Here is a 72089-nt window from a genome sequence, read left to right on the forward strand (position 1 = left end):
AACAAAAATCTCAATTTGCAATCTTAAACTAGAACTAACAATACCTAAGTGGTTTCTAAAAGAACAAGTTGGAATGAAAGTGAGAACGAGATGAAGAACAAGAGAGTAATTTATTGATGAAATCAAGTGGGGCTCAAATTCTAGTTTGGAAGCCTAAAATATAATGACAATCTCACTCTAGAATCTTAAAAAAGAATGAGATTCACCTAGTGTGGTCTGTTTTGGCCACATAGCAAGGGTCGGAGAACGAGCGAGTTAATCAAGCTTGAGCAAGAGAAAGAAAAAAGAGATTCAGGAAAATGGTAAGATGAAGAGAAAAAAATGCATATGAAGTTTGATATTACTAGATTTGTATGGACTTTAGAGGAAAGAGCAATGCGTTTTTTCTCAAATAGATTAATGGAAGGTCCAGAATGTCACGAGCATACTTGTCCAAGGTGTTGTTTACCTATGGTCGTATGCCCGAATACCCTTAAATCGCTTTGTCTTTACGTCTTATAAGTGGTTTAGTTTATTTCTTTCATTTTTGTGTCATCGAGCCACAGTGTGACATTTCGGCTTTTTCATATGAAGTCTGTCAAGGCCAAAAATCTCAACATGTACTATAAGGGTACCTGAGTAGTCCAACCCCCACCCAAGTCTTGTCTCACTCTTTGCAATCTAAGTTATTTTCCTTGCAATTGACAATCTTCAATGCTTTCTTTTATGATGTTTTCAACAATTTACTTTCTCTCTCCCGTTTTATAAAAATATTTTCCCTAGAACGTGGAGGGATGCTACATCATACCGTGAGTTTGTCTGCAGATTTCGAATATTGAACGGCTAACTTGTTGACCAAGCAGAACAACTGCCGCACAATCGTGTTTGAAGGGTTACAATTGTGACAAGTAGTATCGGAGCCAAATCGACTAATTAACAGTAAGACCGAAGTATATCGTCAGCGAATCCATCGAGCAAGGCCCAGAAAGACCGACTAGTAGAGCTAGAAGAACAAATGTTCTACCTAGTCAAAGTTCCCGACTCCATCTGCTACTGAAGTCTCGTCTCTCAGAAAACTGATACAATGGATGCGGTAGCTGGCCGTGTCGAAGGATTACTGATACAAGAGTGGTTGGCAAGAGTCAACACTCTAGAAGCGAATGTTGGAAGAATTGGTAACTACGAATATGGGGACAGTTCGTCGGGCTTTGTAGCCCACATGGTGGAACGTGTCAACGAGCTAGATAGCTCTTAAAAGACACTCTTAGAGATGATAAACGACATGTCAGAGGATTTTCGAGCTACCCTTGATGTCGTTAGGAACGAAATCGCAGATGTGAACACAAGACTGAATCTCACAATGCGAGCAATGGCAAACCAAGTTTCAGTTGGAGGGGCCGTTACTAAGGTGAAGGTTCCGGAACCCAAGCCCTTCTGTGGGCTGAGGGATGCAAAAGCCTTAGAGAATTTCATATTTGACCTCAAACAGTACTTCAAGGCCACAGACACAATCACCGAAGAAGCCAAAGTGACATTGGCAACGATGCATCTGTGTGAGGATACCAAGTTGTGGTGGAGGTCTCGATACATGGACATACAGGAAGGTCATTGCATAATAGATACTTAGGACGTTTTGAAGAAAGAACTCTATTCGCAATTCTTCCCCGAGAATGTGGAAATCCTAGCTCGATAAAAATTGCGCGATCTGAAACACACTGGCAACATTCGAGAATATGTGAAACAGTTCGCGGGGTTAATATTAGACATTCGCGATATGTCAGAGAAAGACAAAGTTTTCTGTTTTGTCAAAGGGCTGAAACCATGGGCAAAGACCAAGTTGTATGAACAAAGGGTTCAAGACCTCACGTCAGCGTATGTAGCAGCCAAACGGTTGTTTGATCTGACTAGTGACTCTCAAGATGTGAGACGTCACCAAAGTTCCTCACCTGGAAGGAACAGGAATAGTCGCTCGAGTTCTCCCAAAGATGCCGGGGGAGGCAAACGTTCCAGTAGAGACCGCACGCCTTACCAACCGAACACAGAGAACACATGGTGAAGGCCGAATAATCGAAGCTCACCCAAGCGCCCTCTCAGTTGTTTCATATGTGGGGGACCATATTTGGCAAGAGAATGCCCGAATAAAGCTGACTTCCATGTGTTTCAGACCTCTTTAACCTTGGATTCAGATGCTAATTCGAATCAAGTCGAGGGTGGAGTGGACCAGATAGAAGCAGGCGAGAAGACCCGAATAGGGGCCATAAAATACCTGTCGTCTCTCCAGAAAAAGTCAGCGGAGAGAAACATGCCAACAGAAAGGGGCTTATTATATGTTGACACCTGAATCAACCAAAAACAAACTAAGAGCACTATGATTGATTTCGGTGCAACCCACAACTTAATAATAGAGGCAGAAGCCAGATGTCTAAGGCTCCGTTGGGAGAAGGATTCAAGAAGAATGAAGGCCGTGAATTTCGTTGCCCTACCTATCGTCGGACTAGTGAAACGAACGATGATAAAGTTGGGAGGATGGAAAGGCCTGTAGACTTTGAGGTTGTAAAGATGGACGACTTCGATGTAGTACTGGAAATGGAGTTCCTGCTTGAACATCAAGTCATACCAATGCCTTTAGCCAAATTTCTAGTGATTACTCGATCTTTCCCCACAGTAGTGCAAGCAGATATTCGTCAGCCTAACGGATTTAAAATGATATCAGTCATGCAACTAGATAAGAATCCCGTCCAAGAGGAACCACCATCTGTAGAAATCCCGCTTGGGGCGTTGGAAAAAATGGGGGAGACAGTCCCCAAAGACACTCTGTGTGTCCCTGAGAAATACCATGGTGTGATGCCTAAAAGTTGGCCCAAGTCCTTGTCGATGCGAATAACGACCGACCATGGGATAGAATTGCCACCAAAGGCAAAAGCGCCTGCGAAGAATGCTTATCGCACGACGCAATCGGAGTTAGTTGTACTTCAAAAACAGTCGAACAAATTGTTGGATACAGAATTTAGTAGATCTGTACAAGCTTCATGGGGAGCCCCAGTCCTTTCCTTAAAGAAAAAGGACAGAAGAAGCCTAGGATGGTGTATTGACTGCCGTATCCAGAATAAACTCACAGTTAGCCGCAAATATCAACTTCCGATACCTACCAACCTGTTTAACCGCCCATGTGGGGTGAAATATTTCTCAAAGTCGGACATCCGACCGAGGTACTTTCAGGTAGAGGAACTCGAGACAACTTGTGTCACAGGATTTAGAGCATATGAGTTCCCCATGGTGCCATTTAGTCTTATTGATGCCAAGGAAGGAAAGTGTCGTTCTATGCAGAGACAGATGAATGTGCTGCGTCATGTGGTGGAGTTTCACCAGATTGAGGTGGGAAAGAGGAAGATCGTCGCAACGTGTGGCGAGATAATACCAAAATTAGTTTTAGAGTTACGCTCATGTCTTGGGCTGGCCAATAGTAATGGGCAGTCCACAAAGGAATTCTTAAAAAGAGCAAGCTCGCTGACTGAGTTGTTAGAAGAAGAAGACATTCAGTGGGGTGGGAACCTCGAATGTCAAGCCGCCTTCGACGGTCTGAAGCAAGCCACAATTGAGGGGCCAAATCTTGGGGTCGCCGGTGTGACCAAGCCTCCCAAAGTTGAGGTCGAGAAATTCAACTGTGTGTTCGAAAAATATCTGCATCATTTTGATAATGGCAGATAAGGGAATTGGGCTCAGCTGCTGAATATAGCCCAGTTCGGTCACAGCACTCAGACGGATTCGTTGATCAGAAGAATTCAGTTTGAGATTAAGGGTAATAGGCATTCTGTATTGCCGACACTCGCTGATGGCCCTTATGTAGAAGACGACCCTCAAGTTCACAGAATTGAAGAGAAATGGGAACAGATGGCTGACATCGCTCGAGTGTGCCTAGAAGAAGCTTCAAGGCCGATGAAGGAGAGGGTTGATCAAAAGCGATGCCCTCTTGAGTTCGAGTGGATGACCAAGCTTTTGATCAAAGGTACAACAATGCCGTGCGATTATCTGTCAACCTGGAACATGAGGATTGGTAGAAGTCAAGGAAGTCCTTACTGACAGAGTAAGGACTGGTACAAGGCCCCCGAGGGAGAAAGATAAATTCCTGGTGAAGTGGAAGAAACCCTCATGGAGGTAACAAGCGAAGAACATGTCGAAGATCTTGAAGCGTTGAAGCAGAAGACCGAAGAGCTCTAACTTCGCCAGTTGACGGGGACATCTACCGTTTAAGTGGGGGAAAATGGCACGGGCATACTTGTCCAAGGTGTTGTTTACCTATGGCCGTATGCCCAAATACGCCTAAATTGCTGTCTTTACGTCTTATAAGTAGTTTAGTTTATTTCTTTCATTTTCGTATCGCTAAGCCACAGTGTGACATTTCGACTTTTTCATATTCAAGCCTACCAAGGCCAAAAATCTCAATATGTACTACAGGGGATATACCTGCTACCTCCGCCCAAGTCTTATCGCACTCTTTGCAATCTAAGCTATTTTCCTTGCAATTGACAGTTTTCAATGCTTTCTTTTATGATGTTTTCAACAATTTACTTTCTCTCCCGTTTTATAAAAACATTTTCCCAAGAACATGGCTACATCATACCGCGAGTTTGTCCGTGGATTTCAAATATTGAACGGTTGACTTGTTGGCCGTGCAGAACAAGTGTCGTACAATCGTATTTGAAAGGTTACAATTGTGACACAAAGCACATAAAAAATCCAGCTGCATCCCATCACATATACTTCATTCAATGTAATTAGATTGACACCTTAGGTAAGAGGCAATAATGCTTGCAAATTCTTTATAAACACCCACAAAAGTAATCAAGGTACGTTTCCATGAATTGAATTGAATTGCATTTACTAGGATTGCGGGATAGTAAATGCAGCCATAGTGTCCTAGTGGAAAAAAAGGTTTAACTATTGTGGATATCTTTCAACCCACTCCAAGCAGAGTTCAATTTCTTGTGAATAAAGACACTAATTTTCATCTTGTGAAACACTTGTTTAAACGTCCAGATAACCCCACATAACAAAATATAATGTTGGCCGATGATTGATATAAACGTTTTCTATATATATTGCTAATCTTTTAGATCAACATCTTAAAGAATTAGAAAGTTTAGCATATTGTGATGTGTGATTTGATCAAAATCTAAATTTTACATGTTCATAATAAGAAACTATCATCCCATCCAATCGAATTTGGAAGCCCCAGATCAAAGATGTAGCTTGCTTAGTAGAACAGCTCACAATTTTGGTTCTAGTCAATATACCCTCATCCCAAGATAAAAGGGGATTTGGATAAACACTGAACTATAAACCTAATTCAAGGATATATCATTCACAACCGAAAATCAAATCTCATCCTTCTTGTGCTTAAACCACATGATAAACAGCACAAAAGTTTAAACTGAACGCATATCAGTTGCACCATACATTTCATAACTGTAGTTTACATCTCATTTAAAACTTCAATAAAAAATAAGAATATAATTTTTTTTTTTTTGTGGAAAAAAAATTGCAACTTTAATAAGAATATAACAATAAAAGATATTGTTCTCAATGATCATTCGCAATACTTAATGGACCTCTCTCTCTTCTTTTTTTTTTTTTAATTTCATTCTAACTAGAAAACAATATTTTACTTGAATCAAAGTGAACTTCAGCGAAGTTACCTACCCAATTGAATGTGAGAGATATGAAGCCATCAGCTACAGTGTTTGTCCTTTATTGGAGACATTTATTCTGTTGAAACTTGTCAAAACGATCCTCGTAATGAACCAAAAATCAGTCATACCTCTACTAAAACTGTGGATTTTCTCTGATAGATTACTTATCAACAACATGGAAGGCAAGTTGGCCTTGTTTTGAAAGGAAGCGAATCAATAATCTCCTCTCCTACTGCTGACAAGATCACCGACTAATTTATCATTGTCGTCCTCACATTGATCCAAGTATACTTTGTAGGCAGGATTATAAGCTACAGCTGACTTTAAGTATTTGGTAGCTTCAGCCTTACGACCTTCATTGTATAGAGCACTGAAATGACACGAAATAAGATTTTAGTAAATTTGCTTGCTGAGGGAAGGGAATGCGAAAGCTTTCTAAAATCATTTTCCCCCTTAGGAAGGAGCGTGGGTTAATGAAAAAACAATCTAATCGTTGGTATGGTTGAGACCTTGCTAGCAGAACCAATCCATCATAATAATGGGCTTTGCTTTTTGGTTCTTCTGGCTCTTTCATATTAGCAACTCTTTCCAGGTGAGCAATGCCTTCAACCATTTTCCCCTGGCATAACAATGATGAAAGAAATGTAGTACTTAATAGAACATGAATTGATAGTCAGAACGTGAGCTTCAAAAAACAGTTAACATGGATATCATCCCAAATTAATCCGGAAAAAGAATGATCCAATGACAAATTGCTGGGCTAACACTAGAAGAAACCATGGATTTAACCTCAAATTAAAAAGTCCTGGAATGTCTGGGGTTCGATCAAATTATACGAAGACATGAGTAATTGAAAATGAAATAGAAAGAAAACAAGGTCAATATCATAGATACAGCTCTCGGGGCATTTTTATAACCTCCCCCTCTAGTTATTTCAATTCCGATCACTATATGTAATTATGTGCATCCTAGTCATGTTTAAATTCTCTAGCATGTTGTAATTGAAGAGTGGAGAATAAAGAGTCTAATAAACAGAATTTAAATTGTCTCTTTAGGCTTCTTTATTACACTCCATATATATCTCTCTTATACTTTGAGTTTATATTATTAATAAAGAAGTTTGCCTCCATTTCAAAAAAAAATAATAATAAGTACAAGGTAAATAAATAAAACATGGACAATTCTCACCTGCCTTATACTGGCAACACCTGCCCATTGGGATGCAAGAATTAGAAGATCTACACCCTCAACTTCCGTAGGATGACCAGAAAGAAATAACTATTGTTTTAGCAAAATAAGAGAGGCAAAAAATGAGCATCAGAAATATCTAAATACAAAGCCTCTTGTTCAGGGACGCAAGTAGATGATGCAACATGATAGTAACATAGATGAACATATGGACGAGGAAAATGTACCTATTCATAAAGCGCAATATTAAATACTTGTTGGAAGCTTTTCTAACCTCAATTGCTCTACATTCGATGTCTATTTCATATTTAATTATGTAAGTCTAATCTGATTGAAGAGAATATACCGATTGTTTTCAGGACCTTGGGGTTGCTAAAAATAGCTCCATCAGAAGGTTTGTACTCAACAAAACAACAAAACCCATATCTACTCCTGTTGTCATTAACTTGCTCGAAATTATCAACAAAGAGAACGAATAGGAATATACAAAATGAAGATTTAAAACAAATGAAAAGATTGAAAAATACATGGGCATACAAAAAATCAAGCCAACAAAAAGTGGAGATCATATGGAAAGAAACCTAAATTTATGTAAAATAGTGTCTAAAGAATAATTACAAAAGGTCTTTGAAATCAAAGTCCAGACCAAAGAAAAATATGAAAACAAACAAGGAACAAAACCTCATTAGTGCGTTCCTCTCCACCCTTTCAAACACCCTACCCATTTCAATCCCCCCATAGAACCCACGAAAGAACGCACAAACTCTGACAAACTATAGAAAGCAAACCTTCTCCAAAGAGATAGATGAATCATCAAGGGGAGGAGGTACTTTCCAATCATGTCACTAGCGTGTATACAAGAAAGAAGAAACCAAACGTATGGGGAGAAAAATCTCACGTAGATCTTGCAAACTCACAAGACCAGATATAGTTCAGGTATTCTTCCACCTTCCAGCAAAGAATACATAAAAATGGGCCCATTAACAAGACCAATGTAACATTCCATATTTGAGGCAATTTCATCTTAATTATCTTGAATTAAAAGAGTGCTATGCTGGTTTTATTAAGATTTATTTGATTGTGGGGGTTGATTATTTTAATTTGAATTTAAGAGAGAAATTAGGTTTTGCTGGATTTTGGATTTAAAGATATTAAATATATATTGGAATATATTGGAATATATTGGAAAAAAGTTGATTAAATACTGAAGAACGACAAGGAAATTAAATATAAATGGGTTTATATTTAATTGGAGGAAAAGGAATTAGGGATTTGAGTTTATGTGTAATTATATATGAGCTCCTCGTAGTTCATGCAGGTATTATACAAAAAGAAATTCACTCTCTTCTTCTTCCCCCCTTGATTTTGTTTTCTTTCCGAAGCCACACACCTGAAGCCACGAAGCACCGTTTCCTTGCCATCAACTGCCGCACCAAGCCCCGCCGCCACATGTCACAATCGTAACTTCTCAACACGATTGTGCGGCACTTGCTTAGCTCGATCAGCAAGTCAGCCGTTCGAAAATCGGAATCCGCGGACAAACTCGCGGTATGACGTAGCCTCCCTCTCCGTTCTTGGGAAAATATTTTTATAAAACGAGAGAGAGAAAGTAAATAGTTGAAAACGTCATAAAGAAAGCATTGAAGACTGTCAATTGCAAGAAAAAGAACTCAACATGCAAAGAGTGCAACAAGGCTTGGGCAGGGGTCGGACTGGTCATGTACCCTCTATAGTACATATTGAGAATTTTGGCCTTGGCAGACTTGCATATGAAAAAGCCGAAATGTCACACTGTGACTCGGCGACACCTAAACGAAAGAATTAACCTAAACTACTTTCAAGACATAAAGATAAAGTGATTTGGGGGTATTCAAGCATACGGCTAACGGTAAATAATACCTTGGACAATTATGCCCCTGACATTCACCCCACTTAAACGGTTGACGTCCTCGTCAACTGGCGAAGTTGGAGCTCTTCAGTCTTCTGCATCCACGCTTCAAAGTCTTCGACAGGTCTTCCGCTGGTTACCTCCACGAGGGCTTCTTCCGCTTCACCAGGAATTTATGTATCTCCCTCGTGGGCCTTCTGCCAGTCCTTACTCTGTCAGCAAGGGCTTCTTCGACTTCTCTGTCTTCCTCCAGGTCCAGGTTGACAGATAATCATACGGCGTTGTTGCACCGTCAATTGGAAGCTTGGTCATCCCCTCAAACTCGAGAGGGTATCGCTTTTGATCTCCCCTCTCCTCCATCGGCCTTGAAGCTTCTTCTTGGCACACTCGAGCGATGTTGGCCATCTGTTCACATTCTTCTCCCACTCGGTGGACTTGAGGGCGGTCCCCTACATAAGGGTCATCAGCGACGGGCGGCAATACAGAATGCCTCTTACCTTTAATCTCAAACGGACTTCTCTTGATCAGCGAGTCTGTCTGAGCACTATGACTGAATTGGGTTACCTTCAACAGTTGAACCCAATTCTTTTGTCTGCCATCAACACAATGATGCAGGTATTCTTCGAGCACACAGCTGAGTTGCTCGGCTTCGACTTCAGGAGTCTTGGTCGCATCAACGACCCCAAGACTTGGCCCCTCGATAATGGCTTGCTTTGAACCATTGAAGGCGACCTGACACTCGAGGTTCTCGCTCCACTGAGTGTCTTCTTCTCTCGACGACCCACCTTGGTGGCACTCCCCCACATGACTCAGCACGCTCATCTGGCTCTGCACAGAACAACACTTTCCTCCCTTGGCATCAGTAAGACTCAACGGCACCACAGGGAACTCGTATGCTTCATGCCTAGTGACGTAATTTTTCTCGAGTCCCTTTGCCTTCGTTGTTCTTACTCGACATTGCCTCGGTCGGTCGTCTGACTTTGGGAGATGCTTCACTCCACGTGGGCAGTCCACCCGCCTCGTGAGCATGGGGAGTGGACATTTACGCCGGACCGTGAGCTTACTCTGGGTACGACGGTCAACACACTGTTGTGGGCTTCTGTCCTTCTTCTTCAAGGAAAGGACGCGGGCTCCATACGGAGCTTGTACAGGTATACTACACCCTGTACTCGACAACATCTCTGATGGTTTCCGAAGTCTGGTTAACTCCGGCGGCGCCATGCAATAAGCATTCTTCGCACGCGCTTTTGCCTCTGATGGCGACTCTACCCCATGGTCGGTTCTCCTTCGCATCGACAAGGGTTTGGGCCAACTACTTGGCATCGCACCATGGCACTTCTCTAGGACACACAGAGTGTCCTTAACGACTGACTCCCCCGACTTTTCCAACGCCCCAAGCAGGATCTCCACAGAATGTGGTTCCTCTTGGGCGCGACTCTTGTCTAGTTGCATGGCCGATATCATTTTAAACCCGTTGGGCTGACGAATCTCTGCTTGCACTACCGTGGGGAAAGGTCCGGTAATCGCTAGACAATTGGATGAGGGCAATGGAATGACTTGATGTTCAAGGAGGAACTCCATCCCCAGTACTACATCAAAGTCGTCCATCTTTACAACCACAAGGTCTACGGGGCCTTTCCATCCTCCCAACTTTATCGTCGTTCGCTTCACCAATCCGACGATAGGTAGAGCAATGGAATTCACGGCCTTCATCTTTCCTGAATCCCTCTCCCAACGGAGCCTTAGACGTCTAGCTTCTGCCTCAGTTATGAAGTTGTGGGTTGCACTAGAATCAACCATAGTGCTCTTAGTCTGTTTTTGGTTGATCCAAGTGTCAACATACATTAGGCCCCCTTTTGTTGGTACGTGTCTCTCCCCTGACTTTTTCTGGAGAGACGACATGTACTTTATGGCCCCAATCCGAGTCTTTTCGCCTCCATCTACCAGGTCCGCTTCGTCCTCAGCACGATTTGACTTATCGTCTGAATCCACAATTAGTGAGGCCTGAAACGCATGGAAGTCGACTTTATTCGGGCATTCTCTTGCTATATGTGGCTTACCACATATGTAACAACTCAGGCGGCGCTTGGGTGGGCTTTGATTATTCGGCCTTTGCCATGTGTTCTCTGTGTTTGACTGGTGAGATCTTCGGTCTTTACCAGTGTATTCGTCTCTCCTGACAGTTTTGGGGGAACTCGGACGACTATTCCTGTTCCTTCCAGATGAGGAGCTTTTGTGACGTCTCACATCTTGAGTGTCACTTGTCAGATCGAACAACCGTTCGGCTGCTGCATACGCTGACGTGAGGTCTTGGACCCTTTGTTCATACAACTTGGCCCTTGCCCACCGTTTCAGCCCTTCGACAAAACAGAATACTTTGTCTTTCTCTGACATGTCGCGAATGTCTAACATCAACCCCGCGAACTGTTTCACGTACTCCCGAATCTCGCCGGTGTGTCTTAGATCGCGCAACTTTCGCCGAGCAAGGATTTCCACATTCTCGGGAAAGAATTGCGAGCGGAGTTCTCTCTTCAGGGCGTCCCAAGTATCTATTGTGCAACGCCCTTCCTGTATGTCCACGTATCGGGACCTCCACCACAACTTCACATCCTCAGACAGATGCATCGTTGCCAATGTCACTTTGGCTTCCTCGGTAACAGTGTTTGTAGCCTTGAAGTACTGTTCAAGGTCGAAAATATAGTTCTCTAGAGCCTTTGCATCCCTTGCCCCACAGAAGGGCTTTGGTTCCGGGATCTTTACTCTACTAACCGAAATTGCTCCTCCAGCTGGAGCTTGGTTTGCTATTGCTCGCATCGTGAGATTCAGCCTTGCGTTCACGTCTGCGACTTCATTCCTAACGACATCGAGGGTGACTCTAAAATCTTCTGACATGCCGTTTATCATCTCTAATAGTGTCTTCTGAGCGCTATCTAGCTCGCTGACACGTTCTTCCATGTGGGCAGCAAAACCTGATGAGCTGTCCCCACGCTCGTAGTTAACAGTTCTTCTAGCATTTGTGTTCTCCTCTAGGGTGTCAACTCTTGCCAACAACTCTTGTATCGGCAACCCTTCGACACGGCCAGCTACCGCATCTATCATATTAGTTTTCTCGGAAATTTCATCGAGACGAGACTCCAAGTAGCGGATGGAGTCGGGAACTTTGACTAGATAGAGCATCTGTTCTTCTAGCTCTACTAGTCGGTCTCTCTGGGCCTTGCCCGATGGATTCGACGACGACATGTTTCGGTCTTATCGTCAATTAGCCAATTTGGCTCTAATACCACTTGTCACAATCGTAACTTCTCAACACGATTGTGCGGCACTTGCTTAGCTCGATCAGCAAGTCAGTCGTTCGAAAATCGGAATCCGCGGACAAACTCGCGGTATGACGTAGCCTCCCTTACCGTTCTTGGGTAAATGTTTTTATAAAACGGGAGAGAGAAATTAAATAGTTGAAAACGTCATAAAGAAAGCATTGAAGACTGTCAATTGCAAGGAAAATAACTCAACATGCAAAGAGTGCGACAAGGCTTGGGCGGGGGTCTGATTGGTCATGTACCCCCTATAGTACATATTGAGAATTTTGGCCTTGACAGGCTTGCATATGAAAAAACCGAAATGTCACACTGTAACTCGGCGACACCTAAACGAAAGAATTAACCTAAACTACTTTCAAGACATAAAGATAAAGTGATTTGGGGGTATTCGGGCATACGGCCAACGGTAAATAATACCTTGGACAATTATGCCCCTAACACCACACACCTTCCACGCCGTTGTCAATCCATCACACAAACCTACTTCGCGATGCTTACCAATCCGTTGCCGCTTCGTCGTCATTCACTGGATTTGTTTAAGTGGGTGTGCTTTGGGTAAGGTTTTGGTATTTTTCTTTATGGGTTTTGGGCACACATTATGGATTAATTTGAGATTGATTTTCTTTGACATTGTAAGTTTCGTTGGGGTTTAATTTGGAGCTTTTTGGAGATGTTTAATTCACTTTCCAATGGGTTGACCTCGATCTTTTCGGTAACGTTCGAGTAGGTAATTGAAAGTTTAAGTTGTATTTTGAATTGGTAGTTTTTTGGTGGAAAAAATTGATAATTATTGGGATTATGTTTAGGTTTATTGTCGGATCCTCAACTGTTAGTAAGACTGTTTCTACTAAATATGTGTTGTTCGACTGATGCCTGTTGTACCATAATTGGTTTTTAGACGATGAAATATCATGAGAATTTATGGTATTTGATGATTTTGTGATGTATTATGAGAATGTGGATTTTTTCATGCTAAATATTGGACTCACTGTGTAACAGTGTCCTTATGGGATCACTACCTAATACAGTTTTGATTGAATTGATTGCTAAGTGTACCTTGAGTTCATATGTGTGCGCCTATGGAGCCAGTAGACTGCTATGACACAGAATGTACTCTATGCTTGATAGAAAAGTTAACAAGTTCACCTAGTAGAGCCAGTAGTAAGTCCCTTACTGGTTATTTATAATACTCACCCTTTCCGTGTTTCATTTTTCAAGCAAAGGTAAAAGCAAGCTAGCAAGTGACAAGAGAGACCCGTAATCGTGCCAATAGGGACTAGGCTAGATTGATGCTTCCGCTCAGTTTTATTTCTATAAGTTAGAACACTTTTGAACTTTTGCTTAGATGGTATTTTGTTTTATTAAACAATTGTTTTCTTTTACTATTTTTATTAGGGAACCCTGATTAAATTATCTTATTAATTTATTAATTTACTTGAACATTCTGTTTCCACTTGAGGTTGTGTTAGACCTCTGATTATATTCAAATACAGTAGAATAGAGAAAAACGTGAATGCTCGTGCAAGTGAAGGAGGAAACCAGGGGGAGGGGGACCACATTGGTGGGCCCACAGTTAGGGAAAATGATTGAAATAAGGAAGTTACGGGAAGAGGGGGCAGCGAAATTCCTTGAAAGAAAGGAGAGCAGAAGGGTAGGGTGTTTGTATTCGTTCTTGATTTGGCGAGTTCTTATTTCTGGTTATTTTCGTTGTTCAAGGATTGATTTCATCAATTCTTTTCCTGTAATCGTTAATACTATATCAATATATAAGAACACATATGTTGGTGTTCTATCAGGTTGTCTCTATATTTCTTTAATAAAATGATATGAAGTTTGCATAGTTTGGGTTTTGAAATTTGATTTTTACTTGAATAATGACCTCAACTAGGTTGAAAAGTTGGGTCGTTACAACCAACTTCCTCACAAGTTAATCCATCGTTTTAGCGCAACCATGTAACACTTTCCACACCCATTAAACAAACAGTGCTTTATTCTGAAACCTTAAATTCTCAATTCCTAACCACTTAGTGATCGGTGTCTCATTTATCTCCCACCTAACCAAATGTAACCCCTACACTTTTCCTTCCTCCAACCTTTCACAAAGTACATTGTGCATCATCTTCTCCAAGGTCTTACACACCTCACCCGGGGGTTATAATAATAAAAAGAAATAAGAAATAAAAATTGATATTGCTTTTTCTTAAAAGGAAACGTAATTTTCATTGAAATAAATGAAAAGAGAAGTCTCGAAGTTCCACGAATTACAAGGAGACAAAAACAAACTAAACCATTGGATAAAGAGGTGCATTCAAGCATCTCAACTAGGGATATTACTCAAAACATATTGAATAAAATTAAGTCTTACGGTTCTAGAGAATGAACCTATTTTTTAAGAAGCTAATATTCTTCTAATTTTATTCACCTAAGAATTGCAAAAGGCTAAGGGCTTGGAATTACATCTGAGAAGAAGACCAAGGTAGAAGGAAGGAAGTCCTCCAGCAAAGTGACAAAGTCCACCTTCTGAGCTTTCTCATCATCATGGCCCAAAACACTACGCTCTTGTTGATTTATGGACATGATTTTGTATAGTTGGACTACCTTCTTGTAGAGGGAGTCCATTTTTTTGTAGGGTTGTTCTTTTGTATGGCCATGTATGCTTTCATTTTTTTCTTCAATAAAAGTCGTTTTTATCATAAAAAAAATAAAAAAGAAAAAGAACGTATATCATACCAAATGTCTTAAAGAACTCCCAAACACTAGTCGCAAAATCACAATGCCAAAGAATATGACCCAAGTCTTCCTCCGCCTTCCAACAAAGAAACAACGGAAAGACCCAACACAAAAAGGCAACTTCCTCACAAGCTGGTCCAACGTGTTTGTGACCATCACCTACTTTGCCCCTCAAACCTCATTAGCAAGGAAGGAAAAACTCACGTTCCTCAAACACCCCCACATCCACATACACCATTTATAACCAAAACCCTTTGTTGCCAACACCTTGACCAAAATATTCCAGTCTACATTATCATAAGCTTTTTCAAAATCGATACCGAAACCCATGCCTTTATTTCTAACTCTATAATCCTCAATCGCTTCTTTAGCAATAAGGGTTGAAGATACGTCTGGGCTTAGAGCCATGTGTGGTGCTTCCTTTCTTTCCACTACACAATGAAGCTATTCTCACCACCGACATACGGATATATTAAAAAAAAGAAGAAAAATCGAGGACTTGCATGATCAAGCTACATTCAATCAGGAGGGGGATAATTGAAAAGCTCACTTGGCCAATTACCTTAGTTAAGATCCCTTTTTCTTATTTTTAACCACTTTCCTTGCGTACATAATTTCTCCCGTTCCTTGTGTAAAATAGCCTTACCTTGCTTTTCCTTTCTCTTCTTACTAATTGGTTCCAACTGAGTTCTTTCCTGTCTTGTTCATTAGCTTTCTTTTTAAATTAAATTTTAAAGATATACCAATTCAATGAAAAGGGCGATTATATTAAATTCTAAGATGACCATATACTGTTATCTGAAACTCAAATAATTCTGTTAGGCCCACGATTATATAACAATATAGTAGGAAGGGTAGTTAGGAAAAAGCACGTGTTTGTGGGAGTGTAGCTGTTGATAATATGTCTGGACCCCACAGTTAGTTAGGCTTTGGGGAGGGGTTTATATGGAGGGGAAGGAAGTTGATAGGAGTCATGTTCATTTTGGTGGTTAGGGCATTCCGAGAGAGAGTGAGGGGAGGAAGTAGTAGCGTTCTTGTCTTGTGTTTCCATTGTTGTTCTGTGTCATGTTTCTCTGTTCCTGTTCTTGTAACAGCCATTGGCTGAACCTTGATTGAATAAGATTCTATTACACTGGAGTTATAACAAATTCTCAACATATCATACCACTGTTATGCACCAGCAAGATAAATCATACAGTAATAATGAAAAAGAAAATGCTGAGACTCAAACCTTGGAAATAGCACGCTCTAAGTATACAGTAGCCTCTGCGGGTTGCGCATTTTGTAACAGAGTTTGCCCCATGACAACCAAAGCTCGAACATACTCGGGATCCTTGTTAAGTGCCTGTCTAAAAGATTAAATTAGTCATGTGTGGCCAATTTTTTTTCCACTCCAATTTAGGCCAAAATAATCTGCCAGAGAAATCCATATAGAACATATACATGATAGTGGAATCTGAGAGAAGCCGAGAGAGCTTACCGGAGTAAAGGAATAGCCCTTTCTTTTTGCCCTTTTGATAGGAGTTGGACAGAAAGCTGTCAAGTTTAACCATTAGCTACCTGAATGTTTGTATTACATACACTAAACTGAACCAACACAAAAAGAAACTTTACAGCAAGCAATTCCTTAGGAGACAGCTTCTCTACAGAAACTTTTTTCCACTTCGTGGGTGTCTCCAACGGTATTTTGCCTGGATTCTTGGTTTCTCTGACATTTGCATTGCCCACAGGAGCATCCCTGGAAGGCAATCCCAATTTACTGCGGACAGCAGGATGTTGGAGGGTTAATTGCTGCAAGATTGATATAAAAATAAGCGTCAAAAAATATGCAAACTAAACCAAAGAGTTTAGAAAACTACAAAAATTGAAAAAAAGCTTGTTACTAAAAACCCAAAGTCTTTGACATTGTTTTCTTTTTATTTATAACTGGGAGTGGGAGCTTTGCTCCCCTATACACAAAGCACCCATGTGGGCCCCAAGCCTTAGGCTCGACAGATCATAGGTTGATATGAATCATTCAAACATCAAATTATTAATGAGATTTTGTTTAACAATTTTAATGTAGCTTTAATATTTTCCAATTTTATCTTTTTTTATAACATTCAAGTACTGGTATTTTTTTTTAATGATTCATAAAGATTTTATTGGGAGTCTATTTGAAGTCTTGTCTTTAGATGGTTCAGAAGTGAGATTAATCAAATTTGGCTGTCGTGCTTCTTTCAAGTTTAGCCATGGAGCTTGTTGAATTTTGTACTTCATGTGTTGAATTACATGCTAGAATATTCAAGTGGAATTGATCATCCTATTCATGAAGTGTTCTAATCTTAGGGCAGGGAACTTGTTTTTGTTTCAAGCTATTTGATCTTAAGGCAATCTGAATGACCGAATCCTTAAGGTTGAAATCCAATCGAATTTGGGGGTTTTAGTGATTGAGAATTAGGGATTCTCATCCCAATGGGTTTCTTATTTCAATTAGGATTTTCATATCAAAAGGCTTTTGGTATTAAGTTCATCATCTAGATGAGATGAAGCATTTGGCCATTTGGCTTTTGTAAGAAAAACGAAAAGGCTTTTGGTAAAAGAACTTCCACTTTGTGATGAAGTGTTTGGCCATTTGGCTTTCAATACGTGTTAGAATTAGTGGGCTTAGTCCACCGGGAGATTGCTAGACCTCCAATTTTATTTACCTATAACAGAAGGAAGAAAGACAAGGGGACACGTGGAAACAGTGAGGAAAGCAAGGAGTTGGGGACCAGCCAAGAGGGGGGACCACAAGTTAGTTAGTAGTGGAATTGGAAAAGGGAGCAGGCAGTACAAAGGTGGTACAACCACTGTCGGGTAAAAGGTGGGCTGCTCCCTCCTGAAGAAAGAAGGAAAGGCAGGCTGAAGAAATGGCAGGAGACCGTTGCTTCGCAGAGGGTCTGGGCTTATAAATAAGCTATTTCATTGTTTTGTGAAGGCAGGATATTTTGTTTAGTCAAGGGGTGAGGGAACAGAGTATTTTGTGATTGGGTGTTGCTTTTGAGTATTTTCTTGTGAGGATTATTAGTGTTAGTGTTCTGGCTGTATTTTGTTCGATATTTTGGCAAGCTGAATCAAAGAATAGCCAATAGAAATTCTGGTGTCTTAACATTTTGGTATCAGAGCATTATTTACCTGGGAAACCAACGACGATGACGAAAAGCGCCGAAGAGAGACTCGACATGGTAGAACAAGGAATCCTGAAGCTACCTTTGATGGAGGAAAACATTTCCCTTCTGTCAAAAACTATTACGGAGATGAATGCTCAGATTGACAAGCAATATCAACAGCAGCAAGTGAACTGAAATACTTGGAAGGCATCCTACGGGACGACTCACCCGGCAAGCAGGTGGTTGAAGGCTCATCAAGCAAAACTCAGATTGAAGAAACGACCATAACAGCCATCTCCACTGACCCGAAGGGTGAAGGAAAGGCCGAGGAAGGACCGGCGATGGATCGGAGCAAGTTTAAAAAAGTGGAAATGTCGATTTTCACTGGGAACTCGTGGCTATTCCGAGCCGACAGGTACTTCAAGATACATAACCTATCTGATTCAGAAAAACTAACCGTTGCTGTCATCAGTTTCGATGGGCCGGCGTTGGACTGGTATAGATCTCAAGAAGAGAGGGAAGCATTTAAAGAATGGCAAGACTTAAAACAGAAGATGTTGGTAAGATTCCGATCTATCCGCGACGGCACACTGGTGGGGCAATTCCTTACCATCAAGCAAGAGACGACAGTGGAAGAGTACAGGAATCGGTTTGATAAATATTTGGCGCCAGTAGCATTTCTACAGCCGGTGGTATTGGAAGAGACATTCATGAACGGCTTGAGCCCATGGTTGAAATCAGAAGTGGAAACGTGGGAGCCCGTTGGGCTGGCCCAAATGATGAAGATGGCCCTAAAAATAGAAAACAGAGAGATGGTCCGGAAGGAATGCGGGCTAAGCAGCGTATATGATAGCAAGGTGGCCCAGCGGACAACCAATATGCGCAATGCAAACTCTTCCACGACGAATGAAAACTCGACAGCAGGCGGCTGGCCAATGAGGACCATTACGTTGAGGGAAGTGGCGACTGGGGAAAATCGACGGGAAGTACCAACTAAGAGGCTGACGGATGCCGAATTTCAAGCCCGCAGGGAGAAGGGGCTATGCTTCCGATGTGGGGAGAAATACCACGCGGGGCATCGATGCAAAGCTAAAGACAGCAAAGAATTGCGCATGTTGCTAGTTAAGGAGAGCGGGGAAGAGTTGGAAATCATAGAGGAAGAATATTTCGATGCCGAGACAGAGATGAAGCCTTCGGAAGTACAGGGCGTAGAAAACTTGAACATAGAGTTGTCTATCAACTCGGTGGTGGGCCTGACAAATCCGGGAACAATGAAGGTGAAAGGGAAGTTGGGGGAAGAAGAGGTAGTCGTCCTGATAGATTGTGGAGCTACCCACAACTTCATTGCTGAGAAATTGGTGGAGAAGTTACAGTTGCCAATGAAAGAAACACCCAACTACGGAGTGATACTGGGGTCGGGTACAGCTATAAAAGGGAAGGGTGTGTGTGGTGAGGTGGAACTGTGGCTAGGGGATTGTAAGGTCACGGATAGTTTCTTACCCCTGGAGCTGGGAGGAGTCGATGCCATCCTGGGAATGCAATGGCTACATTCGTTAGGAACCACCGAAGTTGATTGGAAAAACCTGATACTGACTTTCTTTGAGCAGGGCAACAAGGTAGCCATAAAAGGGGACCCGAGCCTCACAAAAACTCAAGTCAGCCTCAAAGGGATGATGAAGAACTGGGATACGGATGATCAGGGGTACCTGGTGGAGTGTCGGGCTTTAGAAAAAAGAGACATGGAAGATCGGGAGGCAGGCGCCCAAGTCACTGAAACAGAGGAAGAAAGAATGGCAACGATCATCAGTAAGTTCAGTGATGTATTCGAACGGCCGAGCAGACTGCCACCCCAACGAGGAATAGAACATCATATCTACCTAAAGCAGGGAGCCGATCCAGTCAACGTTAGACCATACTGATACGCACACCACCAAAAAGAGGAGATGGAGAGATTGGTGGACGAGATGCTCACTTCGGGTATTATCAGACCAAGCACGAGCCCTTACTCCAGCCCAGTACTGTTAGTAAGAAAGAAGGATGGAAGTTGGAGATTTTGTGTGGATTACAGGGCGCTGAACAATGTGACGGTTCCGGATAAGTTCCCAATTCCAGTAGTTGAGGAACTCTTTGATGAATTGAATGGGGCAGACACCTTTTCAAAGATTGATCTTAAACCTGGATATCACCAAATTCGGATGTGCCCTGAAGATATTGAAAAGACAGCATTCCGAACCCACGAGGGGCATTATGAGTTCATGGTAATGCCGTTCGGACTAACCAACGCCCCTTCAACTTTCCAAGCTTTGATGAATCAAGTATTCAAGCCTTTCTTAAGACGATTTGTACTTGTTTTTTTTTTACGATATCCTGGTCTACAGTAAAGGAATGGAGGAGCACGCACAACACCTTGAAGTGGTGTTGGGAATTTTGAGAGAAAGTGAGTTATATGCCAACTTCGACAAGTGCCATTTTGCGCAGACAAGGATCAGCTATCTGGGGCATTATATTTCGGTGAAGGGCATTGAGGTTGACCCCGAAAAGATCCAGGCAGTGAGGGAATGGCCAGCACCCTCGAATGTGAGGGAAATGAGAGGATTTCTGGGGCTTACAGGCTACTACCGCCGCTTTGTGCAAAATTATGGAAGTATAGCGGCGCCTCTCACATAACTATTGAAGGCAGGGACGTATAAATGGACAAAGGAAACCGAGGCAGCCTTTGAAAAACTCAAGAAAGCCATGATGACCCTCCCAGTACTGGCAATGCCCGACTTCAACTTGCCATTTGAGATCGAATCCGATGCATCAGGTTTTGGAGTAGGGGCAGTGTTGGTTCAGGCCAAGAGACCGATTGCCTACTTCAGCAAAGTCTTAAGTATGCGGGATCGAGCAAGACCAGTGTATGAACCAGAACTAATAGCAGTGGTGTGGGCTGTCCAACAATGGCGACCATATTTGTTGGGGAGAAAGTTCACAGTAAAGACGGACCAGAGATCACTTAAGTTTCTATTAGAACAAAGAGTAATACAACCGCAATACCAGCAATGGATCGCTAAGTTACTCGGCTATTCGTTTGAAGTACTATACAAGCCCGAATTGGAGAATAAAGCCGTCGATGCCCTGTCCAGAATGGGACCAACGTCACACTTGAACCAATTAACAGCCCCAGCCTTGTTGGATGTGGAAGTAATTCAAGAAGAAGTCAGAAAGGATCCAGCCCTACGAGAGATCATCATATTGATAGAAGAACAGGGAGTGGAAATCCCATATTATACTTGCCATCAAGGGATACTGAAGTTCAAGGGGAGACTGGTTCTATCCAAAACTTCTACATTGATTCCTACCATTATGCACACCTATCATGACTCGGTGTTTGGAGGACATTCAGGGTTCCTTAAAACATATAAAAGAATGGCTGGTGAATTGTATTAGAAGGGAATGAAGAAGGACGTTCAAAAGTACTGTGAAGAATGTATGATATGCCAGAAAAATAAATCTTCTGCCCTCTCCCCAGCAGGGTTGCTGCTGCCTCTAGAAATTCCAGATGCCATCTGGAGTGATATCTCCATGGACTTCATCGAAGGGTTGCCCAAATCACACGGGTGGGAAGTGATTCTAGTAGTAGTAGACCGGCTGAGCAAATATGCGCATTTCCTCACCCTGAAACATCCATACACTGCCAAGACAGTGGCCGAAGTGTTTGTCAAGGAAATTGTAAAACTGCACGGATTTCCCAAGTCCATAGTTTCAGACCGGGATAAAATCTTTCTCAGCCACTTTTGGTCCGAAATGTTTAGGCTGGCTGGCACTAAATTAAATCGAAGTTCCTCCTATCACCCTCAAACGGATGGACAGACCGAAGTAGTTAACAAAAGTGTAGAAGCCTATTTAAGATGTTTTTGCGGAGAGAAGCCGAGGGAATGGAGCCAATGGCTGCACTGGGTCGAATACTGGTACAATACGACATACCATGGGTCAATTGGTATCAGCCCATTTCAAGCAGTCTACGGGAGACTCCCACCACCCTTGATACAATACGGAGATATGGAAACACCCAATTCCACGCTGGATCAGCAACTAAGGGACAAAGATGTCATATTAGGAGCATTGAAAGAACACTTACGGGTGGCCCAGGAAAGGATGAAGAAATTTGCAGACTTGAAAAGGAGAGATGTGGAGTTTCAAACCGGGGATTATGTGTTCCTCAAACTGAGACCATACAGACAAACATCCCTTCGAAAGAAGCGCAATGAAAAACTATCGCCCAAATACTTCGGGCCCTACAGAATCTTAGAAAGAATCGGGACCGTGGCATACAAGCTCGAACTACCTAGCGCCGCAGCCATCCATCCGGTGTTCCATGTCTCTCAGCTTAAGAAGGCAATAGGGAACATCAAAGAAACCCAACCCCTTGATCCATATGTCAACGAATGCCATGAGTGGATCACTCAATCGGAGGAAATCTATGCTTATCGAAAGAATCAGGCCACAAAAGAATGGGAAGCGCTGGTAAGCTGGAAAGGACTGCCCCCGCACGAAGCTACCTGGGAAAACTATGTTGATTTGAAAGTACAATTCCCTGAGTTCCACCTTGAGGACAAGGTGGATTTAGAGGAGGAAAGTGATGCTAGACCTCCAATTTTATTTACCTATAACAGAAGGAAGAAAGACAAGGGGACACGTGGAAACAGTGAGGAAAGCAAGGAGCTGGGGACCAGCCAAGAGGGGGGACCACAAGTTAGTTAGTAGTGGAATTGGAAAAGGGAGCAGGCAGTACAAAGGTGGTACAACCATTGTCGGGTAAAAGGTGGGTTGCTCCCTCCTGAAGAAAGAAGGAAAGGCAGGCTGAAGAAATGGCAGGAGACCGTTGCTTCGCAGAGGGTCTGGACTTATAAATAAGCTATTTCATTGTTTTGTGAAGGCAGGATATTTTGTTTAGTTAAGGGGTGAGGGAACAGAATATTTTGTGATTGGGTGTTGCTTTTGAGTATTTTCTTGTGAGGATTATTAGTGTTAGTGTTCTGGCTGTATTTTGTTCGATATTTTGGCAAGCTGAATCAAAGAATAGCCAATAGAAATTCTGGTGTCTTAACAGAGATTTGCACTAAATATTTTTCCTTTTTTATCTCTTTGTATTTTTATATTTATTCCCCTCTTGTACCTATTGTGTTTTTATCAAAAAAATAATAAGGAAAATTTTATTATCGTTTTCCTCCCGATACTCGGGTTTCCACGTAAATTTGTGTGTGTTTTTGTCCCTACTTTCAATATCGTATCAAAGCGGGACATCAAACAAACCCCAAACAACACAAATAGTGATGGAAATCAAACAGAGGAGACAACCGTCAGTTTTAGCACCGCCGTCGCCACCACCGTTGATGCTCAAATCAACGCTGCAATGAACAAATGGTTCCGCCGCCTTCAAAAAAATGTCGGGAAACAAAATTCCGCAATTTTCTCATCATTCATGCCGCCATGCGCTGTTGTCGAAAGTCCAAGTGCCACTGTCAGAGCTACACGCGCCGACCCATCCTGTTTAGACACCGCTGGCCGACCTAACTGTGCCACCCTCATCTTCATGCGGCATGTAGTGTTCCGACGTGTCGATTGATGTGCTGCCACCTAATTCTGGCCGGCCACCACCGCTTCTGCAGTCAGATCTGTATGCCCTGTAGTGAATCTTCAGCACATTCCAACCCTACCGTGCAAGCTTCCTCTTCTTCTGGAATAGCTCAATGGCAATTGAAATGCCTTCGACACAAATTGCAATAATTAAGGCTACCCTAGAGGCGACATCCAACACTCCTGTACCGATGTATTATGAGAATCCGGTAACCTCATTCCTTACTTTATCCTTTTCCTATATGAGTGGAAATGCAAGTCCAACCACACTTGGAGCTATTGTCCAGTCAAGTATACCTCAGTCCTTTAGTCTCATTAGTGTTGATGGTAAGAATCCTTGAATCCTGAACTCTGGTGCCACAGACCATTTAACCGATTCCTCTGAACACTTTATGTCCTACATTCCGTGTGTTGGGAATGAGAAGATAAGAATTGTTGATGGCTCCTTGGCACCCATTGTCAGGAAAGGACAGATTTCTCTTTTGACAGGTTCTCATTACAGAATGTGTTGCATGTGCCACGAATTTCAAATCTTCTATCGATTAGCAAGATTAATCGTGAATTAAACGGGAAAGCAACATTCTTACCTGGTTCTGTTTCTTTTTAGGATCTTTAGTTCCTTGATGATGATGCCTCCTCTAGTAACATTTCTAAGACGAGTCTTTTATCTTCCAACTTTACCACTTCTGAAAAAGATCTTATGTCGTGGCATTTCCGTTTCAGTCATCCCAACTTTAAATATATGAAATACATATTTCTTCATCTCTTTTCTAAAGTTGATGTTTCTTCCTTATCTTGTGATGTATGCATACAAGCTAAACAACACCGAGTCTCGTTTCCCTCGCAACCCTATAAGTCAACCCAACCTTTTACTCTTGTCCATAGTGATGTTTAGGGACCATTCAAGGTCACTACCTCCTCTGGGAAACGGGGGTTTGTGACCTTTATTGATGACCATACTCGTTTTACTTGGATTTTCCCGATCTCCGACAAATTCAAAGTTACCTCCACATTCTAGGACTTCTTTCACACCATAGAAGTCCAATTCAATACAAAGATTGCAATCCTGCGGAGTGATAATGGTTGTGAGTTTAAAAATCACTCTCTTAACAAGCTCCTATCCTCTAAAGAAATTTTTCACCAAAGTTCCTATGCTTACACCCCCCAACAAAATGAGGTTGCCGAACGTAAAAATCGTCACCTTTTGGAAGTTGCTCGTTCCCTTATGTTGTCCACTTCTCTTCCTTCCTATCTCTGGGGTGATGTCATTCTCACTGCCACTCACCTCATCAACCGCATGCCCTCCCATGTCCACTTCTAGACACCATTAGATTTACCTCAAAGAATCCTGTCCCTTCACCCGTCTCATCCCTGATGTTCCCTTCGGGTGTTTGAATGCACTCTCTATGTCTATAGCCATGATTCTAACCAAAATAAATTCGCCCTTGGGTTCAGGCTTGCGTGTTTGTTGGGTATCCTCTGCACCAACGAGGCTATAAGTGCTTCCACCCATCTTCACGTAAGTACTTTGTTACCGTGGATGTCACCTTTATTGAAGATCGTCCTTTCTTTCCCGTTAGCCTACTTAAGGGGGAGAGTGTGAGTGAAGAGTCTAACTATAGGCTTCCCTTAAAGCCTACTAGTCCTATTATGGTTACTTTACCTGACCCTAGCCCTCATAGTATAGTCCTACCCATAAATCAAGTTCCTTGGAAAACCTACTATGGGAGGAATCTTAAAAAGGGAGTTGAGTCTCCTGTCGTCCAGACGGCTCCAATCCAGGATTCTAAACCAATAAGAGATGAAAGTATGATTGATTCCATTAACACACATAGTAATAACAAAATGAGTGAGAATGACAGGTTTAAGAATAATTCAACTGACTCACGTACTGACAGTAAGGCAGGTGAGAATGACAAGTCCGAGACGGCTGTTCTATAAGATATGGGTGAGCAGGGCAGTATTTATGGGGTCATTATAGACAGAGAGGACAGGATTGATGAGAACAAGATTGTTGCTGAACATAACGGAAAACGAAACTAAGTCAAACTATTCTGGAAATACTAGTAAGTATGATCCATTTCCTGATCTTCCTATTGCACTGAAGAAATGTACTAGGTCTTGTATAAAGCACTCCATATTTAATTATGCGTCATACGAGATTCTCTCACCAAAGTTCAGAGCTTTTACTGCCTTAACTCTACTACAATACCTTAGAGTATCCGAAGTGGAAAGCTGCTGTCATGGAAGAAATGAGAGCCCTGGAGAAGAACAAAATTTGGGATCTCTGCACACTCCCTAAGGGACACAAGACTGTTGGATGCAAATGGGTGTTTACACTCAAGTACAGAGCAGATGGAACAATTGACAGACACAAGGTCAAGCTAGTTGCAAAAGGGTTCATTCAAACCTATGTGATTGACTATTCTGAGACTTTTTCTCCTATTGCAAATTTAAACACTATTAGAGTTTTGTTGTCTGTTGCAGTGAATAAAGACCAATCCCTATATCAACTTAATGTTAATAATGCATTCTTGAATGGGGATCTTAAAGAGGAAGTATATATGAGTCCGCCTCAAGGATTTGTAGCTCAATTTAATTATCAAGTTTGCAAGCTTCAGAAGTCCTTATACGGGTTGAAACAATCACCAGGAGCGTGGTTTGACAAATTTTTCATTTTCATCAAGTCTCAGGGGTACTCTGATCATACCTTGTTCACCAAAGTCTCCAAGGCTGGAAAAATTGCAGTAGCGCTTGTCTATGTCAATGACATTGTGCTACCTGGGGATGATACTGATGAGATCGTTCAACTAAAGAAGAAGATCGGGTTTGAGTTTGAAATCAAGGACTTGGGAAGTCTGAAGTACTTTCTCGGGGTCGAGATTGCTAGATCCGAAGAAGGCATCTCAGTGTCACAAAGAAAGTACACCATTGATTTATTAGCTGAGACAAGTATCCTAGGATGTCGTCCTGCTGACACACTCATTGAGTTCAATGTCAAACTCAAAAATTCAGGTGACAAGGTTCCTATTGATAAAGAAAAATATCAGCGCCTAGTGGGAAAGCTGATTTGCTTATCTCACACTAGGCCTGACATCTTCTATACTGTGAACACCATCAGTCAGTTCATGCAAGAACCTTATGAGGATCACATGGAAGTGGTTAACAAGGTTCTGAGGTATTTAAAAGCAACTCCTGGTAAAGGTCTGAGATTTAGGAAGACTGACAGAAAATGTGTTGAAGCTTATACTAATTTTGACTGGGCAAGATCTATTTTGATAGAAAGTCTACCCATGACACTGTACTTTTGTATGGGCAATCTTGTAACTTAGAGGAGTAAGAAGCAAAGTGTTGTAGCCAGGAGCAACGTTGGGGCCAAATACCGAGCTATGAGTTTGGGAATAAGTGAGGAAATTTGGCTCCAGTAAGTCCTATTTGATCTTCATCAGGAGTGTGAGACACCAATGAAGCTTTTTTATGATAACAAGATCATTATTAGTATTGCTAATAACGCAATTCAACATGATAGAACTAAACATGTTGAGATTAATCGACATTTCATCAAAGAAAGACTTGACAATGGGAGCATATGCATTCAATATATCCCTTCAAGCCAATAGGTTGCTGATGTCCTCACCAAGGAGCTTCTCAGACCAAACTTCGACTTTTGTGTTAGCAAGTTGGGCCTCATTGATATTTACATCCCAACTTGAGGGGGAGTGTTAGAAGTGGGAGATTTTCCCTAAATATTTTTTCATTTTTTATCTCTTTGTATTTTTCTATTTCTTCTCCTTTTGTACCTATTGTATTTTTATCATAAAATAATAAGGAAAATATCGTGGTTTTTCTCCCGATACTCGGGTTTCCACGTAAATTTGTGTGTTCTTTGTCTCTACTTCCAATAATACAATCAAACAAGAAGATTTCCAATCTTGAAAGGAATCTCAAAATCATTAGTTTGCTCATATGTATTGCAGGCTATTGCTACTGACGAGAGAAAATTGGGGTCCTAGAGGTAAGTTCTCTCCCCCTTTCTTTTCTCTCTCCTCTTTCTCTCCTCTCCTCTTTCTTTCCCCTCTCCAGTCGTCCTTCCTCCCAACGGTAAAATTGTCAAGTCTTTCTACTGAATTTGGTTGGACAAGGGGCATTTCAATATTGAAGATGTTGATTTTCGAAAAATCCTACCAGTTTCAAAGAATCAAATAAAATGGTTTATTGCTGCTATGTTGAATTTGGTTCAAGATGACGAACATTGTTTCTTTCTCAAAAATGGCAGACGCAGATGGTACTACAAGACCCACGAAGTTCAAAGCTCCTTCTGGATGGATAGTCAAATGTGCTGCCCAAAATTCCTTAGGGTTTCAATCCTTTGTGCACGTCTATTCAGGGGGTGCAAACCAAGGATGAGTCTCTTTCTTATATATGCTGAAAATCTTCTTAGTGAATCACAATTATGGATTGTGGCAATCATCTCTTAAGCCGGCCTCTTGTTTACATGGAAATCAGATGAATTAGTCTGCTCACCTAAGCCTACCATGCAGATAAAGTGAAGGCCTCTAGTTCAAATTTCTACCCTGCGCAACATATCAAAGAACAGAGTCTACTGCCAAAAGAATCCATTAGTAATCCCTCCTCTCCTCCTTTAGAAATCTGAAGTTTGCAACAACAATGAGTTTGAAAATGTGATGATGTTATTAGAGAGGATTTCAATGATTTATGAATTATTAACAAGTTATTAATCTTTGATGATTGGAATGAAATCACTCTGTTCATGGAAGATTTATTTCAGGTGAAAATCATTATTAACCCTTTGTTCATGGACAAATCAATTGTTAAAGTTAAAAAAGGTAACGTGGATGATTTGAACCCAACGATTAGACTGCTTTGGTAACATAGAGAGTATAGGCAGCCATAAATTTATGTATTTGAAAAAAGATCCTTAACCCAACAGTCAGACTACTTTGGTCCAATCAGAAAGTTCCCTTAGTTCCCCAAAAATCGCCAAGTGTCCGACCAAATCTAGTTATTCTTTTATTGCAAAAACCCCTGGATTTTGGTATGCACACGGGGAAGACAAAGAGTCAGAAAAGATTTCTCCAGTGCCGATTGATTCTTAAACTCCTCGAAATGATTTCTCCTCCAACCGGAAATCGCCGATTAATATATAAAAATAAAAAGTTAAAAAAAAGTACCCCAAACAACAAATCTTCCTTAACATCAATCAAGAAACATCCCAGCGTTTCAAACTCTTCCCAAAGTTCTTTAGAAAAGGGTGCACATCCTTCCGCAATGCTTGGACAGCCTTCACAAATTTAGATTTGTTAGAAGAAAGTTGTGTGAAGCTTCTTACTCCTGATTTCAGTCCGCTAGTTCCTCCCCTTCTTCTTCAAATGTTCATTTTTCCCCCTTCAAAATCCCAGACTTAAATTGTGATTTTGAGCGAGGTGTTCCTTCCTCAACAATTTCAAGTGCAGTAGATGAAGGGTCTGAGGATGAAGATTCAGTGATCAGTGTCAGTAGCGAAGAACTAATACCAGAGGAAGATTTATGTACAGAGGAAACAGAGACACCAAGTGGAGAGGCAGATGATATAGATTCCTTTGGACCTGAGTTTGCTAATTCATCTTTCTTGCCAGAGCAAAAAGGTGTTAGGCAAGATCGAGGTTAACAACATTCCTCACCATCTGGTTCCATTCATTGAAGCTTGTATTCAATTAATTTGAGATGCCAGAGAAGCAGAGAAAGTTGGAACTTCGATTCAAATCATTAAATTTTGTGGAATTAATTTGTTTACTTTTCTTTGAAATGTCAAAGAAATAACAAAGTAAGAAAATTTTGAACCATGAAAATTCTCTCCTGGAATATTAGGGCTCCCGGGGTCCTAGATCAACCTAAACAATTGGCCATTAAAATACTGCTTAAAAATACCAATCCAGATCTGATTTTGATTCAGCAAACCAAACAAGAGGAGTTTGACATTAACCTTATCAAAGCACTATGGAGTTCGACAGAAATTGGATGGAGCTTTCTTGAAGCTCATGGAAATCTGGAGGATTGTTGACTATGTGAGATGAAAGCAAACTTTCTGTTATTAATGTTTTTCTTTTGAAAGGGGATACTCGTTATCAGTTAAATGCAAAATAGTGTGCAATAAGTTGTGTTGGGTGACCAATATATAATATGGACCAGCAGATTACTATTACTGAGAGAGGAAATTCATATGGCCAGGAGCTACTTTCCCTTGTTGGGTATTGTACACAAGCTTGGTGTTTGGGAGGGGATTTTAATATGACCAAATCAGGTGGAGAGTGGTTTCCAGAAGGAAGAATGACGCGCGGCATGAGGAAATTCAATAAATTCATTGAAAATTCAAAACTCATTGAAGTTCCTTTACTGAATGGGAAGTTTACATGGTCAAGATAAAGTAGAACAGTTTCGAGGTCATTGCTGGACAGAATTTTAGTTTCTTTTGACTGGGACGAGTTTTTTGTGAACACAAGAGCAACCCGGCAAATAAGGATCTCCTCGGACCACTTCCCCATTTTACTAGAAGCACGGGCATTCGAATAGGGGCCTTCCCCCTTTCGGTTTTGTATCAGTGCAGCCAAATGATTGAAAATTCTTTATCCTTGAGCACTCCGCCGGGCTAGAATGGCTTCGCACTATCAAATAAACTCCGGAACATCAAGGGTCGGCTCAAATCTTGGCAGTCAGATTACGAAAGGGAACAGAAAAGTTAGGAAGAAACCTTCTTAAAAGCCATTGCACAAGAAGAAAGCAAATATGATCAACTGGAGACGTCATCAGTGTCACCTATTGTTACTTTCTAAGAAAGTGGACCTGCTAGCTTTATATAGAAGGGAGGAAAGAGATTTAATCCAGAAAAGTAAGTTGAATTGGCTAAAATTGGGGGATGAAAATACAAGTTTTTTCCATCGTTTTCTTGCAGCAAAAAAAGAAAAAAAGAAGTCTTTAATGATCAAGGAGTCCCCACCACCTCATTCCCAAAAGTTGAACAATTAATCCTTGATTACTGCAGCAACCTCTATAAGAAATCTGATCATGCAGGTACTTGCCCTTCCACTTTTGACTGGTATGTAGTTTCAGGTGATCAGAATAAAAAGCTCACTACAAAATTCAGCTTCCTCGAAATTAGGGCAGCTCCAAAGTCAACAGGAAGATATAAAGCCCCAGGTCTGGACGGATTCTCAGTAGAATTCTTTATCAAATATTGGGATGTTCTCAAGGATAATATCTTTAAATTATTCAATGAATTCTATGAGAATGGGAAATTAACTGTGTGTGTAAAAGAAAACTTTATTTCTCTGATCAAGAAAAAGGAAGAAGCAATAGAGGTAAAAGATTTCCGATCCATAAGTGTCACTACTCTGCTGTACAATTGATTGCAGAAGTGCTTCTGAGAGACTGAAAATAATCATGCCCTGCATTATTGCTCCCACTCAAAGTGCCTTTTTGGAAGGCCGCCAAATCCTCGATCCTATTCTTATTGGAAATGAGTTGAGGAGGACTATAGGCAAAAGAAAAGGCAATATTGTATTATCAAACTGAACCTCAGAAAGGTATTTGATCAAGTCGATTGGGGTTTCTTGGAAAAAAATTTGAATCAAAAAAACTTCGATCACAGATGGACCTCTTGGGTCATGGATTGTGTTAAAAACTCTAGGTATTCAGTATTCATCAATGGAAGGCCTAGAGGAAGAATTCAAGCCTCAAAGGGGTTGAGGCAAGGGGATCCTCTCTCCCCCTTCCTTTTCCTTCTTGTTAGTGAAGTGCTTAGCAGTCTCATTACAAATCTACACATGAAGAGTTTGTATGAAGAATTCAAGATTGAAAAGGATAACATTCACGTTCACCTTCTTCAATTTGCAGATGACACCTTAATCTTTTGCAAGTTTGATGAAGATATGCTCAGAAACTTAAGGAAGACGCTTGAAAATTTTTAGTGGTATTCCAGGAAAAAGATCAATTGGGAGAAGTCAGCCATTTGCGGTGTTAATATTGAGGACAGCAAGACCTCCTCTGCGGCATCCATGCTGAATTGCAAAATAGAAAAACTCCCTTTGTTGTACCAAGGTCTTCCTTTGGGAGGATATCCAAAAAGTGCCCATTTTTGGCAGCCTGTCTTGGATAAAGAACAGAAGAAGCTACATATATGGAAGCGATTAAATCTTTCAAGAGGAGGAAGACTTACTCTCTGCTCATCGGTGCTCTCCAATCCTCCCACCTACTTCATGTCCACTTTCCTCATGCCATAAAAAGTATCTAATTCCACTGAAAGTACTATGAGGAACTTCATTCGGGAAGGCAACAATGGCAGCAAATTGAACCATCTTGTGAAATTGGACTTAGTTTCCAAATCCCAAGGAGATGGGGGTCTTGGTTTGGACAAGCTGAAAGTTAGAAATATGGCTTTCCTTGCCAAGAGGGGTGGAGATTCACAGTAGAACAGAATTCTCTTTGGTGTAAGGTGGTTCGTAGTATCCACGCCAATAGCATCTTCCATTGGCACACAAGGGCAAAGAGAACTCAAGCTTAAGAAGCCCTTGGATAAACATTGTAAAGTAGAAGCCTTGGCAGTACTTAAAGTTGAAAAGGGGACAGAATCTTGATTTGGTTGGATCCGTGGCTGGACAGAATTGCTTTGAAGACCAAATTTCCGAGTCTGTACAGAATAGCCCTTCTTCCTAAAGGCTCGGTTTCCAAATACTGGGACTCCTCCACCTGAGGCCTCTTAATTTTAGAAGATTGTTGAAAGAGGAGGAAGTCTCCGATTTTCAAATTCTCCTTGAATCCTTGGACAGGATAAGTCTTTCAAATTTAGAGGATAAAAGAAGCCGATCACTGGAATCCCATGGGGTTCGGTGAAGTCACTATCAAAACACTAAGCTCCTGCCTCCCCGTTGGACTCATAGCTGCAAAATTGCCTTTGGAAATCTAAATGTCCAAGGAGGGTGAATATAACCATATGGATCATGTTGTTCAGGAGTTTAAAATCTGCTTCAGTTATGCAAAATAAACTACCCACTCATTATAATTCACCTCATATTTGTCCATTTTGTCTTAGATCTCATGGGATCTATGGCACATATTATTCGATTGCGTTTCTGCTGCCAAGTGTTGGAGTAGCTCTTTAACACCTGTAATCTCAGCTAGACCCTTGATAAAGCCTGCAAGAAAGACATTAGACAGTTACTTATTGGTCCATTGATAGGGAAAAATGCATCCTTGCTTTGGTGTAATGCTGTCAAGGCAATCTTGGCAGGACTATAGCTTGCGTTTATGCTTTGGTGCAATGCTGTCAAGGCAAGCCTGCAAGAATAAATAACTCACAAGGCTGAATGCCTCCTCGTGGTACTCTCTAAGTAAACAATTCAAAGACTTCTCAATGCAAGACATCTTATTAAATTGGCTGGACATCATCCTTCTTCCTTGATCGATAATTCAGCTTTGGGCAACAACCTCTGATCATTCTTCTATTTGCAGCTCCTTTTCAACTGTCTTTAATTCCTAGTCTTGTTAGATTTGTTTCCAGGTTTCTTATTGGTTTGTATTGGCTGTGTTTATCCCCCAATTGGACTCTATTTAATTTTTGATTGGTCCTTTATTTTGTTAGAAGTGACAAGGGTGCTAAGAGGTACACCTAATTGAGATGCCCGGGTGCACCTCCTAATCATATTTTGGTTTTACGTTTTTGCTCCTTGTATAATCCTCTTATACTATAAGCTTTTGTCTTATTGATTATCAATAAATGAGACTATCCTTTTCAAAAAAAACAATATTGAAAGGAACAATAAAAAGGAAGTGTCAATCTTCTAATCAAATAGCTTTTGTTAGCCAGCAAAGAGAACTAATCAATGGACTGCAAAGGAATTAGAAATAAAGGAAAAGATTTGCTCGCAAAAATTAACTAAAGGATCACTGCAAAACTGAAAGTCCGTCCACACAACAATTGGTCAAAGTATTCATTCAACAAAAGTGGTAAATTTTTTGGTTCTTCGTCTAGGAAAAGCTAAGCAAAGACATTACCTGAATTGCAGTGAACGAACTATTCGTAACCCAGTAAACTAGACTACCCTGCCAAAAAAATAACGAGAGAAGGAAAATAAAGCAAGTTCAGTAAATTCATACTCTCGACCAAATGGGCAAGATGTCATTATTGGTAACCAAGTTTGAGAAGAAACAACCAGAAAGATTGTAATAAGAACTGTCAGAAAAGGTAAATGAAGCAATATTTGAGCGAAGACAAACTAACTAGATAGGGCAGTTCATCTAGGTTCTGACATAATACCATTAGGGTAAAGCAGTCAATCATTAATGAAAAAGAAAGAGGTTAACTTAAAATCTATTATTGGTCAGTTTCACCTCAAATTCTATTTGAACTCTCGTCAACACAGAATTCTAGTTTAATATTCTTCAGTCCTGACTTTCTTTAATGAATTGTTCTTCATTACTTAAACAAAAAAGGAAAGAAAAAGACTAAACGGAAACGAAAACAATAATTAATTGCTCCTGTACAGGGGTAATCAAACAGGATAACTTTTGGTTCTTTCTTTGTTACATTTGTAAGTATATGGTTTGTGAAATCTTTATATTACCCTCTTTTCCTTGTTACTCCTTTAAGAGTATGTATCCTAAAAGCATTAGTATCTCTTTTCTTCTTTTTAATGAAAAAGTTATATCTCTTGTTTAAACTTTAAAAATAAAAATAAAAGAAAATGATAATGATAAAGTCATAATGCTTCCATTGAAGTCTACAAGAACGGTGAAATCGTATAAAATTTTAAAATGCCACTTCAAAGTAATCATGAGCAAAATTACCTGTGGAATACAGTAGCCAATAAGAAATAGTGGTACAGTCAGTAGATTCAAATAGAGTTTGTAGTACTGCAGAGAGAAAATGTATTTATCAGTCTGAAATACATCTAAAGCATTGGAACAAAACTATAAGCATGTGTTATTGAGTACATTTCTGTCAACATTAAGAGCATCTTAAACACTTACTTTTGCTAAAATCCCAATTATGCCAGTTTCTTTTCCCAATGATGATTTTCTGAAAGACAACTGGGAAAAAGAAATAAAGAAATAAGCAACGAACACATACTGTTAACATTGAAAATTGAAAATGCAGATCATTGTTTGGCGAGATTTGAAAAAACAGAAAATTTAAAGTGCCCCAAAAAAAATGTACAATATGTCAACAATAAGTCAAAACAACATAGTTGCTTTCATGACAATCAACAATGTGTAGGCAAGTGAAGAACGAAGAAAAACAAGAGTTTTCTCTTGGCACTCAGCTGATGTCTGATAAAAGTTCATGCATGTTTGTAATTGAAGACCATATAATGTCACAAAACTCTATTGGAAGTTTCTGCTATCTTCTCTTCAAATGCCCTTCCACTTTTTTCTTTTCAAACATTCACATACCCGATACAGCAACCATTCTAAAAATCTTAGGTTGCATGGCCTCTTGAACACATACCAATAGCACCAGGTAATCTTCACTCAAGCTAGATCAGAAGCACCTAACACACCATTCAAAGAAATCTGTTTGAGCTAGAAAACAAGAAAAAGTTGGAATACCTGAACATTAATGAAGTGCAAGCTGGCAATTAAAAATGGAAATATGGGGCCAAAAACTCCATGTGGATACTCTGTCAGATTTTGGAACCATAAAGCTCCACCCTGCAATTAATACACCCCAAACTTAACCCTTGAATAATTCCAACTTTAGTTACTAGAAATAAAAAATTAAAAACAGTGCAACTACGGCAGCTTGTTGATCATATCAAAGATCGGAAACGAAAGGAATTTAAGGAAGCTGTGAGGCCTCCCATATTACATACATATAAAAGAAGGGGTAGAATGGTAAACAAACATGACAACAATGATGAGGAAATGAAAAAGGAGTGAGCGTGCACTGTGGGACCAATGGGAGAGAATGTTGGAAGGCCATATATAGCATCTTATTGGGAATGGGATGGGTAGGTTATTTTTGGGTAATTCTTAAGTAGGGCGGCTGCTGTAGCCGTAGGCATACCCTAGCTGTAGGTATGCTTTTTATTGCTTTGTTGCTTTGATATTGTTCTTTTCCTTCTTGTTAAGTCTATGAATGTATCCTTTTGGCATTATAAATATATAAGTACAGAGTGCTGCCTCTGTTTTTGCCATTAGAGTTGGGTAAAATAGTTCTTGTTAGTAACCTAACAGAAGCATCTAGTAGTATAGAATGACCAGCTAAATACATCAAACTAGAAAGCTCAACTCATCCATCCCCTTGATTGCACTTTTCAAGAGGCAAAATGAGAAAGATAAACTTTTTCAGTCTCTTAGGTGTATTGTGGAAGAATTATTCATTTTTTCCTCACATTTAATAAACCAGCCTTACATAGTCAAATCCAGGATGGTGATCAAGTGACATTTTGCGGATAGTAACCATCCACAATAGGAAGCATGGGACCTGCATGTACATTTGAAAATAAACAAGAAAAAAGGCAGACTTTCATCAGATGAGCTAAACGAGAACAACATGAAAATAGAGTTCAAAGTATATGTGCTTGCATGGAATGGTTGCATATGCTTAAATAAAGATAATGTAAAACTTAGAAGCTCTGATAATTCCATTATGGTTCATACTGTCAATTAATTAAAAAACAGGCCATGCTCCTGATGGGTTTAAATGGAAAACCAAAATCGAGCTTGAGACAGCTCTTTTTCCCCCTTCTACAAAACCAGCTTTCATTGAAGAAAATAGAACATGCAAAGGAATATGAAACAAAAAGACCAGAACTAAAGGATCCAAGTAAACAAAGAACACAAGCTATCAAACTACGCATTACAGAAAACAAGATGATATATACCAAACAAGCGAATTTTATTGTTTAAAAGATGTGAATACAAGAAGACAAGTACTTTATTTATAATTGAAAAACAAACTAATTCTAATCCTAATTAATAAAAGAAACAAATCCTGATCCTAATAGATTAAGGATTTGACCATAATACCCTAATCCTACTACATCATTCTATCCCTCCCAAAAAAGATTTCTTGCACTTCATTAAATTTGTGTACGGATCGGTCAATAGAGTTCAATAAAAGGGAATGAGGTCCAAATTTGAACTGGATTTGGGTTTATCTTTAGGCAGAAACAGAATACATAGTCATGGGTCTTTCAGAGAGGGTATGAAGAAAAGGTAAAAATTTTGCAAGACCAAATAGGTTGCCAAAAAGTTGTGTCGTCTTCTTCTCCTTTGCGAACAACAGCAAATGGGTTGCCAACAGGCTTTTGAGGGTCTTCTTCATCAACCACACGATTTTCTTCTTTCTTTTCCACAAACAATGTGTCTTTCATCTTCTCGATCGGATTTTTTAGTTTGGTCACCTCTACCTTGCCAACAAAATACCCAGAAAAAAAAAATTATTAGAGACAAGTCATCTCCCTCGTTGTTTTGTAGTCAACTGTAATTAGGTTTTCAAGTTTCTTCACATCAGTTTGCCTATGGGTATTTTCTTCTTTCCAAGAAATTTTGTGTGGGCTCCCCGATTTCTGTTCATCGTTTTCCTCCTCGTAGTGAATTTCTTGAATTACATCTTTCTTAAGTTCTTGCAAATTGCTCTATGTTTTGAATTATCTCTCCCAATAAACGTTGGATTTTCTTGACATCCTTCTTCATTCCTTCAAAAATTTCACAATTGATGTACAAATTTTTTTTTAAACAGAGACAAAAACTTCTTTATTAATAAGAACTCAAAGTACAAGAGATTTATACAAAGAGAGCAATAAAGAAGTAGTAATCAAGGGAGTCCTATAGAGATCAGGAGGTGCACCCGAACATCTCAACTAGGTTGACACCCCCTTAGCGTCAAACATCATATCCCGAGTACAAACATAAACAAACCAACATGGAAACAATAATAAAAGCAACCAGCTTGTTACAAAGGTCCAGAAAACAAAATGGGACTGGAAAAACAGCAAGAAACAAATGGGGAGGCCCAAAAAAAACAATCTCAAAACTAAAGACTAAAAACAGGGACAATCCTTCAAGCCTTCAAAAAGCAATAGAGAGCTTCAGGCTGCGTAATCTGCAAATAATGAATCTGATGCAACAACAATTAGGCAAGTTGAGAAAGAAAAGCATCCCAGTTAAGGTAAATGTCTTGGATAGAGTAATTAACGAACTCCTTTTTAAGGGAACACCAAGCTGCAGCATTAAGATCTGTAACCCGCATAATTTCTGCCCTTGGCTTGCTTTATCATGGAAGATACGTTGATTTCGTTCAAACCATAATTCTGAAAGTATGGGTGTTCTTGAATAAACTTCTTCATCATAATTATTGTAGGATTGATTTTTGAATTTTCATGCATATTTCTCAGCCTTTCTTGGTTGTTCTCTATAATGATTTATGTCCCAAAGTGTAGTAGTTCTTCTATAAAATTCCTTTCTTGCAGAATCTTGATATCTTTGGTTTCTTTTCTTTTTTTTTTTAGATGTGTGTTGTTCGACAACAAATACAAATGGGGTGTTCTTGAATAAACTTCTTCATCATAATTGTCGTAGGACCGATTCTTGAATTTTCTTGCATATTTCTCCGTCTTTCTTGGTTGTTCTCTATAATGATTTATGTCCCAAATTGTAGTAGTTCTATAAAACTCCATTCTTGCAAAATCTTGATAGATCTTCACAAAGCTTCCGTGTCACAAAGAGTTCCCAGTTTTCCACCAATTGCAGTCAATATTGGCCCAGATTGCTACTCTGATACCAATTTGATGAATACCAAATATGAAAATTTTATTAATGTCTAAAAGTTGTAAATACAAGAATACAAGTATTCTATTTATAATTTATTGGCAAACTAATCCTAATCCTAATCCTAATTAATAAAAGAAAGGATAATTTACATAAATGTAACAAAACCCAAAAATATTGACAGCTTGTGTAACAAGAAATTAAAGCCCATGAAGCCACCATTGTTTTTTTCATAAATTCCAGGTTTGCCCTTTGTTGTTTTTGAATATTGCTGGACCATTCTTCACTTTACTTCTTTTTCTTCTTTGCAATTTATTATCCTCCTCTTCATATTATTAATCTTTTCACATTATTAATTTTTTCACATTATTACTTCTCCTTGTTCATATTCTCACTTCTTCTTACTTGCGATTTCTTCATTTCCTCTTCCAGAATTTTTTCCTTTTTCATCTCTCATCATCTTTTTTTCTTCTTGGTACAAGATCTAAACGACGATCATGTACCAATATCTAAACAATCAATTATCCATCACATATAGACAAAGATAAACCACTATCACTAATATATCGTTTAGACTAGGTACGAGGGTACAAGATCGTTTGATTGGGTACAAGGGTACAAAATCGTTTAAACTTGGTACAAAAGTATAAGATCGTTTAGACTGGATACAAAACCGTTTTTTCACGCATGTGTGACCGATTAATCGCGGGTATTTTTGTTATTTCACGTTATGAGTTTGTGGGATTTTTCCTTTTTCAAAATTGTTCTATACGGTGTAAATGTTTTCGCACTTTGTTATATTTTTTGAAAAATTCCCAAAAAGAAACAAATCATGTTCCTAATAAACCAAAGAAACTAAGTCTAATCCTAATTAATAAAAAAAAACTAATCCTAATCCTAATAGATTAAGGATTTGACCATATACCCTATTCCTTCTACATCACAAGACCACTAGTTTAAAAAAAATTGAAATAAAGAATAATCACTAGAAACCTTGGTGAGAAAAGCCCAAGGCCAAATTGTTTCTATCCCCTCATTTAGCTCCTCAAGACCCACCTATTTTCTACAGCCAAATATTAGAGAAAACAGCAGAAAGAGCAGCATACTAGAGTTGCCCCTTTATCTCAAAAGGGAAGATGGAATAAGACCTCATTCATCAATTCATATCCCACCACAATCGGCTATAATCCAAACACCAAAAGTCTCCAAAAGGTTATCCCAAATCATCGAAACAAGCTAACACTCCCACCAAACATACTAACTTTCTTGGGACCTTCATAGTTTGGATCATCACAGCCCTAAAGAAACAAAAATCATTCCTGGATATGGTCAAAAGTATTAATCCTCCCATGGAAGACCTAGGCAAAAAACTGACCTTAGGAATTTTGTATCTTCCCAATCAAGGAAAGAAAAGAGAAAGCAAGGGGCAAGGCCATGCAAATTAAAGAAGTATACTTAACATCATTGCTGCATCTTACAAAAAAGCTATCGAAGAAGCCAAGTATACTATAACTATCCATTTTTTCCTTGAAATTTTTATTTTAAGAAAATTTTACAAGTCCATAATCCTTATCCAGAAAAAGAAAAGAAAAAAAAACAAATGTTCTTGATTACTTTGTTGAGTATTTCAATTGAAGAGGGACTACCTCTGACTAACCTTCTCTCATGCTCATCAAGAAAAATAGACACTGGATGATTATCATTTACAAAGACAAAAGAAAAATAGTCTAAAATAGAACTTTGGTGAAACTCATACATGAGAAAATAGAAAATTTTTCCAAAAATAATATAGTTTCTTATTAGATTAGAATCACCTGAATGAAAAAGTATGCAGGGAACCACAGAAATGAGGGGCATCCAATTGCCTTTCTTTCTTTACGGAAAAGAGAAATTTGGTCGATGTAACTCCGTCTCGAAAGAGGTGGTGGCAGTGGAGGTGGCACTTTGAGAAATGCAAATAAAAGTCAAACTAAAGTGATTGTGTTAAACAAAAAATAAGGTAATGATGATTATATTAACAATTTAACTGTGAACAATTAAATTGTATTTTTATTGTGTGTGAGTGCGTGAATATCTTTAAATCAGTCTAACTGATAATAAAATTAAGGAAAAATATTAACTTATCCCCCTAAACTTTGGGGATGTATAAATTAGAACTCCCAACTAATAATTGTATCAATTTTCTTTCTTTTTTTTTTTATGAAAGCAACTTCCATTGAGAAAAAAAAGAAGGAATACAAGGGCATACAAAAAAACAAGCCCACCAAAACACTCCAACTAAAGGAAGGGGTTCCAAGTAAGTAAAATGTTACCGAGTGAATAGTTACAAAAAAGTTTCCAAACCAAGACCAAAAGGGAAACATGAAATCTAACTAAGGACCAAACCTCGTAAGGGTCCCTATCCCTCCCTATGAAAACTCTATTATTCCTCTCCCCGCACCAAGCATACCACACAACCCCCCAAACCACAAAAAACGGCCTTTATCACTAAAAGGAAGATGGAGGAGGAACTCTGCAACAGCACAAACATCACGATGGCTGGCTAACAGGATTCATTTTCTGTTTATAGTATGCAAGTGTTCCTTAGTATGTTTCCTTCAACCTACTCTTTAGTTGGTTTTTCCTTTTATTGTCATTGAGATAGGATAAAGATGTGGTTTCATTGAAGAGTGTGTGATTCTTCAAACTTTTTTTACATAATCACCCGTCAGCCCAATTACGACTGCAGGAGTTCCACCATAATTAACAATACAATTAGATTATTCCTTTATTCATTCAGGAGTTCAACAACCCAAGCCAAAAACTTTAATGAGTCAAGCAGTAAAGAGAAATAAATCAATTCGTTACTTTGGAAACTTACACTTTGGAAATAATTCACCAATCCTTTTCAACTTGTTGAGTTGAACAATGAGTAAGGGAAGCAACGTAAATCTGAGAGCTAAAGTTGATGAAGCAATAACTGCCCACCTGAAATCAAAAGGATCAGCGAAGTAAATTAAAATTTTAATATTTCCAAGAGAACCAAAATCGAAGCTGTCAATCTTACTAGAAACCACCGTCCACAATCTTTCCTCACCCCAAAAAGACCCAACTGTTAGACAACGAGAACATTAAAATTTTGTGCATCTAACTCAAGTACACACGCGGAGTATAACAATGTAATGGGATGAGTATTTTATTGTTATCCATGACAATACAAGGCGGCTATAGAAACTCTCTTATATAGAAGAGCTTGAGGAAAGTAACAGAAAACTACTCGACAATCAAAGACAGAGCTCGTTAAATAGGCCATGACATATACCGATATCAAATAAAAGAAAGACACTATGACCAAAACACGATTCAAGATGTTCAAAATGGAAATAGAAAAGATCAAAATCCATACGCTCCGTACACTCTTCTAAATATTCCTCCAGAATCATATGAGAAGTATTGAAATGCTCACCAGGGCATACCGGTATACTGATGGAAACCATCCAGAATCGAAGTAAGTTGCTGAATGGGTAAAATTGAATCCTCCACCGTAGTCGTACCAATGACTTCTTCAACAACTCCTCCAAGTTCCAAGTCTTGAATTCCCGACTGGAGGATTCCCGTATCGTCGTTCGAGAGGTGTCTTGATTCAACACTTTGTTCGAACTCTGAATCATCGTTTGAACGAGTCCAGAAGTACCGAGAGGAGAATGCGGTGAGAGCACTAACGGAACTTATATGAGGATCAAAACGATGGGAGGGAGTGGTGAATGGTTGATGGTGTGAGCTTGAGAGTGTGTGAGCTTCGTGAAGTCGAAAGGGCAGAGGACAAGAAAGGAAAGAGATGGAGTAAAAACGAGACGGACGAAGACGGCGAAGGTGAGTACAGAGCTTCGACGTTGCCATTTTTCGGCGGAGAGGGCAAACTCCGACCAACGAGGGATGCTGACTCTCCTACTCCACGTAGCTTTTATTTTACTTCATTTTCATTTTTTATAGATTTCAATTTTGGGAAATTGTTAGAATGGTCTATATCAATTTAGGAAAGAGTTCAATTGGTAACTAACCAAAAGGTCCATGGTTCAATTTTGTATTAAAAATATTAATTTTTATCTCATTATCTTTCATTCAAAAAAACATTAGGTAAGATTTATGATTGTATCAATTACACCAATAAATCATTGAGAATTGTTCATAAATCAAGTACAATCATCTATTTTGTAAAACTAACATTTGAATAAGTTTACGCATATGTGACATGTATTGATGATTTTCAAATATAATGGTAAAGAGGCGTCTAAATTGATTAGCTTATAAAAATGGGAAACTTTCGTAAATGTAACATTACCAAACTATTTATGGGGCCCGTAATAAAACTTAGAAAATTAGCCATTTTTTAAATATTTCAAATTTATCCTTCCATCTTTCTTATATTTCTCAATTTATTTCTTTCATCGTCTTTCTTCTTTCCTCTTCTTTTTTTTCCCACGATTTCTTTCCGTCTTTCTTATTTTTCAATTTTTTATTTACGTCATTTATTCTGTCTTCCTTATTTTCCTCTTCTTTTTTCGATTTCTTTCCATCGTCTTTCTACTTTTTCTCTTCTCTTTTTCGCTGCGATTTCTTTCCATGGTCTTTCTTATTCTTCTCTTATTTTTTACGTCGTTTAGATTTGGTAGTGTACAAAAAAATAGCAAAATCTAAAAGATCGTGTATAAAGAATCTTGAAAAAAAATCATTTAGATTGGAGTAGCCAAATGTAAACCATCATGTAAAAAAGTAGGCAATCGTGTAAAAAAAATAAAAGATAGTGTATAAAAAATCTTGAAAAAAAATCATTTAGATTGGAGTAGCCAAATGTAAACGATCGTGTAAAAAAAATAAAAGATTGTGTATAAAAAATCTTGAAAACATTTAGATTGGAGTAGCCAAATGTAAACGATTGTTTAAAAAATGTAAACGATCATTTAAAAAAGTAAATGATCGTTTAAAAAAAAATAAACGATCGTGTAAAAGAAGTAAAAGATCATGTATAAAGAATCTTGAAAAAAAAGTCATTTAGATTGAAGTAGCTAAATGTAAACGATCGCGTAAAAAAAATAAATCATCGTTTAGATTTCTCTAAAGGATTCTGTACCAAAATAATTAAAAAAATCATATACCAAATTTTGACAAAAAAAAAATCATTTAAATTTTGACAGTGGCTTCAATGACGCGAAAATTGTGTCGTCGAAAGTTTTTATGACACAAATTTTGTATCGTTAAAATCCACATTTCAAATAGTGCAAACAAAATGCTCCATCTAACCGTTCTTCTAGTTCGTCTAAAGTCGACTGACTAAGAAATAGTACAAAATCAAGAGAATCGCCAATGCTTTATCTTCACAATCCTTGAGATCATCATCATTGTACCATCCTCAAAGAAGTAAACAATTTCGAAGATGAAGGCCACAACTAGACGGATGTTGGACAGGAAGATCGTCTTCTCAGACATTGGATTGGTTAGAGAGGTGTTTCAGAGGCTTATCTTCAAATACATCTTCATCAGGTATGGAGAAAAGGAGACATGACCATTGCTAGATTTCTCAATTCAACGACGTTGCAACCCAACATTCGACGGACGATAGTGGCTAGATTGGTGGGTTCAATGACGTTGGCTTATTGTGGCGTTTCGACAGCGATGGCTAGAGCACTGCTTTGACGTCGATGGGTGGAGGAAAATTGGATGGAAGGGTTTTTTAACGCTACACGGCTAGTGGGTTCAACAATTGATTTTAATTGCGTGAGTGGGGAAAATAAAAAATTCTGGAATTTGAGATTTTTTTAGTTGGAAATTTGTTTAATGATACAAAAAATTTGTCATTAATTAACGACTCAAATTTTGTGTCAAGAAAAATTATACAACGATGCAAAAATGTGTCACTAAAAATTCTGCATTTTTTAACGGCACATTTTACTCCACTCCACCCATTTTTTTATTTTTAATGACACAATGTTTTGATTAGTAGTGTCATTAAAACACATTTTTCTAGTAGTGAATTAAAATTAAATGAAAAAATAATTAGAAAATAGTTAGAGAAGAAAAGGTCAAACTCAACCTACATCCACTTTCCTAAGCACCTCTTGGGATTTTGATTGAAAACCTTCTTTTGACTCTTTCTACGAATTAGAGTTGAATCACTATTTGCTCCTTTTTCGGTTTCAAGAGCAAACTCGATCATTTCTATGGTTAGGATCTAACTGTAAGAAGATATATTGAAGTGTTAAAAACACACAAAAGAAAACTCTCTGAAAAGAGTGAGTATACAATTTTAAACTTACTATAATTAATCCTCACAATACAATGAAGAATTCTCTCAAGTACAAGATGAAAAGAATGAAAATTGGAAGCTTTAGAGAGAATTTGAGAGAAAAAAATTGAATGGTTGAGATTTAAACTCAATTAGCCGTTAGACACAACACAAATAATAATATAATAATATGTCTTTTCAAAATAATTTATTTGAAGCACAAAGAAAACAAGTCTACCTCCTTTTTTAAAAACTAGCCGTTAGACAAAAAGATAAATAATAATATAATAATATGTCATTTTTAAAAAAAAATATCTAAAACCCAATTAAACAACTTCACCATCTTTTTAAAAAACTAGCCGTTAGACACAAAAATAAATAATAATATTAAAATTATTTTCTTTTTAAAAGCCAATAAAAAACAAAAATTAAAGCCACATCTGTTATTCCTCTATTACTCCTATGTTACTCCAAGTGGTTTTTTTAAAAGCCAATAAAAAAAACAAAAGCTAAAGCCACATTTGTTACTCCTCTATTATTCCAAGTGGGTTTTATAAAAGCCAATAAAAAAAAAAAACTAAAGCCACATCTGTTACTCCTTTATTACTCAAAGTGGTTTTTTTAAAAAGCCAATAAAAAAATAAAAATTAAAGTCACATCTGTTACTCCTCTATTACTTCAAGTGGCTTTCTCTAATTGGTTCAAATTTGATTACTTGGTTGCAACGTCACCATCTCGGGTATTTTTCAATTAAGCTTCTTTCAACAATATTTTCTTCGTTTGAACTTCGATTTGGTTGATTCAAGAGACGTCAGAATAATTGTTTCGAGCTTTACGTTATGGACTATTCAAAATAATAAAATTATTAATAAAAAGTTCAGTTTTGTTATCATCAAAATATTAGTTAATTAATTAATTAAATTAACTAATTTAAGATTGAGGACCAAAATGCCAACAAAGGAAATACTCGTCTACTTACCCTAAAGTTGGAAATGAGTGAATTTCATCAGTTTCTAGTTTTCCACTCGGTCTTGTCCCCAAAATGATAAACATATTGAATTAGCAATCTGACCACTCTCACTACAAATCAAAGGACAATCTAGCGAACAAGAGTTCATAATACATTCAAGATTAAGACTAAGTTATCCTAAGCCATCATAATGAAATAGAAACCTAACTAATTAACGGAGTTATATATAGTGGTTACTATTTCGTGGTCCAGTCTTACGCAAACTCATTCATAGGATACTCTCACTCGCATGTCACCTACACAAACGCTTTGGATCATTGTATTTGTATCAAATACAAAGTAAGTCATATCCATAGTGTTACCAAGATAAGGTACTCAATCTTATCCCTATATTATCGATTCTTTAAGTTGATTTGAACATTGATCCTTGTAATGGCTGATCAAGAAATTTTATATAGCGAGGCACATGGCACTATATGATAAACATACTAAAAAATGTTAAAAAAAATATCACGATGTTTCACCGATGTTTCAATAACATTCACTACATTTGTAGCAATAAAGAATGACTGACAATTTTCACATGATTTTTTTGTAATGTAAATATGTGAATTTAAAAATTACATCAAAGAAAATAAAAGAAAAAAGAGTAATACATTTTTCATGGAATATCGTTGAGAGTGTGGAAATTTAGATTACCAACTTTGTTGTATTTTTTTAAAATATTTGTTTGATAACAAACGACGACTAGGAAATAAGTTAGGGTTTATCTTAGTTAGGTTTTTTTTTTCTTTTTAAAAAATTATCTTCATTTTAGGAAATCATTGAAATTTTGATTTTATCTTAGTTAGTTTTTTTTTTCTTTTTAAAATAATTATATATCTTCTTTTTGGGAAATCATTGAAATTTATGAAGAAATTTGATATTTGGGAGAAAAAAATTATTGATTTTTTTTAATAAAATATATTTTCTGACAATTTAGGAAATTTTGATATTTGGGATAATTTATGAAGAAATTTGATATTTGAGGAAAGATAATTATTGACATTGGAATAAAAACTATTTTGTGAAAATAATTGTAGCCAAAGGTAAGAATTAAACTCTCAACCTCAATGTTATAAGGTGGGGCACAGCCAATACAGCAGAACTAGAATTTAGTTAAAATAAAACTTTATTTAATATATTTTAATCCGACACTTCAAAATTAATATTAAAATACAAAAATCGATAATGTGAGGGGGACACGTCCCCTGACCCCTTAATAAGTTCATTCTTGGATCCTTGTATGTCTCTACATACTGTTAAAGACTCATCAAACAGGATGTTAGTTTATTGGATTTAGGTTATTAAGACAAAACTAATAATATAACCAATAATGCTTTATTGAAATTATAATAATAATACTTTATTAATAACGGTCAAAGAATTACATTTACTATGTACGAGTTTTAGGACATAAAACCCAACAACCTAAACATGATTTATTTGTACGTCTCTACATACTTTCAAATTACATATGATATTCTTGGATCACTACAAGAAAATGGGGGTTTCCCGACGTAAAAAAGGATGTCGGCACAAAGAACATCGGGAATAAGGGTATTCTCGACGCCATGCACACTGCATCGAGAGTGGTGTCAAGAAAAAGGGTATTCCTGACGCCTGAAGCACGCGTCGGCCAACTAGCATTGGGAATAGGCCAAATTAAATAAAAAATACACCTTATTCTCGATGTCATGCAGAGTGCGTCGGGAACGGTGTCGGGCATAAGGGGTTTTCCCGACGCACCATAGGACGTTAGGAAAATCCTTTTATGTCGAGAATACTATTATTCCCGACACCGTATAGGGGATTTTCCGACGCTGTCATGCGGCGTCCGAAAATCCCCTTTATAAACGTTTCAATTTTGTTTTATACAGAACTGAAAACGAAAGGGAAAGAGAGAAGAGAGAAACAAAGAGCCTTCGCCGTCCGTAGCTCGCCGCCGTCCGTTCCTTCATCATTGTCGACCCTCGTCGTCGTCTCTCACCGTTCTGCCGTCATTCTGCCACCTTAGGTAAGTTTAAATATAAAGTTTGTTTAGTTTAAATTTATGTTTTAGGGTTTTTTTAAGAGAATTGTTTTAGGATTTTCTTTTGAAATAAATTTTTGTTTGTTAAATGTATTTTTGTATAGAATGTGTGTAAGTTGTGGTTGAATTGAAATTTGAAGGGTTTAGGGTTTAGGATTTATAGTTAAATTCATAATTGAATTGGGGGGAGGGGGTTATAGTTAAATTGAAAATTGAATTTAGGGGGATTTATAGTTAAATTGAAAATTGAATTGGAAGGGGGCTTATAGTTAAATTGAAAATTGAATTGGAGGGAGGTTATAGTTAAATTGAAAATTGAAAATGTAATATGTGTGTTAAGATTTGTTTTGGCTATCCTGCAGTTATGGTAGCTTGCTTGTGTTGAATATTTTTGTTGTTGATTTGAGATGGCTATCCTACAGTTTTGGTAGCCTTTTTTGTTTTGAATTTGCTTCTGTTTGGGATGGTTCAAGGGGTGGTAGTAGGACATAATACTTTATTAATAACGGTCAAAGAATTACATTTACTATCTACGAGTTTTAGGACATAAAACCCAACAACCTAAACATGATTTATTTGTACGTCTCTACATACTTTCAAATTACATATGATATTCTTGGATCACTACAAAAAAATGGGGGTTTTCCGACGTAAAAAAGGATGTTGGCACAAACAACATCGGGAATAGGGGTATTCCCGACGCCATGCACACTGCATCGGGAGTGGTGTCGGGAAAAAGGGTATTCCCGACGCCTGAAGCACGCGTCGGCCAACCAGCGTCGGGAATAGGCAAAATTAAATTAAAAATACACCTTATTCTCGATGCCATGTAGAGTGTGTCGGGAACGACGTCGAACATAAGGGGTTTTCCCGACGCACTGTAGGGCGTTGGGAAAATCCTTTTACGTCGAGAATACTATTATTTCTGACACCGTATAGGGGATTTTCTGACGCTGTCGTGCGGCGTCCGGAAATCCCCTTTATAAACGTTTCAATTCTGTTTTATACAGAACTGAAAACGAAAGGGAAAGAGAGAAGAGAGAAACAAAGAGCCTTCGTCATCCGTAGCTCGCCGCAGTCAATTCCTTCGTCATTGTCGACCCTCGTCGCCGTCCCTCACCGTTCTACCGTCATTCTGCCACCTTAGGTAAGTTTAAATATAAAGTTTGTTTAGTTTAAATTTATGTTTTAGGGTTTTTTTAAGAGAATTGTTTTAGGATTTTCTTTTGGAATAAATTTTTGTTTGTTAAATGTATTTTTGTATAGAATGTGTGCAATTTGTGTAACGACCCAACTTTCCGGACTAAGCTGAGGTCACTACTCAATACCAAAACTTGACCACACAACATAAAATTCATAACGGACCGGTTACGATTTCTTAAAACGTTAGAAATATTACAAAAAAAACAGTATCGGGCCCTATTTTAAATCACAGTCACAAAAGTTTCAAATAAAAACTCAGGTCATCAACTCAAAATCACAAAACCACATATTCTAACAAAAAAAAAAAACATCAGCGGAAGCAATAAGAAAACCAGACGCGTCCATATGGCCTTCACGCATCCTTTCTGCCTCTCGTCGGTCTGCCCCTCGTTGTGCCCTTACCTGAAAAGTTAAAGAAGAGAAAAGGGTGAGTATAAACATACCCAGTAAGGGACCCACTACTGGGCCCGTTAGGGGACAACAATTAACTTTCTATTCGGGGGTACCCTACATAACAGTCTAGTGGTTCCGTAGAACGCACATATCAGTCTAGTGCTCCCGAAGGATGCACACATCAGTCTAGTGCTCCCGAAGGATGCACACATCAGTCTAGTGCTCCCGAAGGATGCACACATCAGTCTAGTGCTCCCGTAGGATGCACCTATCAGTCTAGTGCTCCCGAAGGATGCACCTATCAGTCTAGTGCTCCCGAAGGATGCACACATCAGTCTAGTGCTCCCGAAGGATGCACACATCAGTCTAGTGCTCCCGAAGGATGCACATATCAGTCTAGTGCTCCCGAAGGATGCACATATCCGTAAGGCACACTACCCCATAGATGAAGCTAACCGTTACCCCTCAGCCCATACTAAACCGTCTACAACAGTCACACCCCAACGACATTCATATTACAGTTCCGCCATAGGCTTTGTCAGTCAGATAGTATAGGTTTAAACAACTACACCCTCAGTTGCTATACGCGTCACCAATTCGCACACCATTAGGGAAAACCCTAGACCCAATCAACTAACCAACCAAAACCGGACTCACTGTCCTTTCCCGTCCAAACTCCATGATTAACATCCAGACCAATGATTACTACATACTGAACCGTAACTTCAAGGTCCATCAACATAAAATCCCAATCTACAATTAGCAGTCACAGTACCTTTACATCAGACAAAATATAATAACAGTGCTTAACAGTCAACACACATACAGTTATTCAGTACAGTCACTAACGTGTAATCCCCTGTGGATTACTACGTTTCCAGCCTCGATCCGAGGTCCAGTAGTAGGAAAACCCTTACCTGATACTCGGTTATGCCCCTCGATCGAATCCACGCTCAACGGATCAACCTAAACGAAAACACAAAGGTTTTAGTTGATGACTCTAGTAGAAGTCGTTTTAAAAGGTCCAAAGCGACACCCGTTGACTTACCCAAGGAAAGGAAAGCTATCTCCAAACAAGCCTGCCGCGGGACCCGAGAACTTAAGCGTCAACTCCTTACTACCTTCAAGGGAGAAAAGTAAGGCCATATCTTATTCCAATATTCAAACTCGAATCGGATGTAGCAACATTAGGGAATTCATCGAAAACAATCCTTACCGAAGACTCACCATGGCCCGGAGTGAAGGAAGGGAGGCTTAAGTGGCTCAGTGAAACAAGGAGCTCGGCTTGGCTTGAAGGCGTTCGGTTCGGCTCGGCTCAGCTCGGCTTCGACTCAACTCGGCTTGCGGCTCGGCTCGGCTCGGCTTCGACTCAACTCGGCTCGCAGCTCGGCTCACGGCTCGGTCCTCGGCTCAGCTCGGCTCGGCTTCGACTCAACTCGGCTCGCGGCTCGGCTCGCGGCTCGATCCTCGGCTCGGCTCGCGGCTCGCGGCTCAGCTCGGATCGCTACTCGGCTCGGCTCGCGGGTTGGCTCGGATCGCTACTCGGCTCGGCTCGCGGCTCGCGGCTTGGGTTGGTTTTGTTTTTGGCTCGGGTAGCTCGCAGCTCGGCTCGAAATGGGTTCTCGGGTCAAGTTGGATGAGATCGAGCAGCCGCGGTTGGTTTATTATCTTCCGGCGAACGAGGGCGGCAGCGATTCGCAGACGACGCACGAGGCACAACACTGAAAGGAGGGGATACCACCTGCGGTTGGGACAGAGGCGGCCGGCAGGTCTGTTGTTGTGTGAGGCCGAGGAGGGAGAATGGAAATGGATGGGACCGCGGCAGACGAACGTTGAAGCTGAAGAAAATGCCGACGACGGAGATGGACACGGAGACAGAGGTGGAGACAGAGGCGGAGACGGAGACGCGTGTTGAAGAGAAAGGATGGCGAGACGGCGGCGGCGTTGGCTTCGCGAAGCTGAAGACAGAGATGGAGAAGGAGAACGGATGGGGGGGCGGACGCGCGGCTTGCTAGGGTTTTTTATTAAAAAAAACAAATTATATATATATATATATATTTTAAATAATAATAATAATAATAATAATAATAATAATGTAATAAGTAATAATAATAATATAGTTAATAATAATAATAATAACAATAATAAATAATAATAATATTAATAATATAATTAATATCATATTATTATTATAGCAATTTACAAAACATTAAATTCAAAAAAAATTCGTATCCCCGCAAAAAGATAAAATTTACCTTGAAAATTCGGGACGTTACAATTTGTGGTTGAATTGAAATTTGAAGGGTTTAGGGTTTAGGATTTATAGTTAAATTCATAATTGAATTGGGGGGAGGGGGTTATAGTTAAATTGAAACTTGAATTTAGGAGGGGTTTATAGTTAAATTGAAAATTGAATTGGAAGGGGGCTTATAGTTAAATTGAAAATTGAATTGGAGGGGGGTTATAGTTAAATTGAAAATTGAAAATGTAATATGTGTGTTAAGATTTGTTTTGGCTATCTTGCAGTTATGGTAGCCTGCTTGTGTTGAATATTTTTGTTGTTGATTTGAGATGGCTATCCTACAGTTTTGGTAGCCCTTTTTGTTTTGAATTTGCTTCTGTTTGGGATGGTTCAAGGGGTGGTAGTAGGATAGCTTGAAGTATTTTGTTGTTAATAATTAGGTTGTGTTGGCTATCCTGCAGTTATGGTAGTCTCTGTAGTTTGAAGGGGTTTGTAGAATGCGAAGATTTTGAAGTATTTTATTGTTAATCATTAGGTTGTGTTGGCTATCCTACAGTTATGGTAGCCTCTGTAGTTTGGAAGGGTTTGTAGAATGCAAAGATTTTGAAGTATTTTATTGTTAATAATTAGGTTTTGTTGGTTATCCTGCAGTTATGGTAGCCTCTGTAGTTTGGAGTGATTTGTAGGATGCGAAGATTTTAAAGTATTTTGTTGTTAATAATTAGGTTGTGTTGACTATGCTGCAGTTATGGTAGCCTCTGTAGTTTGAAGTTAGTTATTGAAAAATAGTGAAAATTTAGGAGAGTAAGTTATGGATGTGAGAGAGTGAGAGAGATATGTTTCTAATCAAACCTATTTATGTTTTAAGGACTTAAACGATGGGTAAGGGTTGGATGAAACTTATAAATAAGTTCTCCCTTGAGTATAGACAGGGAGTGACTTAATTTTTAGAATTTGCCAAGGTTCATGTTGATGCCTATGGACGATTAAGGCGTCCATGCATGAAATGTTTGAATTTAAATTGGAGCTCATTAGAGGGTGTCGAACGACATCTACTAACTATTGGAATATCCCCTACTACACAGAATGGGTGTATCATGGAGAGTCATTAAGTTTTAGAGGCACAGAAAACTTTGAGGAAGAAACTAGTAGTAATCCTTTTGATGAAGGAACTAGTAGTAGGCAATTTAATGAAGAAGGTGATATGTTTGGTATGGTAAATGATTTACAAGCCCCTATTGAACATGAAGAGGAAACAGAGGAACTTCGTTTGGAAGATGAAATGCCGATGAATGTTGGGGTAGATATAGATGAAGATAGAACAAACAATATATTTCAGGACTTATTGAATGAAGCACCTAATGAGTTGTACCCTGGTTATTTAGAATTTTCGTCGTTGGATTTTTTGGTTAAGTTGATGCATGTGAAATTTCTAAATGGTTGGAGTAACAAGTTGTTCGACATGTTGTTAGAACTCTTAAGAGCAGTGTTTCCAATGTGTAGTAGTACTATCCTTAGTTCATTTTATGAAGCAAAACGAAAACTTTGTGACTTGGGCTTGGGATACGAGACATCAAGTGAATGACCACATCGAAGATGACACTCTATGCAAAACTGACGTTGATCCCATAATCGTTGAAAGATCGGTTGTGCGTCATGTTACTAACGACTTCATCGACGATGTGGATGAACACTTGTCACATGCAAGCGAGGACGAATTATAATGACAAACCATGTACCCACATATTTATGTAGTTTATATATTTTGATTTTAGCTATGCGTTCGTATTTGCTTATTTAATGTTTGTTTTCTATGTCCACAGCCATTATGTCATCATCATATCCACGTAATAATTTTATACAGACGGACGCTATGTTCCTCGAGTTTGAGGACGATTTAGATAACATCGCAGGAGGGTCGTCGTCTGTGGGTGACAGAATAGGTCAGTCTAAGAATTTTCTTCATTTTACACTACAAAAAAGTGACTTTCCATGACACTTCTAAAGAAGAAAAATTGAGAGGAGAGAAGAAACAATTGTCATAATATGTGAAAATGCACTTTTTTGGCATGAAAAGACGTTGTTTTCATATATTGTTTTCCGTGATAGTTATTTGGTGTCATAAAAGGGTATAGGATTTATTAATATAATTTATTAACATAAAAAAACCCCAATTTTATTAAATTATTTAATTAAAACATAAAATCCCTAATTTCTCAACCCCTTCCATTTTCACAATCTTTATCTTCCGGCCACTTGTCTCAACCCACTGTCGCCGTTCCGCGCGAGCAGTCGATACTTCCACCGACGCGTGAGCAGCCGATTCTTCCACCGACGAGCGAGCAACCCAATCTTTCGGTCATCCTTCACCGCACCCAGCCCAATCTTCCACATCCAATTTGCCGATCCTCCACCCACGTACCCGATCGAAGCTTCCGCGCAAGCCCAATTTGTTGAACGCCGGTCATCCATACAACCCCAATTTATTTTTCGTCGACCATTCACGTAGCCCGAATCTCTCTTCCGCCGGTCATCCACGCAGCTCGAAACCCTCTTCCGCAAGTCATCCGCGCAGCCCCAAACCTTCTTCTACGCAGCCCTGAATCTTCCGCGCAGCCGCAAATCTTCCACGTACCCAGGTTCTAATCCTTTCCCTCTTCACTTTCTTGCTCCTTATTTTGTTCCTCATTATCCTCCAATCTTTACCATTTTATTTAATTTTGGTTTTTTAACCACTAAACTCTCTATTTTAAACCATGAATTCAGAATGTATAACAACTTAACAGTTGAATAACCACAACTCAAAGGAGAATATTGAATATCAATTGTTTGTTATGAAATCAACTCTGATTTACATTTACGTGAGTCACTTAGGGTGTGGTAGCTTTATTAAAAAACTAATCATTGAGGCACCTCTAGAATAGCATACCTAGTTTAGTCTAACACAAATCGTTGAGGATGTACTAAATCTCATTTATTGAGATATGCAAACATTATCCTAGTTTAGTCTAACACCACTCTAATCTAATAAGTGACTTACGCTCCATTTGATAACAATTTTGTTTTGTATTTTTGTTTTTTGAAAATTAAGCATATAAAATACTACATCTATCCTTAACTTTCTTTGTTATCTACTTTTTACTATTTGTTTAAAATCCCAAGCTAAGTTTGTTTTTATTTTTAGAACTTGACAAGGAATTAAACTATTGTACTTAAAAAAAAGATGTAGATCACGACATGAGATAGTAAGAAAGTAGGCTTAATTTTCAAAAAGAAAATAGTTACCAAATAGGGCCTTAGGAATTTAAATGTGTTTGGCATTGATAGGTTGAGATAATAGGATTGCTTAACATTGATAGGTTGAGATAACCATCCATATGATGAGAGAAAGGAGAGTTAGTATTTAGGTATATTTATTCTTTGTCCTACCTTTTCTTTTCAAGTACAATTGATTTCACATCTTTTGTTCGAATGACTTTACTAACTTGCCTTGCTCTAAACAACCAAGCACGGGTCTCATTATCACTATCACTTATTATATTTACGAATTTGGTCCGAACATTTAAGCATCTAATATCATTTTTATGTAAGTTGTAGGCTCTTTTTCTACTAGTGAGAATAGTTCATATATGGGGTGTTTTGGTTAAGAATAGGATTATCATTTTATCAATTGGCTTAAATGAAAATAATTCTAAGTACAATCATTGTGTCCTTATTAAAATTAAATTTAGTTTAGAATATATAGAATTTACATTAATCTGATATGTTTCCTATTAAATTTAGCTTATGAAATATATGTATAATAGGATGTAGTTACTGATACTCTTCCTTCAGTTGTCATCCATCTCTTTTGTAACCCAGGTTTGTTTAGAGGGCAATTATAGAAGATTTTGTATTTGTAACATCTACAGAATGGACAAATCATGGATGATGGAAAATAGGATGTCTAGAGAATATGATGTAGAATTCTGGGTATGTCCATAACCTAAAGTTATTGACATAACCTAAAGTATTCTTGATAGGATTTCTAATTCCTTACAATTCTGGGTATGTCCATAACCTAAAGTTATTGATACGAATTGTGCTTACAATAGTCTAAGATGTAGTATTCTTGTTTCACACATATATTTAGAAATCATTGGACATTGGTTGTAATAAACCTTACGAAGGGTGCTGCCTTTTGGGTAGACCATTTGAAAAACCGTATTGACCCAGATGTAACTGAAGTAGTTGAAAGGTATGTCATACCTACTTTTACCTTTACTTCCTTTTTTCTTAAGTAGTTCAAACTTTGATATTGTTTTATAGGTCGTTCAACATAATGAACAAGAGAAAACCAAATCGGAGAGTCGTGAAGGTATGTGAATATCTATGTTGCTATAGGTTGTAAATTAATACATATTTCTAACATAGGTCAAGTCATTTGTACGTGTATCTCCAGTGTCCTATGCAATCAGGAGTAGTAGAATGTGGTTATTATGTGATGCGGTTCATGCGTGACATCATATTGTCAAGGAGTACTTCTATCATACAGATAGTAAGCGTAACAGTTATAAAACTAGCATGCATATATACTTTTTTGTGAATGAAACTCATTTAGAACCACTTTATTATCTGCAGATGAAATATTCACATCGTGTTTACACTCAGGATGACATTGATTGTATAAGGTCTGAGTAGACTGAGTTTGTAGGGAAGCACGTACATTGTGCTTAGGATAAGATATTTTGTCACATATTTTGTCATATACTTTCTCACATATTTTGTCACATACTTTGTCACATATTTTCTCACATATTTTTGTGTTCGAGCTACCATGAAAAATACAGTACGGAAGAAAAATACAGCTACCATGTTCAATATCAATGAGGTTAGGTTATCTTAGAAATTACTAAAATGCAGTTTTTAAAGTTCATCAAATTATCTCCATTGATTTAGTATTTGTAACTTGAAGACACTTTTTGCTAAGATAAGACACTCTATTTTACTTGCCAGGCGCTAAAAGTTGTTCTCAGCCTTCTACTTCAAATCCCAGCACTTCATAATCCATTTTCATTCAAAAGGTTGGTTTTCTCTCCTTTTGTACTTTGTGCTAGTGCTTCGTTCGATCAATTTTTTTTTTTACTTTTAGCCATTGATATGCTTGTAGGTGTTTTAGCTTTGAGTTTTGTTAAGTATGTGGGCTGAATTTGGTGTTTGCGATTATGTGTTCTTGAAGTGTTATATAATTTAGGTAAGTTTATGGGCTAAATTTGGTGTTTGCGCTTATGTGTTGTTGAAGTGTGTATGTAATTTAGCTAAGTATGTTGTTGATCATGAAGTGTTGTTGAAGTGTGTATGTAATTTAGCTTAGTTTGTGGGCTGAATTTAGCTAAGCTTAAAAGTTATTATTCTTGAAATGTGTATGTGCTCTATGTTGTTGAAGTGTGTTGTTGATCATGAAGTGTTGTTGAAGTGTGTTGTTGATCATGAAGTGTTGCTGAAGTGTGTATGTAATTTACCTAAGTTTGTGGGCTGAATTTAGCTAAGCTTAGAAGTTATTATTCTTGAAGTGTGTATGTGCTCTATGTTCTTGAAGTGTGTTGTTCATCATGAAGTGAATGTGATGTGTTTATTTGGGTGAATGCGTTGTCTTGTTCAATCATTTTTTTCCTTTTCTTATCTTATTAGGTTTTGCCACAATCTATTGGAGCAATGAAGCCATATTTATGCCAATTCATTAATGTATAGGCTTTTTTGTAGGTTTGGTAGGAAATTTTTTGTTTAACTGTAGTTATTTAAATAGTTTGTTCGTACCAAAACACATTTGTACCAAAAATTAAAGCAATATTACAAAGTGTGTTTCTTTCTATTAAAGCGTTCACCGTTTTTCCATATGTGATTGTATTGGTCTATAATGGTATGTGTAATGGCAGGACAACAAGAAATACAGGATTCAATATGAAAAAGGGCTGTTGAAAACAGTGACTAAAAACACAAATATGACATTTAAATTGAAAAATAAAAATGTCATTGAAAAAGTTTTATTGACATTTAATTAAAGTCATGGTAAGTTAAATAATGACAGTAAAAAAGTGTCATAAATCATAAATAATGACATTAAATATAAGTCATATAATATTAACAATGAGAGTTATCCTCCATCATAAAATATAAACTATGACAATTATCCTCTGTCATAAAATATAAACAATGATAGTTATTAACTGTCATCGAAATAAATAATGGCAGTTACAACCTGTCCTAAAATGTAAATTGTGATAGTTATTAACTGTCATCGTAACTAAATAATGACAGTTATAATCTGTTATAAAATATTTCATTTGTGACATTTATTATATGTCATGAAAACCGCATTTCGTGACAGTTTTTTACAATTGTCATAAAATACTTTCCATGACTTCTGTAACGACTCAACTCCTTATACTGAATCGAAGTCATTACTAAATATAGAACAAGTGGTTTAGGTCATAAAATTTATTAAAAACACATAAGGTTTGAGAAATTTTATTTGTGAAAATTCAAACAAGGTAGTTATGCAAAAAGATGTAATGCGTTCTAAAGTCCTACTCGGGCCCTATCTACATAATAAGATGGTAAGTACTGAAGAATATTCAAACTCAGGTACGAAAGTCTAAAATAAGGATAAGCGGAAGCAGTAGTCCCTATGGCCCGCCACGGTCACTTCGGGTCGCTCGCCAGCTTGCCTTTGCCCTTGCCTCGTCCCCTACCTGAAAACATGAAATGAAGAGAGTGAGTATAAAATACTCAGTAAGGGACCCACTACTAGTCCCACTAGGTGCCTGTTAACTTCCTATCAGAGTCCTGTAACTGGTACCCAATCTCTGGCACGTTCCCGAACACGTGCAACATGCGCTCCCGTAGGAACGTAACTCTGGTCTTCGGTGTCCCGGGGACACCTAGGACAATCGGGATGCGAGGACCCCGTCGAGTCGCTCAAGTCATATCTATATCCATGCTAGACTGGTGTCTCGTCGGCCACACAGTCCTAAATAGGTGGTGATCCCGAAGGACACCCATGCAGGTACGACTTTAATAGGTTAAGCTAACAGGTACCCTAATCACAGCATACATACACATGGCATCATCATATAATCATAACAGATTAATCATCATTTCTCTCTCCATCTCAACATCCGTCGTACAGCCATCACGGTCCTCGTGATAACAACATCATGCCATAATATAACCATATCATCAATCACATCATGCTAACATCAATTTCATGCATCATACAGTCTAGTCCTCAACGTGCACAACTGAAGGTGTACGTGATCTCATAATTCTAAACATGGAGCTAGTAGTAGAATCTCTTACCTGGAGATTTACTTGACTAGTCCTAACCGCGAGGCAGTATGCTTCCCAAGCGACGAGGTCCTAACTGTTTAATACGCCAAAATTCGTAATTAGGTCACCAACGACTAACGGTTCAAGACTCATTTGAAATGGCTTACCCTAGAAAGAGGTTGCAGTGCTCGAGCCCCTACTGAAGAAATCCCGCGCTGCAGCAATTACTTGGTCCAAGACGTCCCTTAAGGAAATAATTTAATTTAGTTCCAAATTAAATTACTTAGCGTCCGAAACATTGAGTCTTACCGGGTAATGCCACAATAATTAATTTAATTACCAAAATTTAGGTGGATGGAGCCAAATTAGTCTTGGCGGCTCGGCTGGAAAAGGACAGGGACCGGCTCGGCTTGGCACAGGCGCGACTTGACTCGGCTCGGTACAGGAACTTTACGCGTGCGGCTCGGCTTGCGACAGGAGGGAGACGCGGCTTAGGTTGTGGTGCAGGCGGCGCGGCTTGCACGCGGGCGCGTGTCGGGTTCCGGAAGACGGCGCGCGTCGGTTCGGGTCGCGGAGCGGGTTTTCGGTCGGATCTTTCCGCGCGAGGCGCTGGCTTCCGGATTTTGGGTGGCGCGGCGGCTGCTGGTGGTCCGGCTACCACGGCTTCGCTCGGCGACGGCTGCACACGAGCGTTTCAGCTGCGCTGCGTCGGATCGAAGCGGCGCGACTCGGCTTGCTGACGGGTTGGCTGCGGACGCGCGAAGGTGACTTCGACTCGGCTTCGGGCGTGCGAGAGATGGCTGCAGACGCGGCGCGGCGTGCGTAGCTTCTCCTAGGCGTACGGCGGCTTGACTCATCCGACGCGGCTGGGAGGGTGGTTCGGCTTCTACTGCGGCTGGCTCCCGAGCGCTGGTGCTTGAACGGGCGGCGAAGGCGGCGGCGCGGGTCGGCGGCTAGGGTTTCGGCGGCTAGGGTTTAAATCTTTAATTGCTCCTCTCTCTTTTTTTTTGTTCTTCTTATGCACGGGTCCCAACGCAGCTTTATAAGAAGATAATTCTTTTCCTTTTCCTTTTAAAAACCCAAAACAACCACCTTCTCTCTCTCCCCAAATCTCACCAAAAACAACCAACTTTAGTTTAATAAAGGCTTCCCCAATTATTTCCAATAAAGATAATAAAAAATATTTATTATCTTAAACAAAATAAGGATTCCCAACCTTAATTACTCGAGAAATCAAAATGGTAAGGTTCTTCCAATAAATTTAAAATTCCCATAACCACATTTAAATATTAATGACAATGAACAAAAAAATCAAATTTGTTGGACGTTACAACTTCCGCATCAATGACTGCAAAAACCTGTCACGAAAACCTTTAATGACAGCATTTAACTGTCATTGTAGGCTGTTTTTCTACTAGTGTTAACATACGATTATTTCATGTTCTTTTTCTAACATTATATGTTATTATCAATTTATTGAGCAGGGTCTTCTTCTCAACAACCTGCGACTTCGACTCCTAGGAGACATGCGCAGTCTCGACTCTTGGAGTTAGAGCGTCACGTTGCAATAAATGGGCACATTCTGATGACAATCGTCCCCAGAGTGGAGAAGCCTATTTCCCCACACGTCGTTCGCTTCAGCCAGAGAATTGGTGTGTGCGTGCGAAAGATATTTCCCGTTTGCTGCCTTAAGTGGGCGGATGTTGGGAGACAATACATTGAGGTCATCAAGGGCAACCTCCAGGTAATTAAGAGCACTACACATTTATGATTTCATTTGAAACATATCTAAGTTTAACCAATCTAATGTGTTATGTTTGTAATGTGTAGTGATTGTTTGTGCTTGATTTCAATGATCAAGCAATGAATAGGTTTGTTGAGCATCAGATGCTCACAACCTTTAAAGAGTTCCAGGCTGACTGTCACAGACATTTCAAAAAGTACAGTGACCTGGAGGAGGCTTGTGCCAACCCACCAAATGCATTGGTTGGACGTCATGAGGACTGGCACTTCCTCTGCGACCACTATATAAGTCGTGCATTCCAGTTATTTGTTATGATTAATTATGATAACAAGTTTTAATATGTATAAGAAATAAACAATATAATTATTTTTCATGCAGGAGCAATCACGGACGAACAAGGCTGCTAGACAGAAGCAGTCTTACAATCATAGTAGCGGGTCCAAGTCGTTTCTACAATGACAGTACGAGCTCGCTGAGAGACAAGGGGAGTTGGTCGATCGTGTGGAGTTGTTTTTAGAAACACACGTTTGAGCTGGGACGTTCGTGTCACAGGCCGCAGAGGATGCGTATGTAAGTTATGCCCTTATTAATTATCCTCTTTCATTATATATTTTTGTGCGTTATGGAACATAGTTTTTAAATTTGTTGCAGAATCAAATACTGGAACTCCAATCCCAGCCTACCCCAAAGGGTAGTCAACCACTCTTTGAGGATGAGATATGTGATCAGGTGTTGGGTAGACGATCAGGCTACTCAAGAGGCCTTGGTTGGGGACCCAAGCCGAAGGCTCGCAGGACGACGAGTGCGAGCAGTTCGTCGACATCTTGTTCGCAGTCCACACAAAAAGAGATTGAATTACAAGCTAAACTTAATGAAGCTTTGGAACGGATTGAAGTCCAAGATAGAAATCACCAAGCGTTAGCTTCACAAGTGGAACAAATACAAAAGTTGATAAAAGAATTCACTCGTGCACAACAGGGACCACCACATGATCCCTAGCTCTGCGGTACGTATATATGTCTCCATTATTCTTAAGTTTGTGCAATGATAGTATACAGTGAACATGGATATATGTACTAAACTTAGTTACTTTTATATCATTTTAGGACCGAAGGTGTAGAATGACGCGTACGCACCTCGTTAGGAGACTTTTTGTTATGTTTGCGTTTTCTTGTATTATGAGAACTACATTTTTTGTATTAAACTTACTAATATTTTGTGAACTTATTCATATTATTAATTTTAAATCTTTTTTTAATTTGTGTTTGTATTTTTTAATTTTTTAATTTTTTAATTTATATTGAATTTATTTTAATTTAATATAAAATATCGGAAAAAATATTTGAGCAATCCGAACGTTGTTGTGAATGTTTGAGCAAAATATTTTAAGGGAAAAAAAAAGAAATTAAATATTAAAAAATATAAAAATGAATTCCCAACGCCATGAAACGTTGGGACTAGGATGTATAACATACGTCGGGGAAGGGTGTTCCAACGCACAACAAATGTCGGGAAACAAACGTCGGAAGAGACATTACCAACACCATGCGTTGTGTCGGCATAAGGTCCGTCGGGACTGCCTCTCCCGATGTCACTATGGCTGACACATGTGACGGTGTCGGGAGAGGCATTTTCGACGTCGTATTGGTACAGCGTCGGAATGCCTCTCCCGATTCGGTTCTCCCGATGTTTTTCTTGACATCGTGAAATACGTCAGCACATCCTTTCCCGACGTATTTTTCATTTTCGTCGACGTTTTTGTGCGTCGGGAGTACCCCCGTCTCTTGTAATGGATATTAGTTTATTGAATCGAGTTATACAATTCTTAAATTTGAAATAAATAACATTTTATTAATAAATAAATTATTTATACAAACCACGAGGTTAAGGAATAAATCCAACATGCACTAACAAAAAAATTAGAATTATGTAGGATACAAAAGCTTCACTAAATACTCTAATCTAACTCAATTCTTACACCCCAAACATAGTTTTATTAACTCTAATTTATTGCTCTAACCACATTCAAATTTTTCATAAGAGACTTTTTACATCATTTCATCTAAAAGTTGAATTTATATGATTTCTTAATGCAATGTTTACACTTCTTAAAAGAGATGGAGTTGACATGAATTTTGTTTCGTTACCTAAAAACCTTCTATTTTCTCATTATTTGAACATCAAATATTTATAAATTTCGTAATTACTTTAGGGACAAAATATAGCTAGATTCCAAAATATATCAATAATAGACACAAATACATTTCTATCATTGATAGTATGTGAAATTTTAATATATTTTATATATATTTTCAACAGTTTTACTATTTATAATAATTTTCCATCATTCTACGTTTGAATTTTAAATTTGTGCTCTCACATCCATTCACACAGAACATTTATAATATACATTTCATTCTTTAATTTTGCATCCTTTTATAATATAAATTTGTGTTCTCATTTTCAAGCTTTCTTTATACTTATACACGTTATCTCTTGATATTGCTTGAAAACTACCATGACTTAAGCCTTTTATGACCACGTTTTTGTTTATGTTTAAATAATGTGTTTATGCATTGCAATTTATGAATGTTTATGACTTGAATTTTATAAAAGCAGGTTTCAACTTCCTGTTTTCATTTACACTTAAACGATGTGTTTGTTCGTCACGATTTTGAAAATGCACGTGGCTTGAACTCTATAAAATTGTATCTTAAGTTTTTTATTATATTTGATTTTGAAATATGCTTAACTGATGCTTATGGTGAACAAAAAGGTGATTTCCCTAAGCTACGTGAATGTATTTTCGTAGCGCTACCTATGGTTATTAGGGGGTTTCGATACTGAAAGAGACCATGATCAGAGATCCAGGAACTTGAGCCTAGGTGAGGATGTGGATGGAGGATTGTGATGTGGCTTCGGGCCTAGCTTAACCCATGGTTGATGACTCTATGTGCACACAGGAGTGGTATGAATGTTGTTACTGTGGTAGGTGATAAGTATGTGTGAGCTCCGTTTGGCCGCATGTTTCCTTGTGGATATGGATCACGTGTGAAGTATTCTGGGCCATGTATTTAGTATGCTATCATGGTTGGATTGGATGGAGATTGTTACTGTGATAGATGCTAAGTATGCGTGAGCTCTGTGTTTCCTTGTGGATAGGGATCACGTGTGAGCTATTTTGGGCCGTGCACGTTTTCAATGTTTCCCCCCAAGTAGCGGTCAAGGACCAAGCATTGGTCGTGCTTCCCTGTCATTGATTGTAGTTTCTCATTCTTGTTGTATGTATATACTTATGTGTTGCATTATATTATTGGGTGATTAGAAGAAGCGAGAGTCAATCAAGATCATGTACAAGATCGTGTACAATGTTTCTCCCCCAAGTAGCGGTCAAGATCATGTATGAAAATTATTTAGATTTAGTACAAGATCGTGTAACAAGATAGTTAAAATTTGGTGAAAGATCGTTTATGTCGGGTACAAGATCGTTTAGGTTTGATATACAATCATTTCATTTAGATTTGGTATAAGATTATGTACCAAGATTGTTTAGATTAGGTACAAGTAGAGATGTCCACATGGTGGGCCAGGGACCAAGATGCCACTTCCCTTCCCTATCCCATTCTCCATTTCCACAAACTTTCCCGTGGGGAATAGGGCAGGGATCCATCTGGGGAAATATTCTCTACTTTTGTTTTTGTTTTTTGTTTTGATAAATAAATATAAAGAAGTATAAATATAAATAAAAAATATATATTTAAACATATATAAATATATGTGAGATTAATTTTCCTAAATATAACAAAATACCAAAATATTTATGGCCCGTGTAACAAAATAAAAAAGTCCATGATATTTTCATAAATTTTAGGTTTGCCCTTGAATAATGTTGGCCATATTTTACTTTTTTTTCTTATTCTTTTTTACGATTTATTCATTTCCTCTTCATAGTATTAATTTCTTCATACTATTACTCTTCATTTTACAATATTATGTTTGTTTATGTAAATATTTACCAATTTATTCATTTCCTCTTCCAAAATTTCTTTCTTCATTATTTATCATCTTATTTTCTTTTTCTTCTTGGTACAATAACAGATCGTTTAGACTAGGTACAAGGGTACAATATCGTTTAGACTTGCTACGAGATCGTTTAGACTAGGTAGAAGGGTACAAGATCGTTTAGACTTGCTATGAGATTGTTTAGACTTTTTACATGATCGTTTAGACTTGCTACGAGATCGTTTATATAATCTTTGGACTTGTTACGATATTATTTAGACCTAGTAGAAGGGTACAAGATCATTTAGACTTGGTACAAATGGTACAAAATCGTTTAGACTTAGTACAAAGGTACAAGATCGTTTAGACTTGCTACGAGATAATTGCTAAGAGATTGTTTAGACTGGGTACAAAATCATTTTTTCACGCATATGTGACTAATTAATGCGGGGGTATTTCTGTTATTTCACATAGTGACATTTTTCCTTTTTTAAAATTGTTCTATACGGTATAAATATTTTCAAGCTTTGTTCTATTTTTGAAAAAACCCTATATATAAATATATATATACACATCCTCGACCTGATTTGTCAATGGAAAAAAAATAATCTCCACTCCCTCTTCCATTCCCACTTCGTTCGGGGCAGAGTCCTTGTGGGGCACCAACCTGCAGGTTAAATGGAGATCTCCAGGTACAATATCATATACCAAGATCTGAACAATCGTGTACCTGAATGATCACGTACCAAGCTTTCGCAAGGTGTATGGCTAATTAATCGCAAGGTATTTTGTTATTTCACTATTTTTACGTTTTGTTATATTTTCTAAAAGACCTATTATTTTTTAACGTAGGTATGTTTGGTAACTTATTCACATTTTTGTGTTTTAATATTAGGAATGAAAATTGAAAATAAAAAAGAATATTTTAAAATTGTTATGAATAGTCTACATTAAAGTCAAATATTATTAGATGTCCATAACCTCCTTAGGTTACAAATTCATCCAATAACCTCTCCATCAATTTTCATAACTTTTTTGTCCCCTATTTATGTTTGTTTTGTAACAATTATTCTCACAACCCTATAAATAGAGGTTGTAGAGATCATTTGTATACACACCACAATTGAGTTCAATTGTCTTCTCTTCTCCCTCTCTTCTCTATTCTTCTCTTTGGTTGTTTCATTGTTCTTTATTTCATAATACGTTATCAGCACGAGTCTCTACTAATTTGAAGGTTTTGTAGTAATTGATTTTGATTCTTATTAAAGACCGAATAGAATTATTTTCATAGTTTTTGAGGTATTTAGTATTTTGTCCAAATATGGTGAGTATTTTGATTTTGATGATTTTGTCATATATATATGTATTTGGTGTATTCATCATTGATTTTCTCATCACCATCATTCATATTTCTTGATAACTAAGTATGCAATATATGTTAATTGTGAAATTGTTTGCTAAGGTACATTTGTTATTAGTTTTACAATTTGATTTGATCGAATCGAAAAACTTTATTCATATTTTCATATGTTTAACAAAAGTTGCATGTACTTTATCCTCATACTTTGGTAGAATGACTAAATAGAAAAAAAAATTTGCGATTGCATAGATTTAATGAAAAACGATCCTTAATTTGGTTTCAAGTTATGTATGACATTTCATGGTAAAATTTTGTGATGTTAAATTTTGGGTGCATGAGATATGTATATCATAACATATATGTTGAATAAGTATATATTCAAACTTAAATTCTATTTGAAGTATATGTATATATGTGTGTGTGGTTACTATTTTAAACCATAGATAATTTTCATATTTGTTGAGGAATAAAATTTATGTTTGAGAAACTTAAATAATCTTGTTTTGAGTGATCCAAAATAGAAAAGATATTGAATAATCAAGTATTTCTTGACTTTAATTTTTTGGTTAAATCTTATAGATTTGTCAAATATGCTATATCATTTTAGATGTATGTTATAAATGTTCTAATGTTATTTAGATTAAGGTGGTAAATTATGCCTTATTTTTAAATATAATTCTTATATTTGAAATATTTGATTGAGATGTTTTTCTATATTTATCTTCTATATATATACATTAAGATTATATAATGTTAATGTTGTTTTTCAAATATGAGAATAAATTCTCAATGTTGTCTTTGAAACTTATTTGATTGTTGAATATTTAAATTATTCTCATGTGAACTTTGTGAATCTTACAAATTTTTTATATAGTGTTTATATATATATTTGATTAAATTCTCTTATGACAAAGTTTAAAGAATATTTGATTAAGTTCTCTTATGACAAAGTTTATGAAAGTTATGTATTGATAGTTAATTACTTCTTAAACCCTATTTTGATTTAATGCACCTGAAGTTACATAAATCAGTTAGTGCTTATTGTTTTTGTCGTGCACCAGTAGTTGTACATATCAAAACATCTTTTCTCTTACAATAACAATTTGAGAGAGAAAGTTTAAAACATTATATTATATATTGAGCATATGTTTCTATAATGTGTGTGTGTGTGTGTGTGTGTGTGTGTGTGTGTGTGTGTGTGTGTGTGTGTGTGTGTGTGTGTGTGTGTGTGTGTGTGTGTGTGTGTGTGTGTGTGTGTGTGTGTGTGTGTGTGTGTGTGTGTGTGTGTGTGTGTGTGTGTGTGTGTGTGTGTGTGTGTGTGTGTGTGTTTGTGTTTGTGTGGTAAATTTTGATCAAATAGTTTAATAGCATTCCTTGAAGTGAATGTTACAATATTTAGTAAGATCAAAATAATGTTAATAGAAAAGAAATGTTTATTTGATTAGAACCATACATATTTATCTGAGAATTTTATTTTCCAAATATGTTTTGGAAAAGATACAATAATATTGTATTTAATAATCTTGTACAATATTAAAATCCATAACGATGAAATATGATTTGATAGTCTTGATATACTTTACTATCTTTGTAAATCTCTATCAAAGAGAAGTTTAGTAAATTTGAAAGGTATATGTTGTAATCAATATCATATCAGAGAGATTGACTATAAGAATAATATATGATATGCATATATTGTATGTAATCTTCTACGGGTAGATATATAGAAAATTTGTCTACTTTTACTTCTCAATTATATTACACACATATTTGTGTAATTGATATATATGCAACAACGAACTTGAAGTTCATTGATCCAAATATAATTTTATTTGACATGATAGTCATTTTGGGTCAATAATGAAATTAATGTATGATTTGAAATATACATTGACATCCATTGAAGAACTAGAAGATTCTTTCACGTAATAAATTGTCAAGGGGTCTCTTGTTCTCAAAAGGTTAATTATCAAACTCTCACTAGCGAAAATTGAAATTGAAACCTCATGTAACGACCCAACTTTCCGGACTAAGCTGAGGTCACTACCAAATACCAAAACTCGACCATTCAACATAAAATTTAAAACAGACCAGTTACGATTCATTGAAACATTAGAAACCTTACAAAAGACAGTTTCGGGCCCTATTTTAAATAAATCAAGAAAGTCACAAAATAAAAATATCAAGGCACCAGTTCAAAATCACAAGTCAAAATATGCTGACAAAATACATAGCGGAAGCGATTAAGAAAACCAGACGCGTCCATATGGCCTTCACGCATCCTTCCTGCCTCTCGTCGGTCTGCCCCTCGCTGTACCTCTACCTGAAAAGTTAAAGAAGAGAAAGGGTGAGTATAAACATACCCAGTAAGGGACCCACTACTGGGCCCGTTAGGGGACAACAGTTAACTTCCTATTCGGGGGTACCCTACATATCAGTCTAGTGCTCCCGAAGGATGCACTTGTCAGTCTAGTGCTCCCGAAGGAGGCACATATCAGTCTAGTGCTCCCGAAGGACGCTCATATCAGTCTAGTGCTCCCGAAGGACGCACATATCAGTCTAGTGCTCCCGAAGGATACACATATCAGTCTTGTGCTCCCGAAGGACGCACATCTCAGTCTAGTGCTCCCGAAGGATGCACATATCAGTCTTGTGCTCCCGAAGGATGCACATATCAGTCTAGTGCTCCCGAAGGATGCACATATCCGTAAGGCACACAACCCCATAGATGAAGCTAACCGTTACCCCTCAGTCCAAACTAAACTGTCTACATCAATCACATCCCAACGGCATTCATATCACAGTCCCGCCATAGGCTTTATCAGTCAGATAGTATAAGTTTAAACATCTACACCCTCAGTTGCTATATGCATTACCGATTCGCACACCAATAGGGAAAACCCTAGGTCCAATCGACTAACCAACCAAAACCGGACTCACGGTCCATCCCCGTCCAAATTCCATGAACCACATCCAGACCGGTGTTTACTACATACTGAACCATAACTTCAAGGTCCATCAACATAAAATCTCAATCCACAATTATCAGTCACAGTATATTTACATCAGACAGAATATAATATCAGTACTTAACAGCCAACACGCATACAGTTATTCAGTACAATCACTAACGTGTAATTCCCTGTGAATTACTACGTTTTCAGCCTGGACTCGGGGTCCAGTAGTAGAAAAACCCTTACCTGATACTCGGTTATGCCTCTCGATTGAATCCACGCTCAACAGATCAACCTAAACGAAAACACAACGGTTTTAGTTGATGACGTTAGTAGCAGTTGTTTTAAAAAAGGTTATCCGTTGACTTACTCAAGGAAAGGAAACTATCTCCAACCAGGTCTGCCGCGGAACCCGAGAACTTAAGCGTCAACTCTGTACTACCTTCAAGGGAGAAAAGTAGGGCCACATCTTAATCCAACATTCAAACTCGAATCGGACGAGGTAACATTAGGGAATTCATCAAAACAACCCTTACCGAAGACTCACCGTGAACCGAAGTGGAGGAAGGAAGGCTTAGGTGGCTCGGCTCGGCTCGGCTCGGCTCGGCTCGGCTTGGCTCGGCTCGGCTTGACTCGGCTTGGTTCTCAGCTCGGCTCGGTTCGGCTCGGCTTGGCTCGGCTCGGCTCGGCTCGGCTTGGCTTGGCTCGGCTCGGCTTGACTCGGCTTGGTTCTCGGCTCGGCTCGGTTCGGCTTGGTTCTCGGCTCGGCTCGGCTCGCGGCTCGGCTCACTCGGCTCGCGGCTCGCTCGGCTCGGCTCACGCGGCGCGCTCGCGGCTCGGATTTGTGTGTGGCTCGGACTGGAGACAGGTTTTTGGGTCGGGTCAGCTTGGAACCGGGTCGGGTTGGCTTGGACGAAAACGGGCAGCACGGTTTTGTGGGTTCTTTCTTCCGGCGAACGACGGCGGCGGCGATTCGCGGACGACACACGAGGGGCGCGGTTGGCTGCTTCGTGGAGCGGCGACGGGCGGCGGCAGATCTGCCGTTGTGTGAGGCCGAGAAGGAATCGGAAATGGATGGCTACGGCGGACGGTGCTCCCCTCTGTGTTTTGCCGGCGTCGAAAGCACGAGATGAGGACGGAGAGGATGGGCGATGGTGGCGGAGAGACGAAGGAGAAGAGAATGAGGGGAAGAGATGGCCGTCGGAAATGGAGAAGGAAAACGCGGGGCGGTGGCGCGGCGGAAGGAGGAAACGGAAGAGAGAAAAATTTTCGACGGGGGGGGGGGGGGGGGTAGGCGGCGCGAAAATTAGGGTTTGTGTTTTAAAAAAAAAAGTTTATTATATATATATATATATATATATTTAATTCTTAATAATTATAAAACCTTAATAATTTAAATTATATAATAATATATATATTAAATATAAATAATAATAATAAAAAAATAAAGTAATAATAATAATATATTAATAATATTAATATTAAATAAATAACAATTTATTATATTTCTATAATATTAATTAATAATAATAATAATTATAATATTGATACTATAACAAATAAATATTAATAATAATAATATAATTAATATTATATTATTATTATATCAACTTGCACTTTACGTAAAACGAGGAAAATTTTACCTTAAATTTTCGGGGCGTTACATTCTTCCCTCCTTAGGGAACTTTCGTCCTCGAAAGTTTTATTCCTCGAACAGTTCGGGATAACGGGACCTCATGTCATCTTCACGCTCCCATGTAGCCTCTTCTACCCGATGATTCCGCCATAAGACTTTAACTAGGGGAATTTCTTTATTTCTCAACGTCTTCACCTCTCTAGCAAGCACCTCAACAGGTTGTTCAACATAGCTCAAGTTTTCATCAATCTCCAGTGGCTCGTAATCCACTACGTGGGATGGATCTGGCACGTACTTCCTCAACATAGAAACGTGAAACACATCATGGACTGTCGTGAGTGATGGAGGCAACGCCAAGCGATAAGCTACAGGGCCAATCCGCTCCAGAATCTCAAACGGCCCAACAAAACGGGGACTCAACTTTCCCCTCCTTTCAAAACGCAAGACACCTTTCATAGGTGCTACCTTTAAGAACACCTTATCCCCTATCTCAAACTCAAGGTCCTTCCGCCTCACATCTGCATAACTCTTCTGTCTACTCTGAGCGGTATGCATGCGTGATCTAATCTTCTGAATCGCTTCGTTAGTAGACTGAACTAACTCAGGACCCATCAATCTCTGCTCACCTACCTCATCCCAGCAAACCGGGGATCTACAACATTTGCCGTACAGGGCCTCAAACGGTGCCATGCCAATAGTAGCCTGATAACTGTTATTATAAGCAAATTCCATCAAATGTAAGTGGGAGTCCCAGCTACCTGGAAATTCCAATGCACACGCTCGCAACATATCCTCTAAAACCTGGTTCAGACGCTCAGTCTGACCGTCAGTCTGTGGATGGAAAGCCGTACTAAAGTCCAATCTCGTGCCCATAGCAGTCTGCAAACCCTTCCAAAATTTGGAAGTGAAACGGGCATCTCTGTCAGAAACAATCGACACTGGCACTCCGTGCAATCTCACTATCTCAGACATGTACAACTGTGCCCACTTACTAGCAGTATAGGTGGATTTACCCGGAACAAAGTGCGCTGATTTAGTAAGTCTGTCCACCACAACCCAGATCACTGTAAATCCCCTCAGAGTTCTCGGTAGCCCGGTAATGAAATCCATGGATACGTTCTCCCACTTCCATTCCGGTATGCTCAAGGGTTGTAATAAACCCGCTGGTTTCTGCCTTGGTGCCTTAACCTGCTGACACACCAAGCATTTACTAACAAATTCTGCTACTTCTCTCTTCATGTTACGCCACCAATAAACCCGCTTCAGGTCCTGATACATCTTCGTACTACCTGGGTGCATGGAAAATGGGGAACTGTGAGCCTCAGATAATAATTCTGTCTTAACCGCACTATCTGACGGCACACAGAGGCGTCTCTCGAACAAAAGTCCACCATCAGAGGATAACGAGAACTCAACCGCTTGCCCTGCCTCTGCTAGGCCACGTTTCTCAACCAGATAAGGATCGTTACTCTGAGCATCAATGATCCTTTGCCTCAAAGTCGGCTGTACTGTCAACTGGGCTAACTGCATAGTAACTGCCCCCACTGACACTGCAATCTCAGCCCGCTCGAGATCCCGATGCAATGGGGCCTGCCGGGTAATAAGTGCTGCTGAATGTGATACCTTCCTACTAAGA

At 38.6% G+C, this 72089-nt stretch overlaps 1 protein-coding gene across 2 annotated transcripts; it reads right to left on the minus strand.

Moving 5' to 3' along the window:
* Positions 1–5404: 5404 nt before the first annotated feature.
* LOC103485819 (ALBINO3-like protein 2, chloroplastic) lies at positions 5405–42279 on the minus strand. Of its 2 annotated transcripts, XM_008443536.3 has the most exons (14): positions 41754–42276; positions 41169–41275; positions 40123–40250; positions 35949–36020; positions 35144–35245; positions 34565–34624; positions 34382–34447; positions 33590–33637; positions 16407–16583; positions 16273–16328; positions 16024–16141; positions 6858–6947; positions 6179–6288; positions 5405–6039 (listed from the first exon to the last, which is right to left on the minus strand). In XM_008443536.3, the coding sequence occupies exons 1-14, from the start codon at positions 42185–42187 to the stop codon at positions 5883–5885; spliced, it is 1725 nt and encodes a 574-aa protein (XP_008441758.2). In that variant the 5' UTR covers positions 42188–42276; the 3' UTR covers positions 5405–5882. The 2 variants fall into 2 exon arrangements, with proteins under 2 accessions (XP_008441758.2, XP_050940543.1); XM_051084586.1 differs by lacking the exons at positions 5405–6039; positions 6179–6288 and having other exon boundaries at positions 6888–7289; positions 41754–42279.
* Between the last annotated feature and the right edge of the window lie 29810 nt (positions 42280–72089).

Source organism: Cucumis melo, chromosome 5 (assembly GCF_025177605.1).
Source record: "Cucumis melo cultivar AY chromosome 5, USDA_Cmelo_AY_1.0, whole genome shotgun sequence".
Taxonomy (NCBI): Eukaryota; Viridiplantae; Streptophyta; class Magnoliopsida; order Cucurbitales; family Cucurbitaceae; genus Cucumis; species Cucumis melo.

What these genes read in the sequence shown, in the direction of transcription:
- LOC103485819 (XM_008443536.3), bottom strand. Translation starts at nt 42,187, where the DNA reads ATGGCAACGTCGAAGCTCTGTACTCACCTTCGCCGTCTTCGTCCGTCT. An exon ending in TTGGCTACTGTATTCCACAG is followed by an intron (nt 33,638 to 34,381) that starts GTAATTTTGCTC and finishes TTTTTTTGGCAG; the next exon opens with GGTAGTCTAGTTTACTGGGT. An exon ending in GTTCGTTCACTGCAATTCAG is followed by an intron (nt 16,584 to 33,589) that starts GTAATGTCTTTG and finishes TCAATCTTGCAG; the next exon opens with CAATTAACCCTCCAACATCC.